This window comes from Gossypium raimondii, chromosome 2, assembly GCF_025698545.1.
Source record: "Gossypium raimondii isolate GPD5lz chromosome 2, ASM2569854v1, whole genome shotgun sequence".
NCBI classification, from domain to species: Eukaryota; Viridiplantae; Streptophyta; class Magnoliopsida; order Malvales; family Malvaceae; genus Gossypium; species Gossypium raimondii.
In genome coordinates this window covers 41,685,430-41,757,518 of record NC_068566.1, presented here as the reverse complement: position 1 = coordinate 41,757,518, position 72,089 = coordinate 41,685,430, and the positions used below count along the sequence as shown (strand labels likewise).

Here is a 72,089-nt window from a genome sequence, read left to right as displayed (position 1 = left end):
AAATAGCTTGATTATATTTCGAGCCAAACTCGAATTTAAAAATAAATATTTGATTAAATTTATGCCCAATATCAAACTTTAAATTTAAAGTCCAACTCAAATTTGAAGAGTTGATTACAGTAAATGAAACAGTTGAAAGTTTCACCTCATCCTAACTTTTTTTTTGTTAAAATCCTTTAAAGAATAAGGTCATGTCATTGTATGTGTGGGACATTTTATTTTGTGTGATTCAATTTAATGGTTTTTGCAATTCAACTTTGTCTCTTTCAATATATATTTTGTTCACAATCAAAACTTTTATTCACCCAAAGCCAAAATTTTGCTGCAGGGACCATTCTGCAGCATAACTCTTTTGCTTATTTTTCTATGCTTTGGCCTCAATCTTTTATAGTTGCAACTAATTGTATCAATACTTCCATAACACTCAATCATTATATATTTAATTTAATTAATTAATTAGTTCACACATTATGTGTATATGATAAAACTCAAACATAAATATTAAAAGTCACATGTTTTGGTCCCTTTCAATAATAATGGTTGAAGAGTAAAAAGTCCTAGTAAAAATAATAATAAGTTCACTTCATTGAAAATGACGTTAATGTGACATGCCATGTCAACAAAAATAATATTTTTTTGAAAATTTTAAATTTATTAAAAGTATTTACATTTAATAAAAATATATACATCTAGAATGAACCTAAAAATATTTGTTGTTCACGTTCGAACCTGGACAACCACTTGTCAATATTTATTCTAAATGAGTGCAAAACTATAAAATATATATATATATATAATTTATTAAAATTACTAAAATTATTAAAATTTTCAAATGTGTAAAAATTTTAAAAATAAAAAACTATTATTAATTTATAAAAATATAAAAATTAATAAAACAAACCTTTAGAATGAAACTGGTCAAATATTATCCAAATTTAGATGAGTCAAAACATATGAATGTCCAAATTCATTTTAAATTAGTGCAAAACTATGTAAAGTATAAAAATATTATTAATTATTACAAATTAATATTACCGCCAAAAATTAATAACTATTAAAAGAATTTATAAATTATAATTAAATCAATAATTATTAAACAATTAGTAAAATAAAAATATTACACGGTTCGAATTATATAAAAGGACTTAAATCCTAATTATCCTTCCCAATGGCACACAAAATCTTCACTTGATTTGATTCACCAATATTCTGCAAAAAAAAAAATTTAAAAATAGTGTAACAAGTGCTTGAGTACAATAGTAAAGCACATTGCACTTTCAAGTAAGGTTGTGCAAATTTCGGTTAAAACCGATTTAACCGACCAAACCGAATTAATTCAATCGGGTGTCGGTTAATAATTTTTTTAAAGTTCAGTTAACGGTTAATTCAGTTTGAAATCGATTAATTAATCAAATTAATCGAATTTAATAATTAATATTATATTAACCCATCAGGTCACCACTATCCACCCAAACACTAACTCACTCCCAAATAAACCCAAACACTAACCTAGACCCCAAACATAAAATTTTAATTCCCAAAATCTAAAAACTCAAAACAATGCACAGTAATACTAAAACATTAGCCACCGCCCACCAAGTCCCAAAATCTCACAACTCAAAAATCCCTAACCCTAAATTAAAAATCCATGATCTAAAATCTCTGAAGTCCCAAAATCCCTACTGCTAGTCATCATTGTCCAACGTCCACCAGTCACACTGTCCAGCTTACACCAGGTCATCATCATTGTTCGACATTTGTTTGCCATCGATTTCGACTTCGCCACTCAAAGGTTTTTTTTTTACTGAAATTGATTCTTCTACTACTATTTTTTTTATGAAAAAAATTCCATTCTTCGATATTTCTGCGATTTTGCTGGTGCTTCTTTGTTCTCAACGAGTCAACATGTGTTTGTGAATGTAATATTTTAGAATGTGTTTGTGAATGTTATTGACTTAGTTATGCTGTTAATTTGTTGTCGGTGATTACTACTTCAACTATGGGTGCTGTAGAAAATGCATACAGTATACTTCTTTTCAAATCCGCCTTGAATTTTTGTTCTAGTAGCAGATCTATATATATGAAAGTGAGGTAGTTATGTTATTTGCACATCAAAGATTATCGATATGGATGATGTTTTGGATTTCGATTATATTCAATATTATTATGGACTATGGAGTAATAACGTTCTTATTAGTATAATGAGAGATATTTTCTCTTTACATACAATTCTGTTAGGAGTGTGAGTGGTCCTTGTTAATTTTTTATATCTTTTATATTTGTTTTAATAAAAAAAACATATAAGTTTTAGTTAATTCAATTAACCAACCAAATTAACCGAAAAAGTTCGGTTTGGTTAAATTTTTTGAAAAAAGTTTAGTTCGGTTAAGGGTTTAAAAAGTTCGATTAATTCAGTTAATACTAGTTCGGGTTGGTTAACCGATTGAACATCCCTACTTTCAAGGGGAGGACCAAGTTCAAATCTTAGAGGTGATATTGTTGGTAGGAGGAGCCACGAACCCCGAACATAGACCATAAAATAGACATGAAGTATATAAAAAAAACATTAATAATTATACAAAAATATTTTTAAAAATAATAAGTATTAATAATTTTATAATTTATAATTTTATAATTTATAATTTTTACTAATTATTAAATTTGGTAGCCATGTTAATATTTTGTAATAATTATTAATATTTTTGTAATTTTTATAGTTTTGTACTAATCAAAATGAATTCGGACATCCATGTGTCCTAATTCATCTGAATTAGAGGTGCTCATGGGCCGGGCCGAGTTCAACTAAAATTTTAGGCCCATTTACTAGGCCCGGGACCAACCTAAAAATGGGCCTAAAATTTTGCCCAAACCCAACCCGAATAAAAATACTAAAACCCAGGCCCGACTTGGCCCGCCCGTATTAATTTTTATATTATTTTTATATAATTTTTAAATATATATAATACATCAAAAATACTAAAAACATCAAAATAAATATTTCCCAACAAATTGAAAATAAATTTAAAAAAATATGTAGACTTAAATAACATTAAGATAAAAACAACTTAACAATCAAATGCCTTTAAAATAATAACAAAATTAACAATAAAATAAGTTTTATACAATATCCAAACAATAATAACAAAATAGTAGCAACATAATAGTAAAATGATAGCAAAATAGGGAGAAAACAACAAGAAAATAACATTAAAAAAAAATAGATTTTTTTTGTCCTATAGTGAATTTGGGTCGGGGTCAGGCCCAGACCAAAAATGTCTTACCCGAGGCACAACCCATTTTTTGGGCCTATATTTTTGCCCAAACCCTCTCACATTTCAGGCGGGCCTTCGGGCTGGACCGGGCGGCCTGACCCATTATCAGGTCTAATCTGGATGTAGACAACTTTTTGTCCAGGTTCATTCTTGATGTTCATTTTATTAATTATTATATTTTTTATAAAGTATTCATTTTTTCATTTTTTTCAATTTTTTTTACATATTTTTATTTTTATAATATTCTTATAATATTTTAGTAATTTTTAAATTTTTTATAGTTTTGTAGTCATTTAGAACGAATCTGGGTAAATTATTGTCTAGATTTAAATGAACTTGGGCAAACCTGAATAACCATTTTGTCCAAGTTCATTCTAGATGTATATATTTTTAATAATTTTAAAATTTTCAAAAAAAAATATTATTTTTATTTTTGCTGATTTGGCATATCACGTTAGTGTCGTTTGCCACATCAACACCATTAACGATCAAACCAATCAATTGATGAATTCCGTTAACATAAAGGCTTAATTGATTGTTTTTTTATTGTCATGAAAGCTAAAAAAATAAATAAAATTAAGGGCTTAATGATATTTTATTTTTAATTTACTAAAAGATATTATTTTTACCATTTAAGTCAATAATTTTAACTATATGATAACATTTTTAAAAAAAACATCAAAACAAGCATTATAGTTCAATAGTTTGGGAGGAAAGGTTTCTATAATGTTGAAACCCTTAAACATAAACCAATGAACTTGAGATCATCTGAAATAGTAGCTTTTCTTTAAACAACAATAGCCACAATTTGAGTTAGGCTTTAAGCATGATTTTGAGACTTGAATTTTACTTAATACAAATATATTTTATGTACACATTTACTCCAAATTTACTTTAATATAGAAAACTAAAGGTTTATTGTTAAATTAAGCCCTCAATATTTATATCTCTTGTTTATTTAACTTTTTTTAAGTTAAAATTGGCCATTAGTTTTTAGAAAGAGTTAAAATCAGTTTCTCTTAACGAAAATACTGACTAAAACATTGAATTTTTTTAACCATGTTGCCGTGACAACTCATGTGACAATCCATGTGTACTTCATGCTGATATGATACTATTTGACTTATATGTCACGTCAATAAATAATTTAAAATTTATAAAATATTTAAACAAATAAAACTTCAAAATTAAATATATATATATATATATATATAACATTTCATAAAAATTCAAAAAAAATAGCATGAAATACACGTGAATTGCCATGCGAGTTATTATGTTTAAAATTTAAAGTTTTAATCAGATTATTGTTAAAAATAGCAATTAGACTATTTTAGAAGGTTAATGGTTAAATGTGACTTTTCTAAAAGATTGAGGGTCAAATTTGAACTCAAAAATAATAAAAACCAAATCAATAAAAGATATAAACCAAAACTAAACAATGTAGCTCCATTTTGAAACAGTAAATTCCTATACTTTCATAAAGTATGAGATTTAATTTTATATTTAAAAATTATAAACTAGATTATTTTATTTTTTCAATTTTAAAACTTCAATTTAATTATTAAAATCATTAAATTTTTTGTCAAATATTGTCAAATTTCATTTTTTGGGTCAAATATACATATGCCAAATTGAAAATTTTTATAAAAAGATTAACAATTTTAATGATTGAATTATGATTTTCAAATTGAAAAAAGCATATCTTTATTTTTAATTTTTAAAATAATTTTATTTTCTATTTTTAAAATTTTAAAAATACACGTGGTAAATATAAATATAAAATTAATTTCAATAGTGAAAATATTAAAACATGGTTCACTTAAACATTAGAAATAAAAATTAAATCTAAAGATTAAAATTATTATCTTCATTACTTTATTAATTTCGCATGTTTTCATTTTTAAAATCCATTTTCTAAACATGTGTTTTTGTGTTTTCATTTAACCATATAAGTTTGAACTTTTTAATATATGATTAAATCTGCAATTTTTTTGTGAAAGAATACGGGGACAAATAATAGTAGGGAGATCAACCCAAACTAATGAAAGTCAAGTTGTAGCAGCTAGACATGAAATCAAATGTGTATTTTCTATTAAAAATTAATATATAACCAAAGTTGATAAATTTGTGTTAAAAAAGGTCCACAGAAATGACCATTAATACGGAAATTCATGATATTCATGAATGACCTTTGCCACTGGTGTTTAGTTTAAATCCGCTTAAGGTTACCTACAGGTTACGGTGAATGTAAAATAAATAATTAGGCTAATAAATTTAATTTTTTTATTATTTAAAATAAATAATTTAATTTATAGTAAATAAATTTTTTTTTTTGTAAAATACCTCACTATGATGACTCGAGAACTCAAATTTGATTCAAATATTTGGAGACTTTTACTTTTTCCAAGCACTTGTTAATGTTTATTTATTATACTTGATATAATAGGGGTGGGGATGAGGTAACATGATTCGAATCTATGTCAAACGTTTAATCATCACTTTATACAAGTCAAAACTATATTTTATTTTTATAATATCATAATTATTATTAATAAAGTCAAAATTAATAATTTAAAATATTTAATTAAATTTAATGTATAGATATTAATATAAGATTATATTTTAAATCAAACTCATAGATACTTTTACTCTTAATATTAACAATAAAGATAGGTGAATTTTTCTTAAAAAAATCCTCCCAAGTTCTAACTAGTGGCAGTTGAAAACGAAAAGGCTTTGTCCTCTAAATTTATAAGGAAATTCTTTTGAATATTAATAATTTAATTTATTTATTTTTAACATAAATTTTTAACTTCATCAATGCTTCCAACTCATAATACTGACATACCTTTTTGTGTTAAAAGATTTTTTTTTAACATTTATATTTGAACCAATTGTTAAATATTTTAATCAAATTATTATTTATTTTCTTGTAAAAAATTTGAGAAAAATAAAAATAAAGGCATTGCCAATTTTCCACTCCACCCCACAGCACATATTTTCCTATTCCCCCAAATGTATTCGATTTTCAATTTCCACACACACAAAAAATCTCTTTTCATTTTTTATTCGGAGCTAAGAGTGTCTGTTTTCATTGGCGGTAACTCTTAAGCTATTATTTGTGGTGTTCCATTCTTGCTTATAAGTTTTGGACTTTAAGGTAAGTCTTTATCTGCAGTAAAGCTTTTCCTCAGATTCCTTGTGGCGTGTATTTCAGGCAAATTATAACCCTTTATGCATTCCCACTAGGAATCCTTAGCTTTGTGAATTGTAGTAAAAGTGAAAGCTTTTGGTCAAGTTCTTAGTTCTTCTGCCATGATTTAAAGGTCCCTTTTTTAACCTCTGTTTTTTTTTTTTTGAGAATTTTGGTACTGAATTTCAAGCAAAACCCAAGGTTGGAATTTTCCAGGAAATGTGAATTTTCAAGCAAAAAGATGACATCTTTTAGTGGATTAGGGATAGGTTTAAGCTTAGTTTTTGGTTGTCTCTTTTTGGCACTTGTTGCTGAGCTTTACTATTTGCTTTGGTGGAGGAAGAAGAGAATTGTTAGCAGCTCACAGGTTGAAGATGATTATAGCAAATATGCAAAGGAACTCATTCACCTTTTCTGCTGGAAAAAGTCTTCTCCTTTGCATGCACCATCCACCCATGGAGATTTAGGCATCAATGGAGTTGTTGAGCCAGATTTGGAGCATGGTTCAACCAAGGATTTGCTGCTAAAGGGGTTTGGTGAAGAAGGTGTTGAATCAGAGCTAATGAGGCTCCACAACCTTGCTGGTCCACCAAGATTCCTCTTCACTATCAATGAAGAAACAAAGGAAGACCTTGACTCAGAAGATGGGAGGTCTAAAGGTGAAAAAAGCAGGAAAGGATCAAGAACAAGGAGCTTGAGTGACCTTATGTTAACCATTGACACCCCTTTGGCTTCTCCTCCACCATTGAACCCCTTAGATTCTTACCACCACCAAGGATTCAACCCTCTCTTTGAATCATCGACAGATGGTGGTGGTGAGTTAAACAAGCTGAGACCTTCTTCTTCTTCATCACCCCCTCCAAAGTTCAAGTTCTTGAGGGATGCAGAAGAGAAGCTTTTGAGGAAATTGATGGTGCTTGAAGCTGAGAAAAGGGCGCATAGAAATGGAGGTAGTCTTCAAGATTCTGGTGTTAAAGCAGCAATTTTAGCAGATGAGATAATAGAAGGGTCTTTCTTAAAATTCATTGTAGGGGAACCACTCCAGTATTTGCCACAGTACGCTTCAACTTCTTCTCAGATACTGCCATTGCCTTCTTCTCCTTCATCATTCAGACCACTAGACAAGAAAGACAAGTATGCATTTGGTTCCTGAATCCTGTCTTGCTGCTAGATGAGTTTTTTTGGTTAAGTTTATTATTCTTTTAATCTACTAATTAATTCCTCAAGATGCTTTACTTGTGTATTAGTGTTTTCCCCCTTTTGGCCAAATACTTGTGTATCATAGGTTAAAATATGCCACGGGTTCTTGTATTTTTCACAAAATTGGAATTTAATCCTTGTACTTTCAGAGTTTAATTTCTCTACTTTTCAGGTTTCAAAATTCAATCTAATTGTTAACCTTGTTAAATTTATTGGTATAATATTTTAAAATAAAAAAATCTCATTTGCTAGTAATGTAATTAAAAATAACATTATAATAAATTTGAATTTAACAAAATAATTTTAACAAACTTACTAGTTGAATCTGAATTTAAAATTTAAAAATAAAATTCTTAAAATTAAATTTAAAAATTTGAAGAGTAAAAACTTATAACTTCTTCAAAATGAAAAAAAACATGGTCAAATTTTATAAAAGCCTCTGAGATTGTATGTATTTTTATTTAATCCTTAAACTTTTGAAATGATTGATTTTTTACTTTTCTAAATATGTATTTTAAATGAGATCAACTGAATTTGATAAATGATTTGACTTGACATCTTATCGTGTGATATATACATATTGATATTTTTGTTCAATTGGATAATTTTCATGCACAAACAAAAATATGTCTAAGATGTACATGTTATGCTTACAAAAATGCTATGTCAAATTGTTTGACAGAACTAACGAAACATTTCGAAAGATAAAAGGATTAAAAAGGATCAAATCTAAAAAAACCCTATAGTAGATGGACTTACTATAAAATTTTACCAAAAAAGGAATGGTAGATATGCATCACCAATCTGCAACATTTTGTTATTCAGAGCAAGCAAATGGATTTTTAATGAAGGCAAATTGACAAATTCCTACACGATGATGTACAGGATGTTTGTTAGTTAAAAGTGGGGGCAATTTTTCTGGTTTTTCCCCCATCCTCCATTGTCCCTTCAGCCTCACTTTAAACTAACATTCCTTCATGTGTTTTCCAGTTCATATTGTCCGAAAGGGCCTAACAATGCTTTCCCTTTTTAAAAATAAATAAATAAATAAATTGCTTAAAGCTATTCTTATCCTTTCTAGGCATTGTTAAGACATGTTTTTACTTGCTAATAATGTCAATTATGGTTTACAGCTAAAACTCTTTTTTTTTCCTCCATTCAAAACAGTTGAAAGTTATATGCATAAATTTTCTTGCTTTTCCCTTCTTGATAAGGTTACTGTTGTTGGAGAATATTTAGCCTTTTGTTGTCTTTTTGTCAAATTAAAAGATTGCAAACGCACATGGATTCCGATTAAATTTGAGATTTAGGGTGAGTTTAGATGGACAGTACGTTTACTTGTGGTTAGTGTAAAAATAACAATGGTGGTGATGTTAAATACTGTAGCGTGAGACAAAAAGAAAGCTAAACACATCACATCGCATCCCACCGTCCATCCAAACCCACCCTGAATCGGGTTAAACTTTTAAACCGAGATAAAATTTTATTGTTTTTATTTTTTCATTCACAATACTTAAATTTAAAACATTGTTTATCACTCAATTTAACCAATATTAGTAGCAATAAGTTAAACTATTTGGTAGGTTTTTTTTATTCCAAAAAATCTTTTGAAGTCTTTGTGCCTTCAAATATAAAAAAATGAGCATTTTAATAGTTCTGTATTTAATTTTGAAATAGATAAGTAAAATTAACTTGTGGTGTTTAAAGTTAAATGAAGAAAAGAGAATAATTTTACGTATTTAAACCAAAGAGCAAATTAAATATATAATATAAGAACTTATCAAGTAATTTAACTAAAGTAATTAGTATCGCACTAATAATATATAATATGGATCAATATTGATTTGTTTTGATACATTATTTCGAACTTATTGCTGTTCTAATAAAATATATTTAATATATGTATAAAAATATTTATAAATATAAATGATTAAGTTAAGTAAATTTAAAATATGAAATGCTACACAAATTTGATATATGTATATAATATATGCTAATTAAATTTATTTAATAGGCGTATATGTGTATCTTGAAAGTAAAAGACGGCACACATGATTGATCAGCAAGGCATTAATTAGCAAAGATATATATTAAATAAATTCTTTATTTTTTCTTCTCAAAATGCAAAAAAAAAAAAATCATACCGACCAATATGTCATATTTCGAGTGGTATAGATACAATATATCGATATACACTAATACGATTAATATTGATTGAAATTTATATCATAATTACAGATTTTTTTGTTTTAATTTACTATCGAATGAAATGTTTGATTAATTCAAAAATACCAATTGAGAATTGACTGCCATGAATTTAACCCAAATTAATATTATGATTTTATTGTCTAATTTATAAAGCCAGGTAGTGAACCAGCGTTGGTTTATAATCAAGATACATTTATAATTTAGTCTTTTAATTTTATTTTAAGGAATTTAGTTAAAATTTTAAAATTTTAGCTTAGTATTTTTAGTTAAATTCGCTAGTGTGATATTTTAAAATCTTTTTAAAAATCACTTGGTAATAATGGAATAAAAGAAAATGTGTTAAACGTAACTTAAATTTAACAAAAATAACTTAAAATATATAAATAATTAGACCTACATTAATCCAAAAAAAAAAAAAGTAAAAGTAAAAACTAGATATAAAACATAGTTTAATTTTGAACCACCAAAATGTTGTTATTAATTCATGTATGAAAAGTTTTAGTATATTAATAACATACTGTCGTTTGTTTCCAAAAGTAGCTATATAATATCGCCTTAACATCTACAAAAAGTGCCAAATTTTATAGACACAAAGAGTTGTGAGCTTTTACCTAAACAACAAGATATGTCATTGTTATCACGCGATTCGACCGAAAGTTTGCCCCACTTTCACTTTCACATCTCCATTTAAATGAAAAGATATCTAATAGTGACATGGAGTTTTGGTTAAATTTAAAATGGAGGCAAGTCGGATTTTTGAACAAATAAATAAAATATGTAAATAAGATTAGAATATGAGACCTTATCAAATTATTTATTGTTGGAATTAATAAATGTTGAAAGCTGAAGAAATCATCGATTAACCATAAATAATTATTGACATTAGATCCCCAATTCAGGCATGGAAATTTTGAATTGGATAAATAGTTGTGTTGAGGCAAGTTGTTTCATACCAATCAAAGTCATGAGTATAAACTTGGACTTTTGTTTTATTTTTAAGGCTTAATATATTAATCAGCCTATGAAAAAAAATTGGAAATTATGAATTTGGTATCTTAAGATTTCTTTTATTAATTTAGTACTTAAATTTACATTTTATGTTACACGTCGTGTATTTTTGTTGAAAGATTTTTTTTTTGAATAATTTCATTATAGGTTCTGACCATATTTGTTCTTTTTTTGATACAATGCCTAGAATTACCCATAGCACCTCCTCAACCCATAAATAGAAGGATAATGTGCTTCAATACACTCGAACTCATATCCTCCTGTATTGATAACAATGTTTATGCCAATCGAACTAAAATTCAATTGACTTTGTTGAAAGAAATTAAATGGCAAAAATAAAAGCAAAAAATTTTAAAAATAAAAATATAATTTTTTACTGTATTTTATATATTTTTATACTTAGTCTCTTATCATGATTTGGTATTAAAGATGTGGTTTTGATGTGGTGTTTTGTATATGTCTCATATTTTTATTGATTCTTTTAACGGAAAGGAATTATGTGCTAATGTGAAGGATGAAATTAAACATTAAGCACTAAACTTAGGAAAAAATATAAAAAATATAAATTTTGATTTAATGTGTAAGTTGATACATGAAATTTGATTTTTTTTGCAATTATACATATTAAATTTTGATTTTAATTCAAATGTATACATAAAATTTTGATTTTGATTCAAATGTATGGATTTAAAGAAATGAATACATCAATTTATTTTTATATTGGATAAATATAATTATTTTGCATGCTCATAAAATGATGTTAGTTGTTTACCTGTTTATGAAAATCAAATCAAATCAAAATGTCATATATAAAATTACACAAAATCAAAGTTAATATATAACATTAAACATTATAGATTAAGAATAGTATCCAAATTGCTGGTTTCACTATTTAAAAGAAAAAGCAATAATTTTTATTTTTATTTGCTGTTATTAAATGGGTGTGAGTTGTAAAAAACTTAGTTTTACACTTTATGTTTTTTTAAATTTTTATTTGTAATTTAATGTATCTTATTTAATATATATATATATATATCGAGTATGCAATATTTTAATATATATTTGAATTTGTAATTATTATATTTTAATACTTAAAATATAATTTATATATTTAAATTAAAATTTATATTTCGTATATGAGTTATAATAAATTAATTCTTATATTTTCACTAAAATATCAAAATATAACAAATTTAAATGCATATATTTTTACTCTAAAATATACCCTTGGGCCTTGGTTTAGCAAATACGTTAAAAAATCTTGGTTAACAAATCCGAGTGTTTGGTTAGCAAATACATTTATAAGAGTAAAATGAAACCCCTCATGTTAGGTGCTTTTCCGTTGAACCACTATTTATAAGAGTAAAATGTTTTTATTACATTAATATATTACTTATTTTTTAATATTTTATTTCATTATAGTACTTTTATATAATATTATAAAAACTTATATTTCTGCACCAAAATTTTGAATAAAAAATTTTCCAATTACATCAATTTTGATTATATTGATTGGTGTATACTATTTTCTTAGTTTATTTTTGGTGAATTACAATAACAGGGCAAAACTCGAACAACAAACGCGACTAGCACGACTCGAATTCGGGCCACACCTGGAGAATTTCTGTATTTGTATAAGTTTTAATTCCTCTTTGTTCGAATTTCTCGAAGAATAAGCCTTTGCTAGGTGAACTCTTCAAGTATCTCAAAATCCCAAACACTGCTTCTTCATGTTCCTCCATTAATGAGTACATAAATTGACTCACTAAGCTTATTGCAAAAGCTATGCTGGCCTTGTATGTGATAAGTAAATTAACTTACCAACTAATCTCTGGTACTGCCCTTTATTAACTAGTCATCCTTCTTTATTTATGAATTTTACATTTAGATCAATTGGTGTGTCAGCTAGGCAGCAACCACTCATCCTAGCCTCTTTTAAAAGATCAATCACATATTTTTTTGAGAGACCACAAGACCATTATTTGATCAAGCAACCTCCATTCCAAGAAAGTGTTTTAAAGGACCCAAGTCTTTGATCTCAAACTTTAATGCTAGATGCTCCTTGAGACACATTATTTCATCCACACTATCTTTTGTAAGAATGATATCATTGACATAAATATAACTGCTATTCTATCTCTTTGTGAGTGTCGATAGAACAATGTGTGATCAGCTTGCCCTTGAGAGTAGCCTTGTTTTTTAACAACCTGAGTGAACCATTTGAACCAAGCTCGAGGAGAATGCATTAAACCATACAAAGATTTCCCGATCTTACATACTTGAGTTCCAAATTTTTCTTCAAAACTTGGAAGAAGATCCATGTAAACTTCTTCTTCAAGTTTCCCATTTAGGAAAACATTCTTCACATCTAGCTGTTGTAAAGACCAATCAAGATTAACAACAATTGATGAAAGAACTCTAACAGAATTTAACTTGGCTACTGGAGTAAATGTTTCAAGATAGTCTATCCTGTATATTTGAATGTATCCTTTAGCCACCAGTCGGGCTTTGTATATATCAAGGATCCATCCAGTTTGAATTTGGTCATGAACACCCATTTACAGCCTACTATTTTTTTCCTACAGGTAATTCCATTGTTTTCCATGTACCTATTTTTTTCAAGAGTGCACATCTCCTCTAGAATAGCCTCATTCCATTCAAGAACCTATAAAGCATCTTTCACATTTTTGGGTATTTTCACAGTATTGAGACATGAAACAAAGGCTGAGAATGTCGAAGACAAGGCTTTATAGGATACAAAGTTAGACATGGGATATTTGAAAACATTTCTAACACATTTTCTTTTAGCAATTGAATATCTAGATAAAAAAATTCATTGGTTGGATTATAAGTTTTACCTGGACTTTTGACAAGATCTTGTGGGTCAGATTCTTGGTGATGAATTTGGTGGATTCCACTTTATTGATTTCGATTTTTTCTTGATTAAACCAATAACTCCTTTGTTTGTTCTTTGTTCTCATGATCAGACTTTACACTTTCATACTCCTTTTTATTAACAACATTAACATCATTAATTTCTATGTTGATCATAAATTTGCCTTCTCCATTACTAGAATCCCTATGTTGTATATTTCTAGTCTTTTCTTGAACAATTATTAAATCTTCCTTATTATAATTCCCTCATTGAATATTAGAATCAAAGTAAGATTGTGTTTTAACAAATTTGATATCTATGGTAACAATAATCTTCCTATCAAATGGATCATAACATTTGTAACCCTTTTTTATTAGAAACATATCCGACAAAGACACATTTTTTTGCTCTAGGATCTAGTTTACCTTGTTTGTGAAGATGAACAAAAACACTACACCCAAAAACTCGGAAGGGTAAATCTGTAATCAATTTGGAGTTAGGAAAGTTATATTTAAAAGACTGAAAGGAGTTCTATAGTTTAGATTTTTACTGGGTATTCTATTAATTAGATATGTAGTTATTAACAAGGCTTGTCCCCAAAGATAACGTGCGTGGTACCTAACTAGTGAACATCAAGGCTCTAGTTACTTGCAAAAGATGACAACTTTTTTCTTTCTGCAATCCCATTCTGTTGTGGTGTATTTGTACAAGAGCTTTGGTGGACTATTCCATGTTTGGTTAAGAAAATAGCTAATTGGTCACTTAAAAAATCCCCACCATTTTCATTCCGAAATACTTCAATTTTCACACCAAATTGTGTTTTCACCATAGCATAAAAAGACTGAAACACATTTTTAACTTCAGACTTATCTTTTAATAAAAACACCCAACAAATGTTAGTATGATCATCAATAAATGTGACAAACCAATGTTTTCCTGAAAAATTTTAAGCTCTCGAAGGTCCCTAAACATCACTATAAATTAACGAAAAAGGTTTGGAAGCTTTATATTTTTGAGGTGGAAAGAATGACCGATGATGTTTAGCCAATTCACAAAATTCACAGTGATATGAATAAGGACTTTTATTTTTAAATAGGTCAGGTAACAAATATCTTAAATAGTAAAAATTAGGGTACCCAAGCCTATAATGCCAAATCATAACCTTATCAAAACTAGAAACGGATTTTAAACATAGAGTAGTTATTGGTCGACTTAGATAGTCGTTATCAAGAAATTAAATTCCACCAGATTCTTTAGCATTGCCAATCATCCTCCCTGAGACCATGTCCTGAAATTTACACATAGATGAGTCAAATATAACATGACAATTCGAGGACTGGGATAATTTACTGATCGATATGAGATTACAAGTTAGATTTGGCACATGTAAACCATCATGTAAAACCAAGGAAGGTGAAATTTTAATAGTGTTTTTCCCGACTATTGCCGAGAATGATCCATCTGTTACTTTGATCTTTTTGTTTCCTGCACAAGGTATGCAAGTAGAGAAAAGAAAATGACTACTAGTCATATGATTACTAGCTCCAGAATCAATGATTCACGTGTTTGTTTTACAAGGCTTAACACTGAAAAAAAACAAAAAAAAATCAATACCTGATTGGGCAAAGGAGGAAAAAGGATTATTGGATGAGTTAGAAACAGAAAAATTCATCCAAAATTGTGGTGATTGAAAAAGTTTTTGTAGATGCTCTATTTGTTCCTTAGTGAATGGAGACTCTTCTAAAGAACTTTGCTGTTCATGATTTTCATTAGTTGTTTGGAGAGCTCTGCTATCCCCTGATTGTGAACCACGACCGTTGTCACTCTTTTTTTTTTCCATTCGTTGATTTTCCATAGAGCTTCCAACACGTTTCTCAAGTGTGCCAATTTTTTTGTAGTGGTCGCACCAAGGTTTTTTTTTCCTTTTTTCACTATCATCATTACTTTTAACAGTTACAAGAGAAGAATTATCATCATTAGCTTCAAATCCTTGCCTTAACATTACTTTTCTCATTGTTTCCTCTATTCTAACCTCAGAAAAAAATCTCAAGGAGTGTTGGAAGCGGTTTTTTTCCTATGATCCGAGATCTCGCTTCATCAAATTCTTTATTTAAACCAACTAAAAATAAATAAGCTTGCTCATTCTCTTCTTTTTTCATAGATTTTACACTATCTCGGGGACACTCCCATTCATCATTATAACACTGATCCAGTTCTTGCCAAAGAGACACCATCTCATTATAATAAAAAGTAACTTTCTTTTCCCCTTGTCTAGCATTCCAGAGTTTTATTTTTAACTCAAAGATCTGTGAAGTGTTTTCTAAATATAAATAGGTGTCATTCATAGCGTCCCAAACATCTTTAATAGTTGGGAGAAAAAGAAAAGGTTTACCTATGGATGCTTCCATGGAATTCATAAGTCCTGCAATTATCATAAAATTTTCTAACCTCCACTTGCTCATCTTTGGATCGTCCACTTGAGGTTGCTTGACTTCTACAGTTAAATGACCTAGCTAGTCGTGCCCATCAATTGCTAACTTTACAGACTGCGACCATTCGAGATAATTTTTGTCATTCAACTTGTGAGATGTCAGCTGAAAAGAGAGGTTAGACACCTCTGTCCCTTAAGTCATTATACTATTGGTAGTTGCTTCAACGGCAGAACTTTCTACCTCTGTTTGGTTGCTGGATCTTTTATCTCTAGTGATGGCTGTTTTAACCATGATATTACTGGAGATTTAACTTAGCTTAGATGCTATGAAAGTTTTCAAGAGAATATTTAATAAGACTGTTCTATATTTTATTAACTGAAGAACTGAATTTAAATACAGAAAAGAGTCATAACTAACTGGAAAAATAATTCCCTTATATTAAAATATATGGGGTTTCACATATTTCAAACACCTAAGTCAGCAAAAAAAAACGCACGGCATCTTCTAACAAAATATGAGATGCAAAACTGCAAGCTAATTTCAACACCAATGGAGACGAATGCAAAACTTTCTGTAGTTGAAGGAAAAAGCTTGGCTATTTTACCCATCTAATCCCAAAAAAATTAATATTTACAAAAATAACCTTGGTTCAAAAACATTCACCAAAATGACTTGAAATGAACAGTAAATTTGGGTTTTAGGAACCCAATGGTCGGCACCACATCCTATTTTGGCTCCATCATTACCTGATGATTGTGTCAGGCTTTAAAAAAATAAATTTTTTGAGTTTGGGAACCCAATGGCCGGCACCAGGGTATTTTTTAAAAAATTATATCATAGTGGTATACAAAAATACCAGTATTTGAAAAAAAAATGGTTCTAGCCATGTAATGGCCGGCACCAGAGACATTTAAAATTTTTTTTGAGTGCTGGCTAGTAGATGGCCGGCATCAGGTACATATTTCGGCTCCTAAGACACTTTATTTTTATTTTGGGACACTGATGGCCGACACCAATGTCAATTAAAATTTTTTGGGGGGTGCTGGCCAGTAGGGCCGGCAACAAGTACATTTTTTGCAATTTTTTTTACTTTGGGACATTGATGGTTGGCACCAGGCACATTTTTCGGGTCCCAAGGAAATTTTTTTTACGTTGGGACACTAATGGCCAGCACCAGTGTCAATTAAAAAAAAATTTTGGGTGCTGACTAGTAGATGGCTGGCACCAAGTACATTTTTCGGGTCCCAAGGAATTTTTTTTTACTTTGGGACACTGATGGCTGACACTACTTTTTCGGGTCTCGAAATTGTTTTTTTGTTTTGGGACATCGATGGTCGACACCAACTTTATCACATTAAATTTTTTTTATTTTAAAACACTGATGGCCGACACCAAGTATTAAAAAAATAAGTTTGTTTAATTTTAGGAATCAGATGGCAGGCACCAAATTTATCAGATATATATAGAGGTATTTTGTCTTCCATTTGAGTTTTTGTTTGCTTTATTAGTTGAAAATCGAGATTAAAAATATTAGTTTTTTCTTTGTTGAGAAGGAAGCAAAATTTTTTTAAGATTAGTTCTCAAATTTTGTTTGTTTTTGTTCATTTCGATGGAGAAATAATAAATACTATCTAAACCATTTTTATATTTAAAAAAAATGGGAATCGACTTTGAAAATGAAAATGGAGTTGCCACCGATCTTTTATTGAGGTGTGATCGGATCACCTTGAAAACAATTTTAGGTCTACGAATTTTGAGAAAATAGGTTCGGAAGTCAGTTATGCACGAGGAAGGGTTAGCACCCTCGTAACGCCCAAAATTGGTACCGAATCGATTGTTTAATGTCTTAGTGTCGAAAATTCGAAAAGATTTTAAAATACGATCCTTTTAACTTGAATAAATTGAATTGAATAATAAGACACTCTTATTTCAAAGAAATAAAATGTCACACCCAGTGAGTTAGGACGCAACATTTTTAATATTCAAAATTAAGTTTATCTTTTTAAAACCCATGCATTTTGAGAAGGATATTTGGTTATTTGGGTCGAACGAAAAATCAGAACCTAGTAAGTTAGGGTTCAATTTCTCAAAATTCCTAAACGCCGAATATTGCCTTTATTTTTAAAAAACCTTAATTCGAGGTAGCAAAATGTCATATCCAGTGAGTTAGGATCCAACATTTTGAAATCTCGAAAAACTTTTATTTAAAATTTGTATGGTTTTATTGCAAAAGAAATACTTGGTTATCTAAATTCATCGAAAAGAATTGAAGCCCAGTAAGTTAGGGCACAATCTTCTCGAGAATCGTGAATATCGAGTATTTTAAAAATTTAAGAAATAAGATGATTTTAATGCTTTAATGAAACATAATTTTAAAACAAATGTAATATGATTGAACGACAATGTACAATGTTAAAGGATAACTTGTAACCTAAACATACGCCAAAGAGTAATAAACAAGCAATAGATAAATTCAAACAAGAATAGCAATGATTTTAATCACATTATGCAAATATCAATATCAATATTCAAAAACTAAATAAATCTATCATCAATTTCTTAAAAGATTCACCAAAATAATAAAAATAATAATAAAATCAGTATATCATATGTATAAAAGTTTTAAAATAAATTATATGTATGAGTATAAAATAGATTCGAAATAGAAGAAAAAAACATTGAATAATAGTATTTGAAATAAATTTGAAGCAAAATAATATACATTTATTTATTAACATAGGTAATACATATAAAATAAAAACATAATAGTAATAATACATATATACTAATATATATAAAAAGATTGAAGTAGGTAAAGTACATAAAGTAAGTTTTTTAAAAAGAAGAAGTAAATTACATATAAATAAAAATCGATTTAAAATAAACATATAAACATATTTAAAAGACCACTTAAAATTAATAGCCATAATAATATCAAAAAATAATATAAAAATAAGAAAAAAAATAAAAAATAATTTAATTAGTTATATATTTATATGTATGATAGTATTATATAAAAGAATATTATCATGTAAATATTTAACATATAGGAATATACAAAAAGTGACTTTTAAAACATAATATAAAATAAAACATAAAAATGTATACAAATTATACCAAATTTTCATAAAAATAAAATAAAATAAAATAATCAATGATGAATTAAATAATAACATGTTAAGTTTTTTTAAATAGTACATAATGAAATTAAAATATTGATATATGATAAATTTAAATAATATTAATAATAATTTAAAATAATAGTATATTAAATATTAAAATAATACTAATGATAAATTTAAAACAATGTTAAGCTTAAATATTAAATAATACTATATGTCAAAAAATAAGAAGTAACTAGATTTAAAATTAAACTAAACTAGATTAGAATTGAGACAAAATTAAAAAGAGAGAAAAAAATAAAATAATGGGTCAAAGATTGAATTAAAATTAAAACAAAATTAAAAGGACAACAAACAGAATAAAAAATAAAAGAAGAGCTAAAGTGCAGCGCGCGGATAACATGAGGGATCGAAAGGGAAATAATCCCAATCCCCGAAACACAGTGCTTTAATGTGGATAAAAATGAAACTAAAATAAAATAAGAGATTAAATTTAAAAAGAAATAAAAGAACTGGATTGAAGTGCGCTTGAAAGGCGGAGGGACTAAGTGCGCAAATAACCCACCAGAGGCCAAAACGCGCGGACCTGGTCTGGTTCGGGTCGGGTTGGACGCACGGGTGTGGGTTTGTTGACTAATACGACACCGTTTTGGGGCCACTGAGAAAGGCCTCAAACGGCGTCGTTTCTGATTCAATATAAAAGCAAAAAAAAAACCCTAAACTAAACAGTTTTCAGCCATTTTGAACACCATAGCCGCAAGGCTCAGAAAGGAGACCTTCCACCTTTCGACAGACTCCGATTACGACGGAGTGAGCGGAGGCACAGCCACCAGGTAAACCTCTCTTCTCTTCACCGTTTTTTTTCTTTTTTCTATTGATTTCGTCTGTCCCTCCTCGAGTACATGAAAAAATAAGGCTCTTATAGCCCGAAAATAAATAAAAGAAACTTTATTTTTTCTCTTTCTTTTTGCTTCGTTGTTATCTTTTTGTTTTTTTTTCTTCTTTTTTGCTATTGTCTCTTTGTGTTTCCTGTAGGTACTGGCGTACGGAGTCCAGTTGGGCGTGCATGGCGTGGAGGCTCGGCACGGGCGAAAGGCAGGAGCGGCGCTTGGATCTGCTAGGGTTTTGCTTCTATTTTTTTTGTGTTGGGCCGCGTTGTGATTGGGTTAGGCAAATTCGGGCTGATGTAATTGGACTTTTATTATTGGTTTTTGGTTTTAATTTTTATTTATGAGGGCCCGGGCCAAAATTGGGCCTTACAAATACAACTGAAGAAGGCTGTGTATTTGAAAGTAAAAAAAATACGAATGAGATTCAACAAGAGTGTTTCGTCGGCAGATTTAAAACGAAAAATCAGTAAAAAGATAGAAACCCGTTGGAAAAAGCAAATGTTGAGACTGTGTTACAAATTTTTGGTTTCAATAGATCCGCTCAAGTTCTCAGAAGTGGAGCTTGAAGATGATGATGATCTAGTGACAATGATAGCAATTTATTGCCCCCTAAGATAGAAAATCTCAGTCCGGTTGAGTTGTTTGCGAAGATAGTTAAACTGGATCCCATTCAAGTTGTTATTCCAGCAAGCCAACGTTCTGAAATTGATTTTGATATTAACGTCTCCTGTGAAGATCAGTTGGGTTGTGGACGGCCATTGCCAACTCCCAAAAATCCAAACACTAGTGGATGTTTGTATAACATCCCAAATTCGTGTACTCGTCTAGATATCCATCCAGAGGTGTTGGCCACTATAGAAAGTGGTGATTAAGGGTACGATAATGATGATCAGTCCCATCGTAATCTAAATGATGATTCTAGTGACCCCGATTTGGATGACATCCCTAAATACATGGACGAGGAAGGCCGAATGGAGGGTGCAAATACAAACCCCCATTCGGCTAGGAACACGGGCCCTGGTATAGTTATAAGAAATAATCCAAGGTCCTTCATGACCGACGTGGATCCTGATGCGACTCTTGCACGCGAGTTTTCAAAATATACAAACATTGTGCCGACTCACCTACTTGATGATGAATTCAACGATGAAGAGTTATTCGTCGGACAACAATTCTATAACAAAAAGACTGTTTACATGTTATAAAACAACTTAGCTTGAAATTAGGTGTGGATTATAAAGTAATGAAGTCGACGCAGTCTTTGTACGTAGGAGAATGTTGGAAAGCCTCAAGTGGTTGTAATTGGCGTGTTTGAGCTGCGTTAATACAGCGAACACAGATGTGGATAATAAAGAAACTAGAAGCTCTACACACATGCACGTTTGCTCATATGTCGCAAGACCAGCGAAAGTTAGATGCAAAAACTATATGCAATTGCATCATCCCTTTGGTGAATGAGTCGTCCACCATTCAGGTGTCGGTCCTTATTGTGGACATGCAAGCTCGATTCAAGTATAAAGTGTCATACAGAAAGGCATGATGGGAAAAGCAAATAGCGATGCGAGAGTTGTATGGTGCCTGAGACAGTGACTGATTTGAAAACACTATCGTATAAAGGTCTGGACGGGGAGATACAATCGAGGAAATGAGTTTTTCACTGATTATTTTGGATGTTCGAGCTGTGCGTTAAGACCTTCCCTCACTGCAAGCCGATAGTGCAGGTGGACAGGACCTGGTTGTATGGCAAATACATGGAAATACTCCTGATTGCTATTACACAAGACGACAGTCGAAATGTACTTCTGATCGCTTTCACCATCGTGGAGCGTGAGTGCTTCGAGTCTTTGGAATTTTTCCTCAGAAATTTGCGGAGTCATGTTGTCAGAGAAGATAGATCGAAAGGATTACTTACTGCGATAAGGCAATCGGGGGTTCCGTGGAGTTCTGTTTATTGTATCCGGCATATCGCGGGAAACTTCTACAAAGATTATAAGAATAAATATTGGAAAAAAGAACTCATGAACATGGGTAAAAAATAAAGTTTGTATTTATTTCAAAAATTCCTTTTCAAATTTTTTCAGCCTGTAAGTTTTTAAAACACTGATTCTAAATTGCATATGCAGCTCATGAGTTAGAACCGCGAAGATTTAGGCAGAGGTTCATGAGGCTTGAATCTCAGATGTTATCTTTACCAACTGATCTCCGGACATGGTTGAGTAGCATGGGGAATTGGCAATGGACTCAAAGTTACGATAAGGGGTTTCGGTACGGGCAAATGACGACCAACCTGGTAGAGGCGATCAACTCTGTATTGAGGCGCACATGTCATATGCCAATTTTTACTGTTTTCTAAGCAACATTCTATAGGTTGGCCACATTGATGCCTAGGATGGGGTTGAGACAAGCTAAGCAGATTGAGGCCGGGCACGTGTACGTTGAGGCCATCCGAAAGGCCATGGCGGTAAATAGTCGAAGGGCACAAACAATGAATGCAGAATTGTATTCGCGCGACTTGGAGACTTTTCGAGTTCAAGAGTACATCGGCCGTCGTTTGAGTCTTCCACCTAGGTCATATGCAGTTGATCTGCGAAACAAGCATTGCGAGTGCGGGATATTTCAGACTCTTCGATATTCATGTGCGCATATTCATGCTACGTCTGCGAGAGCAAACTTAAATGTTGAACAATTCATAGACGAGATCTACACGTTGCAACGCACATTGCGTATATGGGGGAATAAATTTCTTGTAATCCCCGATGTCTTAAACTGGGAAGTTCCACTGCCTGCTTTCGAGATAGTGCCTGACTGTAGCCTCCGTAGACATCCTAAAGGTCGACCACAATCGATGAGAATTCGAAATGACATGGACGTCAGGGAGACGGACAAACCCAAACTATGCACTGTGTGTCGAACATCCAGACACAACCGATCAACTTGCCCACATCGTGTCTATGTTTTCGGTCAATCGTCTCGTAATGCCGGACTCGAATATGACGAATGATATATTATTGAGCGCATGTTCTTGTAAAAACATTGTAAAAATATGAAAAATTATACTAATGATATACTTTATTCAAATTATACAATTGATTAAATATAATTATTAATACATATTTTTTCTTGTTCCTAATTTAAAATACGTTAAATTATAATACAATATACATGCATATTTAATTTAAAGCACATTAAATTAAAATACAATATACATACATATTTATTTTAAAACACATTAAACTATAATACAATATACATACATATTTATTTTAAAACACATTAAACTATAATACAATATACATACATATTTATTTTAAAACACGTTAAATTATAATACAAAGACTTACATATTTAACTTAAAACACATTAAATGAAATAAATTACAATTAGAGAAAAATTAATATGAAAAAACATAAATTAAAATGGAAAGAAAGATAATTTAAATGAAATGAGAAAAAATTAAATTTAAATGAAAAAAAGATAATTTAAATGAAATGAGAAAAAAATTAAATTTAAATGGAAAAAAAGATAATTTAAACAAAATGAGAAAAAAGTTAAATTTAAATGAAAAAAAAAAGATAATTTAAATGAAATGAAAATGGAAATGAAATTAAATTAAATGAAAAAAAAAGAAAGGATAGGCCTACGACATCCCTGGCAAATGGGCTTTCAGTAGCCGGCACCAAGAGTCTACAGGCACTAGGCCTGCTATAATGTGACTCAACAGGTCAAGCCTAAAAAACAAAAAAAAATGAAATGAGAAAATTTTTGAATTTAAATGAAATTTAAAATTTTGAAATAGAATGATTTTTAAATTGAGAAAAAATTTAAATAAAATATGAAAAATTTTAAATGACCCTGACATTGAGACTGCTTCTAATTAATATGAAAAAATATTAAATGAATTGAAAAAGATAAATTGAAATGAGGCTACTTGTGATTAATATGAATTTTTTTGTATATTAGGAAAAATAAATTTAAATGGAAAAAATTAATGAAATAAAATGTTAAATGAATATGAAATGAAATGTAATTTGTAATGAAATGATGATTATGAAATGGAATGAAAGTTTAAATGAAAATAAATTACAAATTGAAATGAAAAAAAAAACTGAAATGAAAAAAAAATTGAAATGAGAAAAAATTAAATTTAAATGGAAAAAAATAATTTAAGTGAAATGAAAATGTAAATGAAATGAAATGGAAATGAAAGTAGAAATGAAATGAAAAAAAAAAGTTGAAAGGACGGGGCTTGTGTCAGGCTTGCGTCAGCGTCATTGTCCAGGGTCCATTCAGCCTTCCATTGGTCGGCACTAGCAGGCCTGGTGTGACGCGACCCAACGGGTAAGTACCTGAAACAAGTTTTTTTCCCAGTTTTACCTTTCTTCAGCCACTATGGTCCCACACTATAAATAGGGTACTTCAACCCAAAACTGCTGATAACTCTGCTTACCATTGACCGTCGTCGTTAACTGTCGACTGCCACAGTCCTTCGCTGATCGACGACCACCGATCACCTCCAAACACTTTCGACAACTGTCGTTCACTGTCAACCACTGCCGACCACCGTCAATCACTCCATGGATCCTAATCCTAATATTCTTTTAAATGACAACAACCATATTGCTAAAAATGTGAATAAGGTAAACAAGAAGAAAATGTCTCATTTAATTTTAAATATTCACTTAAGTTCTTTTTTAAACAAGAAATATAACATTTTATATTTACTATAAACGCAGGATCAGTATCGAATTGTGAGACCTCTGTTGCATGATCCTGGTTATTTTCCCGATCGAAGAGTTTTACCACCGTATTTGAACGTCGCAGGTTTTGGGGTAGCCGCGTACATTCAGATATTTGAGCTACCGTGTGGGGGGTAACTATTACACTGTAAGATGTAGCAATCCAACTGGGGTTGTCTATAAACAGTGAAGCGGTGATCGGGCTTGGAAAAGTGCTTGATCTATGGGGCACTTGCAAGCAGTTACTTGGAAGAGTGCCCCTAACAATGAGGAAGGATGATTAACCTATATTAAATTTACTTGGTTAAGAGAAAACTTCCAGCATCTTCTGAGCAGTCCAACACAAATAGACATTATCTACGCTGCAAGAGCATTCATTCTGCAACTTATAGGTGGGATATTGTTGCCGAACGTCAACCAAAATAAATTCCACGTCATGTATCTCCCTTTATTAAAGGATCTCGAGCTTGTCGGAAGATTTATGTAACAATCCATTTTCAGGGAAATCGGAACAGTGGTTTCGAGACCACAAATTCGAGTCTATAAGAAAAATTATTTTAAAATTATTTTATGGTCTACCGTATGATAGGAATATCGTATAAAAAATACATTAAGAAAATTTTACTTGATTACATGTTTAATTGATAAAGGATAAAATTGCATGAAATGCAAAAGTTGAGTTCTAGAGCTATAAGTATCAAATAACTATGGTATTCAAAATTTGAAGTCTTTATATTGCAAGTAGACCATTAAGAGGAGTTAGTAGATAAGTATGATGATTCATCCATGGAAAATTAAATAAAGAAAATGACTAAATTGAAAGATGAAATAATAAAATATGATATTTTAATTAAATAAGAAATATCATCATTTTATATCATCTTTCCCAAATAAAAGACATGGAAACCCTAGTTATAGGTGTTGAACTCAAGAAAGCTATTTTGGCTTAATTAGGTATGTTTTCTTGTCCCGTTTTTAATAATTTTCATATTTTCGAAATCGTAATAGCTTAATCTAGCTATGTCGGGGATTAATTTGTAAAGTTATCAAAGTGTTAGGAATTTTCCATGGATTAATATAGTTTAATCATGAAATTTTATGGTAGAAAATGAAAGGTTGTTGATAGATAAACAACTTTTGTAAATGGAATTTTGATGAAATTATGGTTTAGGGACTAAATTGAGAAGTTGTAAAATTCATGGAAAAATTCTAAATTTTATGAAATACATGGGCTGCTATTGTGATATGTAAAAATTGACTAGGCTTGGAATAAGGATTAAATTGCATTAATTTTATTTTCCGAGCCTAGGGACGAAATTATAATTAAATAAAAGTATATGGGCAAAATGGTAATTTTGCCTAAGATGTGAATTAGATTGAATTGAATATGAATTGTATTAAATTGAGCTAAATTTACTCGTATAAATCTGGATAGACTAAATACGGAGTTAGATCGTGGAAAAGAAAAAGTGTCGGATTAGTAGATTTTGCGTACACGAACAATTGTCGAGGTAAGTTCGTGTAACTAAATTGTAAAATTATATGTTTGAACTGAATGTTATGTATGTGTATTGTATAATTGACATGTATGGAAATCGATCACATATCCAATAATGCCCGACAAATATTAAGTCTTGTTTGAATAAATGAATTTGATGGATACAGGGTTCCCGAATTGGTTGTGGTCCTGCATATGTTGCAAACACACCATAGCTCGAAAGAGCGTCCCTTTATTAGCTCTCATGAGTATCTTGATATTTGACCCTCTCGAGCTTCCCGGTATATGGTTCTTAAGAGCTTCCTGTTATATGGTTCTTGCAATCTTCCCGTTAATAGCTCTTTAGAGCATCTCGATTGGTTATGACTCTACATGTGTTGTAGACACACCACAGCTCTTATGAGTGTCCCGATATATGGCTCTCCGGAGCTTCCCGATATATGGCTATCTGGAGCTTTCTGATTAATGGCTCTTCAAAACTACCCGTTATTAGCTTACATGAGTTTTTTGAATATGACTCTTATAAGCTTCCCGTTATATCGCCCGGATAAGTTTCCCTTTACATGACTCATATGAGCTTCCCGTTATATGGCTCGAAAGAGAGAGAGCTTCCCGTTTATGTACTCATATGAGCATTCCCGAATATAAATTGACGAATTATAGATTTGTACACTTTGAGTGTACTACCCGGGTATCCATCGATATTTTAAATGATTCAACAGACAAAATCTTGATATGAGAAAATAAATGAATTCAAAGTGAATCATTACTCGTATATACATGAAGTATATGAAATTGATATATGAATATAAGAAGTGGAAAGTTATGAACATGGAAACTTGATATTGTTGAGCTCATACATGTTCCTTCACATTTATATGAAATATGTGTCTAACATGGTTGATGAGGATATGTGCTAGGGCTTTTAGCCATCTTGTTTGAGTATGCTTTATATGCTTACCTTAATTGTGATTAAATGGTAAGTTAAATTTCATGTTATACGAAGTTACTAAGCATTAAATGCTTACTCTATTTTATTTCCTCTGTTTTATAGTAATTCGGAAGCTCAATTTGGTTGGAAGCTGGTCGAAGCAACATCACACTATCCCTTAGCTCATTTCGGTATAATTAGTAAATTACTTTTGGTTATAATGGCATGTATAGGTTAAATTAGACCATTAATGGCATGTATGTGATTTTGGTTGTAATTAGCCATTGGAATGGCTTGTGATAGATATGATTTGAAGAGTATATAAGAGTCTATACATGGTTGATATGTGTTTGAAATGGATGAGTGATGGAAATCATATGGATAAATTGATGAATGGATGAAATGACATATTTAGTACAAAGATGTTTTTACATGTATTAGATTAACTTGATAAAAATGAAGACTAGGTTATATGTATTAATATGTCATATATGATACTTGGTATTGACTTGATTTGGATGTATTATATTGGCTTGAGAATATGTTTAAGTGTTTATGTAGGTGCAAGGCAAAATTGGGTGAGAAATATGGCTTGGAAATAGCCATATTTCATCCACATGGACAGGGACAATGGCACACACGGCCTAACACATGGGCGTGTGTTTTGGCTGTGTGTCTCCTACATCTTAAAAATTCCAAAACAGAATGCTCAAAATTGATCACATGGCCTGGCACACGGGCGCGTGGCTTTGCCGTGTGATCCTTGCACCTATTTAATATAAATTTTTATTTTCACATGGCCTAGCACACAGGCGTGTAACTTAGCTGTGTGACCTAAGTTAGAGAGTTACACGGGTAAGGGCACGGGCTGGGACACGGCCGTGTGCCTTATTTCGAATGCCCACACGGCCTGACCACAGGAACGTTTGTCCCTTACACCTAGGAAATATTATGAAGTTTTGTGAATTTTTTTTGAGTTTTCGGTTTAGTCCCGACTTGTTTCTAATGTATGTTTTGGGCCTCAATGGCTCATATAAGGGACATTATGATTGATTTCTGATATGAATGCCAAATGATATGAAATGCATATTACATGTTTTGTAAATTCTGGTAATGCTCCGTAACCCTGTTTCGACGACAGATATGGGTTAGGGGTGTTACAATTCAGTTGAGGCTCTGCAGTATTGGCATTCTTATACCGCGAGCTTTGTCGAGCGATAAAGCCATCTATGAAAGCAATGGGCGGTTGCTGCCTTCTACTGCAGTCTTGGGCGTTATACTGAATATCATTTCTGGCATCAGTGGGCCACCAACCATATGTGTGGCCACTCGTGAACAAGTAAATATATAGTTCAATTTTGCCATCTGTATTTTAATTGTATAGTATAGTATACTAATTTTTACATAGAAAAAAATAATATAATAATTTATTTATTTTTTAGATGGTAACTGTACCGGGAATCGGGCGATCGTTCACCGTACCTGTGTATCGTATGATGATAGAGACTTATTCCAGGGATGGCGTAAAATACGCTTCCAAATCTTTCTTTTTTAAATACAATAATTGTATAAAAAATTAACTAATAACGTGTTGTCTATATTATGCAGTTTCTATGGATGCCATATGTCAAGGAAGGGATCGCGACGCTCATACCATTATGGGTTATCGAGCAGCAACAACTGTTCGTGCCAAGTTTTCTATTGATTCATTTCCATATGGTTGAGTGGCACGATGGAGGTTGGTATTAAGGCAGTTCAATTGCTCACAACCTATCCCGAACCTTCCTGTCAACATCAAAGAAGTCCACAGAATGGATAAAAAAGGTTCGGGTTGGGACGCTTTAAATTGGGCAGAAAAACATGAATCGTCTATCTTTCTATGAAATGATTGACATTCGAGGCGCCCTCTCTTATATGTCTTAGAGGGAGGGTTCTCTCCTACGCGCGAGACACAGAATGGTATATTGCACACGGGAAGCCCTTTATATTCCAAGGTCGTTATTTGCTGATCCCGAAAGACACGCAACCAGAATTTTCCCTATGGCAACAAAGGAACGCACGACAGCGCTGTAACCAAATTCTGCCATTCGGGAGCACCGAAACAAATTTTGCCTCGAACCCCGATCTCGAGCCTGAGCCCCAATTTCCTTTATCGTTTGAGGATATTTTTGGTGATGACCCCGAGCCTCAACATTCGACACGGTCCGAATCGTCCTCATACCACTTGGAGCTCGATCGAGAAGCACGTACACCTACTACTGAGGATATTTTTCCATCGGTACCTCCGGTCACGCAATACCCCTTAACTCTCGATTATGGTGTATATGATTATACTACTTTTCTAAGTACACCGGTCGGGACACCGGAGGTCCGATCGAGCAACTATCAAACTCCTCAGCAAGGTGCACGGCATCGCCGACGGAGGCTGCCAAACCGTTACACGCCAATGCCGGGGATGTCACCGAGATCACGATAAATTTGACTTTTATCTGTAAATATTTACTTTATTTTGTAATTATTCTGTTTTTAATATTAATTTAATTTCTCTAAAATAATTATTTGTTTGAATAAATGACTTCGAAATATTTAACAAAAAAGATATAATTCGAATAAGTAATAGTACACAACAAATTAAATTTACAGATACAATAAAATACAAACATTCTAGAATATTAATACACAAAATATAAAATTCAAACAAATATAATACGCACTAAATTAAATTTAAACACCCAACAAACTACAAACAGATGGGTAAAATTAATACATGAAAATTTTAAATTCAAACTACATATAATACGGACTAAATTAAATTTAAACATCCAACAAACTACAAACCGATGGATAACATTAGTGCACGAAAATTTTAAATTCAAACTATATATAACACATACTAAATTAAATTTAAACACCCAACAAACTACAAACAGATGGGTAAAATTAATACGAAAATTTTAAATTCAAACTACATATAATACAGACTAAATTAAATTTGCAGATACAAAAATACAAACATACTAATAAATTAATACACGAAAATATAGAAATGAAACCTTAAATCCTAAACAACTACATTGGACATACTAAGAAATTAATACACATACTAAATTAATACACGAAAATTAATACACGAAAATATAGAAATTAATTCAAACTACACTCTTGCACCGTAGATAATGTCCATTTACGTTGGACATCTCGGTTAGCCATCTATGGTGCAGAAAGTCATCCAACCCTTAATGGCATAACCTTTAAGGTTGACATGACAGTATATAATTCAACTCTGTTAAAACATGACAGTATATAATTCAATCCCGAAATTCGGTTGTACACTACGAAAAACTCTCATCTACAATCCACTACAAAAAACTCATTTGATGATACACTACAAAACACTCTAATTTTGATGGCTCTCTTAAAAAAAATTTCTCATCCATTTACATTATCAAAACCCAAACCACCCACTATACACAGGGTTTGGTGTCAGCCATCTGATTCCCAAAATTAAGAAAACTAATTTTTTAATACTTGGTGTCGGCCATCAGTATTCCAAAATAAGAAAAAATAAATTTTTTAATGTGATAAATTTGGTGCTGGCCATCGATGTCCCAAAATAAAAAAAAAAATTCGGGACCCAAAAAAGATGGTGTCGGCCATCAGTGTTCCAAAGTAAAAAAAAATGCATTGGGAGTCAAAAAATGTACTTGGTGCCGGCCATCTACTTGCCAGCACCCAAAATTATTTTTTTTAAACGACACTGGTGCCGGCCATCAGTGTCCAAAAAAAAGTGTCTTAGGAGGTGAAATATGTACTTGGTGCCGACCATCTACTGGCCAGTACTTTAATTTTTTTTAAATGTCTCTGGTGCCGGCCATCACATGGCCAGAACCAATTTTTTTTTCAAATACTGGTATTTTTGTATACCTGTATGATATGATTTAAAAAAAATACCTTGATGCCGGCCATTGGGTTCCCAAACTTAAAAAAATTATTTTTTTAAAGCCTTACACAATCATTAGGTAATGATGGGGCCAAAACATGAGGTAGTGCTGGTTATTGAGTTCCCAAAATCTAAATTTAGAGCATGTTTGGTTGGGTGTAATGGCATAGCCATTACATCCCTATTACGTGAGCCCTACCTATTCATATGTTTGGTTGCCCGTAATGCTATTACGGCCATATTCGGTTACGGATCTATTACCTCCATTGGCTGTAATAGCCATTCCCTGCCTCAAACGCTGATTAGGGATTCCTTCCCTATTCTTTTTTTCTATTCCATTCTCTGCCCTCGTCAATTTCTGCTTCTTCCATCAATTTTTGCCTCAAACACTGATTAGGCAATTTCCTTTTCCCTTCTATTGATTTCTGCTTCTTCTTCTCATTTTATGGAGTTGGTTTAGATGAGGGTACAATATGTCTGAAGCATCTTCTTCTTTTTTTCATTCTTCTTCATATTTCCTTCCAACCTTCTCCCTCTTTTTTCATGCCTAGGTCTTTCCCTCACTAGAAGTGCTATTGCTGACATTGATATTGGTTTCTTAGGGTTTTTGTTTGTTTTTGAAGGATAAACCAGTGAAGTTAATCTCATGTTGAAGATCTTCAAGTAGAAAACATCTCCCAAAGGTATTTTAGATTTAATTCCATCGTTGCTTTCTTGCTCTCTTTTTTCTTTTTCCTGTATTTTGCAGTCATTCTCTAATTGCTCACTTCCTCTGTTATGTGGTCATTGGTTTGTGGCCCAACACCATGTATGATATGTGGTTCAGGAGAAATTGAAGGAGCCTTATTGAAATACTTGGGGGTTGAGCGCAATGGTAAGTGTTGTAAACATATTGCTTGCAGTTATACACATATCATGTAAAACTCATGTCAGAGTTTAAAATTTTAGATTGTATTGAATATGAAGTATCTATTGTTTTTATCATTCAGAGGTAACAAAGGACGGTTTGTTCTCTGTTGGAGAAATGGAATGTATGGTAAGTCTTTCCCTTTACATGTTTACTTTTTTTTTCTCCATAATGCCAACTTTTATTAGAAAATCTATTTATGCTAACCTTTTTTTTTTCCTTAATCACTCTCACAAATTTAACAGCTTTGTAAATGTTTTCTGCAGGGATGTTGTGTAAATGCTCCTATGATTGCGATTCTTGATTACACCAATGGATCTCAAGGATATACGATAATTACTATGTGGGTTTCAGAGAGTTCTTTTCGACTTGCCCGATTAACCATAACTAGGCAGTGTGCTCAATTGATAACCTACTGGAATTTTAATATGTGCATTGCCATATTTAAACAATGCAGGAAGATGTTACTACTCAATGAGTTGTTGAGATAGTTGAGATAGTTGCAGTGGGATTTTGCCAAGAGAACTAATGCCTGAAAGTGTTACTGCAAGGCTTCCAACCTTAGAGGAGCTCGATGCCTATGCACATGAGCAATGGGAGGTGTGACTTTCACCTATTTTTTCATCGATTCATTGGCATAATTTATGTTCTTAATGGTAGTGTATGTGATGCGAAATTATGCAATTAGTTTTGAATTTGCTCAACTGTTTTGTTTTAATGTTTGAGTCGCTTCTTACTTCACTTTGTTAGCGGTGTTTCTTCTGCAACTTATAAGTTCAGACAAGTTGAAAAATCAACGAGCTTCACTCTTCCATGATGAGAATTTTTCAATGTGGTCTTTTGCGTCGAGGCGCTATATCCCGCCATGAACTTTAGCTTCATTTCTTTTATGCAATAGATATTGAGGGTTCTATATCTCACGATTGGTGTCATGATGTATTTATGTCTGTTTTACGAGATAAAGAAGCTCCAAGATTAATCGAGAGTGGTTTCCAATTCTTGGTGTGCATCATGAAACTCATGGCCCTTTTGCCTCTTTTCTGTGTAATTTACAGTTGATGGATACAAATGCTCAGCTTTGGTATATTATCAGAGAGTATATCTCCAATTCAGAGGTACATTTGACGAGATAATTATTGTGTTCTGCTTGGAACTTGTTTGTTAGAGCTATTGTGTTTTACTGTTGTTAAGTTCTTGAAGGGGAAATTGGCATGAATTTATTGTAAATTTTTATTTGGTATTGGTTTATTAGTATATATTATCCTCTTAAATGTGAATGTACCCAAAAATGTGTGACTCTATGCTTGCACTAAAGTAATAGCTTGTGTATTCTTGTGTGCTTGAGCATTAGCAGCTACTTTTAGTTCAAGGGAAAAAGGTGCCATTTCCTATATGAGACTTTTGGTTGTACAAGTGTTTGTGGATTGATGAATCCATATGCTGATAAGCTTAATGAAGGAAAAATAGAAATTGGCTTCTTGTCTTGGCCTTATACTGATAAGCTTGTACTTCATATAATTGCTTTTTGATTTGTTGTCTTGCATGAAGTGATCTACTACACCTTCAATGGAGAGAATATTTGCTTAAAGTATAGGACACAAATGATTAAATTGTAAAGTTTGGATATTGACTAATTTTATTAAATCAAATTATATCATAACCGCTTTCCTTTTTCGCTTTAAAAGAAGCACGCTTTACTAAGTTGAACTTATGGAATTTAATAAAATAAGTTTGTTTTATTTTATTATTAAAACATGTTATTTTTATAAGATTTAAGCTTAAATTTAATCAAAATGATATAGAAGAATGGTATAAGGTTGATATAAAATTAATATTCCAAAAGAATATAGGAGATAAAATGTTAAGTTAGTTGAAATATAAAATTAAAATAACTTTACTCGGATGTAAATGAAAACTCTCATTACATAAATATATATATTGATGTATTTTATGGCTAAACAAAATCAGTCCCTTGATTAGTCAAACAATTAATTAGCTTTCGTATCTTGTATCTCCAAATAACGTGGGAGAATTATATAATTTATTAAATTATATTTAATAATAATTATTTTAAATTATATTTTATAGTATTATATATTATGATTTTAGTAAATTCATATATTTTATTAACTTATATATTTTTATTAAATTATATATTATTTATATTAATAAGCTTATTAAAATTTAATAACAATAACAATAATCATCTACTTAAAAAAAAATTCTGCTAAGGGTATTCTAGTCATTTTAGTTTTTTTCCTTATGCTATTACACCTCTATTCCTTTCAACCAAACACAAGAATACCATTATGCCTCTATTCAATTACATTCAATCAAACAAAAGATTACCTATTACGCCTCTATTCCATTACGCATCTATTCCATTACACATCTATTCCATTACAGCCAACCAAACATGCTGTTACTGTTCATTTCAAGTCTTTTTAATGAATATTTTTGAATCAATGTTATTTTTGTAAATACTAAAACTTTTTAGGATAGATGAGTAAAATAGCCAAAAAGCTTAAATAATGTCATGCAGAGGCCAAAGAAACCTCATTTAAAAGTTGTTCGTTGGATAAAGAGGTACGTCAAAGGCTCACTTGACTATGGTTTATATAATGAGAGCAAGACGTCGTGTGAATCAGTAGTACATTGTGATGTGGATTATACTGGCGACCATGACACGTGTCGATCAACCACTGGATATGCTTTCAACCTGGGATCCACTACTGTTTCTTGGTGTAGCAAGGTGTAGCAAGAGATAATCTATAGTGTCACTATCAAGCATAAAAGCTGAGTACATAGCAACGACAACTGCAGCTCAGGAATGTACTTGGTTGGTACAACTTTCGAAAGATCTAAACCAACCAGTTGAGTATGCAGTGAAGGTGTATTGCGATAATCAATCAGCAATTCGACTGGCAGAGAATCCGATCTTTCATGCGCGCGGATAAAGCATGCAAAAGTACACTATCACTACATTCGTGACAAAGTACTTAACGACCAAATCAAGATGGAACACATTTGCATTGAAGGACAAGTCGTTGATTTATTTACCAAAAGCATTTCGAAAACAATTTGGAATAATCTCAAGAGCAACAATGAAGGAGAGAAATCGTTGAGGGGAGTGTTGAAGTCACAACCGACTTCTCTTTGTTTTCTAGATTATTTCCATTTCTTTTATAGTCTTATAGATAAATACTATTATTATCTAAACTTATCCTTATTTGACCTTATCCATGAATTAGTACATGCATCTAGCCTTAACAGACTAGTTTAAGCAATAAATAGGGTAGCACTTTCCATACTGTTCTTTGGTTTTATTGCTACTTTAGGCATCCTAGTAAATTTTGTTTTATTTTCAAATTAGTCCCTCCCTCATTTTGCTTTAAGTTATTTTATATTTGCTCCCTCGATTGCTTTAACATACCAAAGGTTGAAAAAAATGAATCATAAATTCAATGTTTTACCTTGTAAACTTTAAAATAGAAAAAGTAATAAATAATAAAAATAGTTGACAAAAAATATTTTACATAATTAATGAGTATATATTATATTATATGATTGATGTATACATTAAATTTCATTAGATATTTATTTCTAAATATTTATATTAAATAATTTTAGAAATATCGGTAAATATAAAATGGTAATCGAACCAAATTAACTTAATACGTACCTATTATAATAGAGAAATGGTACCTCTATTCATTGCTAATTATCTTGAGAAAAAGTTGATATCAATATTTTAATCACAATAGTTAATAGGATTCATTATTTTGACTAATTAATGACATTGAAAAAATTAAATTATACTAAATTAAAATAAAAGATTAAATTTTAATATAAGTGGGCTGGAATTATAATTTGACCCTGAATTTAATTTTTAAAATAATTTAACACCCGGTTTGCTGGTGTAACACTGATTGCTATTTTATTTTCTATTGGTTTTAATGGATGATTGAGTTTTGACAGTAATCTGTACAAGTATGCTTTTAGGTAGTTGATAATGTCAATGTTTATTACACAAATTAATAAATTTGAAAATAAATCAAAGTATTTCTTTTAGAACTAAATGAAGGTTAGTCTAGATTCAATACAAAAGAAAAATAAAATAAACACATAAATTATCATCGAAAAATAATCCAAAAGCAATGGTCACATTCATGGCACTCATGAATGGGATTATGTATGATCTTTTTCAGACAAGACAGTATCATTTATTAGTGGTGATAATAAAAAAAAAGAAAAAGAAAAATCTCTCTAAAAATGATTTATTAAAGTGCTACTTAAAAACTATAATTATTACTATACAATTTCTTTTTAAAAATTATATTATTGTCGAGGAAATTACTGATGCAGTGATATAAGAGTTACATTCGACTCAATAATAAATTGTAAATGATAAATTTAAGCTGATTTTAGTTTTATCGTATGCTTTTATATTTTTATACTAAAATTTATGTTTTTTTAATTTGATATTTAATAATTTAGTTCTTTTCTTATTTTTGTAGTTTTTTAATAATAGGGGAGGGGAATGAGCTTAGTTGTCATCGAACCCAGACTCTCATACCAACAACATAACGTTTTTGTTTACTGAGCCAAGAGTTTATTGGCATAAATAACTTAACTTAAATGACTTAGGAAAAATCTTTGGTATACTACCAATAGAGTTTTTAAACTCTACAAATAAGGTTAGTAATTTTTAAAAATACTTGTGAAATAGTTTTATACCAAATACTAATACAATAATTTAATATATATTTTAAATATTTACTTATAATATTATATTTATTATAAATTTAATTTTCATACGATAAATATAAAATAGAAACAATATAGAGAATGTGTGGAGCTTAGAGCCTTGAAGGTGTTTTTTAATAATCTCGGGGACTTGAACTTTTTTGGGGCTAGAAGATTTACATAGTTGGCCTTTTGTATTTTTGGTATTTGGATCCAACGGCCCACCTAGTTTCACAAAACACATTGTAAAACAAGGATAAAAGAAATAAGCCCTAAGTCTTAAAGATCGAGGTTGATCGTTCCGTTCCCTCTCTTTAACGTGTTCGCCGTTGAAGGCTGCCGATCCGGTAGGTTCCCTTGTCTAATTTCTCGTTTTTTCTTTTTATTTTTCAATTTCTCTGTTAATTTTTTATTTTTTTACTTCTAATTAGTTGAAATATAATCGTATCTATGTTCAAATCAAAGTTCGTTTCCTGGAATTATTTTAATGGAGATTGTTTGATTGAACTAATCTTCGCTTTAGTTTCATTTTTTAGTTTTTCGGATAAATTTGGAGAATCTGATTATAGATGTGTAGCTGTTAAGGTATTTTGCTCAGTCGGTACTGTCTATTTTAGGGGTTTGAGTTGCGGTTTATGGGTAGTTTAGGAATTTTATTTGGAAAAAAAAAAAAACCCTCCTCACAAGGTAATTGATCTAACATAAACGTGATTTATTATCCCATACCCACTTTGCTGAGAAGAAATTGCATCGTGACGTCAATCCGTGAAACAATGTACTGCTCTGTTAAGTGTGTGTTAAATGTGTAAAGAAGAGTCATCTTTTTTTATTTATGGATCATGTATGTGATACTAGGGATTTATTAGAAGACAGAGCTTTCCATATGTTGGTAAGTTTGAGAAGAAAGCAACTTGTGATGCTAATTACAAAGCATACTGATATTTGTTTTTCATTCTCATGGTTAAAGCGAGCTGTTCTGTTCTGCTTCTGTTAGTTTAATAAATATGTGCACTTTTAGATTGAGATTGTTGGCACATCTCAATAAGTTTATGTGATGAGCAGGCAGTGTAGTAGTCCGGGGGAAATACATACCCGTTTCTTTGTAGGGTTAAACTTTGTCTGTAGTCAATGCTTCCCCTCAACCTGACATTCTGTGTTCCCTTCTCTTACAACATTCTATTCTGTACACTTCCCCTTCACACTAGCTTTCTGCTGCTGCCTCAGTGCTCCTTTCTGTTACCATCGTTCTAGTTTTCTACTCTTTCTTTCAATTCAACCGACAATGATAAACTAAATGAATTCTGAATCCTATAAATAATTTGTTTCCTATAATACATAAATGATTTATTTAGTTCTAGAGGCCGCAGAGGCCTTGGAAGATCTGTAATTGCAAATTTTAAGTCAAGTTGCACACGATCGCATTTTCAGAGCAGCCATTAGTGCTTTCAGTGTGCATTCTTCACTGTCCAAAATCATTTTAAATTTAAGTTACCTTTTAAGGTTTAAAGCTAAGGCTAGATTATAAGATATCTTTATGGTTTAAATCTAAAGCTTGGGTTAAAACTTTATTTGTAGCAATAGTATAAATAAGCTGTAAAATATTTACAGCCGCGGCATTATTATTATTTTCTTTGAATTGGAAGAGAGAAACTAGAAATTCTTTTATAACCCTAAGTTTTCTAGTGTTCCAACTTCTACTTGTTTTTCAGTTCTAATTCTGCTCATTTACTGCTGTTTTCCCCCTAAACCACGCCAGATTGGCTACATAAGCGTAAGGAACTTGTTATGCTTAGCAAGTGTTGATTTTGTGATCTCTCTCTATTATATGGTATAGACCACCGATGTAACATGCCATGCATTTTTGTAAACTATAATTGCTTTATATGTATATGTACTTGTTTTTACCATCTGAAGCATTACGAATCTGTCACGTATACATGCATTGTTGCTCTCATGCTTATCCAGCTGTTAAGAAATTGTCTGTTTTAGCCGTCTTTTAGCTTTTGCAACTTTCCTGTTAACCAGTTTCATGTGACGTGGAGTTAAATTAAAAGGAAGTAACATTGGTTTTGTTTTGCTCATGTAGACTTAGTCATAAACAATGGGCCGCAAAGCTGATGCGCTTTATATAAATCCAAAGAAATTTGGCTCTCTTACAAAACCTTGCATGAAGGAAATGATATCATTCCTAAATTGCATGGCTCTTAACAAGGTTAATGATGAAAAATGTGTCCGGCAGAAGGATCTTTTGAATGCTTGCATGGATGCTCAGGTTTGTAACTATGGTTTTACTTAATGCCCCTAACCTCCTCAATTACTTTTACTGTTTACATCATTATTTTCATCTTGAACCCTAATTGTGCAATTCTTGTCTGCCTCTGGAATACATGTTTTTCTCTGAAATCTTACATACATGATTGACTTACACAAACAATTTGTGTACTTTGTTGCAGTCTACCAAGAATAGGAAGCCATGGGGCAGCATTAATTACCACTTGCAGAGGCTTAACAGGGGAAGGAAGTAATGTGGGTTTTCTTTAAAGATGAATGTTGAATTTATGCATCATTCTTCTAGTTCATCACTTCTAGTAAGATGATGTGCATTAGGTTGTAGCTACAGAGAACATTCATTTGTATTTTTTTTTTCTTATGGTTGGTTGAAATTTTTGAGAAAGACGCTCAATGTAGCTTAAACCAATTCCTGTTACTTTAAAGAGTAGCAATAAATTGGAATATATACCAGACATGATGGAACGTAGAAAACCATTTACTATGAAGCTTTCCTTGTGTCAAACAAGGTGCGACTTAAAAGACATGCATAATGAGGTGGACAAAGGAGTGTAAAAAATATACTTGAATATTTTTTTTCCGTTACTTAATACACTTATAGGAAATGTTAGCCCAAAGCATTATTGTTCTTGGTATAAGTCAGAGCTTTCTTTGCCATTGATATAGCTAATTTGCTACCATCGTGCCACTGTTCCGAAGGCTGTATATGTTGAAATTGATTCTTCATGGCATTGATATCATGCATTAGAGGCAATAGCTTCCAGTGGGTTGTCACTTCTTCACTGCTTAAGATACGCCTCATTGTTCTGTCTTTGCTCCATATAGTGCAGTTTTGCAAGTGTTAATCTTGAAATGATTAATTTACTTGCCAAAAGATCATCGCTATAGCCTGCAACCATAAAGTTTCATTAGTAATACATTTCAGAATAAAAGCGTTGCCATTCTATAATGAGGTCCTGAGTCGTCTGCTGAGTGGTTTTTCTACTTTAATTAATGCTTGTACATTTCCTGTCCTTGATTGCACTTGAACGCTTGCTTTACCATTTTTAAGTTATCATTTACTTGTCTTACCACCATGATTGGGTCTGGTTCTTGTCGATCAAAGAGGACTTTTTTCCTGTGAGTTCAAATTCCCTGCATGATATATGTCATTGGAATTGGGTCCAAGCTATCTTGTTTGTAAATCTCATGACTTCTCCATGTATCCAATTCTTCATGGAAATAGAATTAGTTTTGATATTATCACTCTGAATTGCAAATGGCGACCCCAACCAGACAGCTCTTGCGAAAGGAAAAGATGGTCCATTGATTCATTCTCCTCATGGCAAACGGTACATACAACCTTACCCGTTCCTATCCATTTTCGGATTTCCATTTTGCATGGCAAACACAAGTTGAAGATTTTCCATATGAATATTATCAGCTTAAGGGGCATTTTTAGTGACCAAAGTTTGTTCGAAAAAGCCCTCATTTGGTTTCCATCGTCTTCCCGTCTTCGGTTTGTATCCTGTAGCTCCGAATCAATGGCATAGGCAGATTTTACTGAAAACTTCGCATTATATGTGTGCTTCCATGCGAGTCTATAGGTCCCTCCAAAGATCCGGTGGTCATCCACTTTGGTTGACGGTTTTAAAATCTTTCCTCTACCATTTTGATTGCTTCTCTGTGGTTATTTTCCGACTCATTTCTTGACTCCCATTCTTGCCAATCAATACCTTGACCCAGTAAATCATCATTTTTTACAGTCCTTTTTAATCACTATCCCGTTGATCAGTTCATTCTCATTATTGACGACTCTTCGCTAGCAAGGCTCTGTTCACACTCTTAGTTTTCTGTGATCTAAGCTCCCACCTACTTGCCTTCTGAACAGTCTATCCCAATTGGTCTATGAAAGAAAATACCGATGCTATTTAACAGCATTTTGGAAAGACAACCGGCTCATACTATCTTGACCCGCCAATCAGTTAGGTACTCTCATTTTCTTCACGTCGCGTCGCGTCAATGTCGTGCCGACAAATTGATATTGTCTTCTTTGAACATTGCTCCTTTTTCTTAATATAAATATTTTTTCTTTTTACTCAAAGCAGGACATCCTCGTATTCGCAAAATTGTACCATCAATGTTACTCTTCTGTGAGCCATTAACACTTGAATTATATTCAGAATAAGCTAGTTCCCTCTTATGTAATCTCATGTAGATCTAATTAGCTGTTAATAGTGGATGTTTATTCACCCTATCCCAATGCAGTTTAATAGCAGAATGGTGCTACTTGGGAAACAAATAAAAACATTAGAATTCTCAAATATATACGATCCCAATAAGTTATTATTGCCCTCAAGATCCATTCCTAGATTTCTTAAAATCCAGTTATACATGAACTAATAACCCCAAAATATTTTTTCAAAGAACGGAACAAAAAAGAATGCAAAAACAGAAAAAAGAAAAAAAAGAACAGAACTAAAAAGGCTTGTTTATAATATCTCATTCTTAGTCAACCTCCTCAATCTTGGGGCCAGCTCCACTTCCACCAGCTGGAGGTGCTTCGCCGGCCTTTCCGGCAGCCGGCTCACCACCAGCACCTTGGTACATTTTGGCAATTATGGGGTTACACATATTCTCAAGCTCCTTCATCTTATCCTCGAACTCATCAGCTTCGGCCAACTGGTTACTATCCAGCCAATTGATGGTCTGCTCCACTGCATCCTCGATCCTTTTCTTATCGGCCGGATTCAGCTTAGCACCGATCTTCTCGTCCTTCACGGTGTTCCTCATGTTATAAGCATAGTTCTCCAATGCATTCTTGGCTTCCACTTTCTTCTTGTGTTCCTCATCCTCTGATTTGTACTTCTCAGCTTCTTGCACCATCTTCTCTATCTCTTCCTTGGAGAGCCTCCCCTTATCATTGGTGATTGTGATCTTGTTCTTTTGCCCTGTTGTTTTGTCCTCGGCAGAGACATTCAAGATGCCATTGGCATCAATGTCGAAACAGACTGTGATCTGTGGGACACCTCGTGGAGCTGGCGGGATGCCCGAAAGCTCGAATTTACCCAGCAAGTTATTGTCCCTTGTCCTTGTTCTTTCACCTTCGTAAACCTGAATCAAAACACCGGGTTGGTTGTCCGAATAAGTGGAGAAAACTTGTTCCTTTTTGGTCGGAATTGTTGTGTTCCTTGGAATAAGCACAGTCATTACTCCACCAGCAGTTTCTAACCCAAGGGAGAGTGGGGTGACATCCAAAAGTAGCAAATCTTGGACCTTTTCATTGCCTTCACCGCTCAAAATTGCGGCTTGTACAGCCGCACCGTATGCGACGGCCTCATCGGGGTTAATGCTCTTGCAGAGCTCTTTCCCATTGAAGAAGTCTTGTAATAATTGTTGAACCTTCGGGATCCTGGTAGACCCACCAACTAGGACAACATCATGCACAGTGCTCTTATCCATTTTAGCATCCCTCAAACATTTCTCAACTGGCTCCATGCATTTTCTGAATAGGTCCATGTTGAGCTCCTCGAACCGAGCTCGAGTGATGGTCGAGTAGAAGTCGATACCTTCATACAATGAATCGATCTCGATGGTGGTTTGTGCGGTGGACGAAAGCGTCCTCTTTGCTCTTTCGCATGAAGTTCTCAATCTCCTCAAGGCCCTAGGATTACCACTTATGTCTTTCTTGTTTTTCCTCTTGAATTCTTGCACGAAATGGTTCACCATCCTATTGTCGAAATCTTCGCCTCCGAGGTGTGTATCGCCAGCGGTGGCTTTCACTTCGAAGATACCCTCTTCGATCGTTAAAAGGGAGACGTCGAATGTGCCGCCACCGAGGTCGAAGATCAGCACGTTCTTCTCACCAACACTGCTAGCCTTCTTGTCGAGGCCGTAAGCGATGGCGGCCGCGGTGGGTTCGTTGATGATTCGCATGACGTTGAGGCCAGCAATGACACCGGCATCCTTGGTGGCTTGACGCTGGGAGTCGTTGAAGTATGCAGGGACGGTGACGACGCCGTTCTTGACGCTGGAACCTAGATAGGCCTCGGCAGTCTCTTTCATCTTCATGAGGACCATAGATGAGATTTCCTCAGCTGCAAACATCTTGTCTTCGCCTTTGTATGCGACTGTGATCATAGGCTTGTCACCCGCACCAGGGGTAACTGTGAAAGGCCATAACTTCATATCGCTTTGGACTGAAGCGTCACTGAACCTCCTCCCGATCAATCGCTTTGCATCTGATGTAATAAAATTACATACCATTAAAGCAACCATGCATGAATATATATTATTATAGGCATCCAGATTTGGTTGAAATGAAAAGAACAAATATGTTTGAACTTTTTTTTTTTTTGAAAACTAGTAATTTAAATTAATATAAAATTTGTGTCTTTCAAAAATTTATAATTTTATCCCAATTCCTTAATAATTCCTAAATTCATCCTTATAGGTCTAGCAATTCTAAACTAAATAAAAAATTTTGTTTAAATCAATCCAAACTCAAATTTTGTCATAAAATCAATAGTTCAAACCTATCTAACTATAACTTGAAATTAAATTGGCCCGAATAAAAAATATGACTTGACAATCTCGAATTGAAATATGACTCAACTCTGATAAATGCATATATATATATATATATATATATATATATATATATATATTGACCTCTTGCTCACAAAAATATAAGCCACCCTTGATTTCCTTGATACAAAATTCTTAACTTTACCCTGTCAACTTGATTTTACTTGAATAAAAAAATCGATTTGAGAAACTTGAATTGAAACCTGACCAGACACAATTTGGGTATAAAGTCACTAACCCAAACTCATCCAATTTGAACTCAAATTGACACACATGCAAAGGTTTAAATTAAACACCAACTTGTAACTCGATATTGATCATAAAAATCAACAAACTAAATCTATTTAACTTGAACTTGAATTGATTCAAACTCGAAATTACTTAAACTAAAAACAAATCAAACTCAAAATGATTTGAATAAATAATCTGAAATAATCCGAACTTGAAGTGATTAAAACTAAAAAAATCTAAAATTATGATTCAATCCAAACCTGAGCCTAAAACCTAAACTATTTGAACCCAAAATAACCAACCTTAAAATTCACTAAACAATAATCAAAACCCAAAATTGATTTAAATAAAATGACTTAATTTTTTAAATATAATATGTATTTGACCAATCCAAAATTAACTCATTATACCCAAATACAATTCTTAAATTATTTATAATCACCCAATCCCTAAAGTAGAGAATATTATGTATTATGAACTCACGTGTTTCATATTGTTACAACAACTATGTGAATCAAGGTGGCATAGTAATCTACGTGTTAATACACAAATTAACATGCGAATAGCACATGCAGATCATGTTATTGTAATGTTTACGTCTTTGTAAAAAAAAAATACATTGAAATATAGGACCCAAAAGAGTCCAAGAAGCTTACCAAAGACAGTGTTGGTAGGGTTCATGGCAACCTGGTTCTTAGCAGCGTCACCAATCAAACGCTCACTATCAGTGAAAGCAACATAGGACGGTGTCGTCCTGTTCCCTTGGTCATTTGCAATAATCTCAACCCTGTCATGTTGCCAAACCCCCACGCACGAGTACGTTGTCCCCAGGTCGATACCGATCGCCGAGCCCTCACTTTTGCCAGCCATTGTTAAAACTCTTTTTAAGTTGAAGAGTCTCGAGAAACAATAATTTAATTAAAAAGAAAAAGGGGGAATGGATGGGATTTACGGAGAAATAAAAAAAAAATGTTAGTGTGATGATGGAGTTGTGGGAAGTTACGATGATGATTTCTCTTTTTTATGTTGATGATGTTTTAACTGTTTTGCGATGGATATGGGATTTTCCCTATTCAAACTGGCTTACTAATTCGTTTCAGTTGATGTGGTATTTAAACTATGAATTTTGTTTCATTTTATCTAAAAATATACGTCTCATGTTTGGTATTGCTTGGGGATAAATTGCTATAAAATTGATAGTTTATATATAAATTAAATTGTAAGGACTAAATTGAGAATTGAAATATAATTTAGGGTCAATTTATGAATAAAGTCATTGTTAGAAGATTTAGAGAAAGAATGGGTTTGTTTATAAAGGCTGGCGTTCCCTTCTGTTTTTTTTTAATTATAAAATACTTATTTTTACTTATAATTTTCTAAAACCCTGAAATAAAAAGAAAATGCAGTTGAACACTCGAATCATGTCTTTCTAATTGTTGTAATAGCAATGAAGCCAATTGAATTAGGATACATTATATGTTTCTTTTTCGAAATATACTTAATTTAAAATTGTACTATCATTCCCTTGAACACAGTGTTTGAAAGAGGGGAGATAAAGGCTCATATGACGATTGATAGGTGGTCTGCTTCGATGAACCTAGCTGTCAAAGTAAATATTGATGCGAGTTTCTGTAATAATTTGAACCACGCATAGCAATCAGAAAGAATGAGGGATTATTCATGGGATTTAGTATAATATACCCAAGGCTTTTGTAGTTGAAACGCTTGTGTCACAGGCCACGTATTAAAACCCGTGACCATTGCACATAAAACATCCCATAAAGGTCAATAGATTAAATGGAGCTCATTTGACCTGCTTGAATTGGCCCGACTCGTGGAACCTATGGAGAAGCCCATCTACTTGAAGCACTGGTGGCCCAATGAAACACTCCAGTAGAATTAGACTTACCAGGGTAAATAGTGTAAATCCTAAAGAGATAAGATTGTATAGAGTTTAAATCCCTTAAGACTCTCAATTATAGATAAGCTCCAATCTTGACCATTAATGTAACTCAATTTATACCATTGGTTTTGGGAGAGCTCAACTATAAATAGAGGTCTTCCCTCTCATTTGTATTCACTCAGTTGTAAAACTTCAAAGTAATAGAATACTTTTGATATCATTAACTTAAACACTTTGTGTGCGTTATTTCTTTGTGGCTTTTTGTTCGTTCTTAGCTTCTTTTGTTTTATGAGTTTGCTTCCGTTTTACTTTGGTGCCTTAGAGAATTTTTGCGAGAAATCTCATTTTCCAAGAGTAAGGTTGACTTAGGCGGATTTGAACTCAAGAAATCGCCTAAGGTCGTGCGATTTGCCAGACTTAAGATTTAGCCCCATGATAGATAGTATCAGAGCCAATGTTCGAAGGTGCCAGTTGAGATGAAGAAAGGAAGAGACAAGTAGAATTCCCCAATAAAGACCTGTGGGAGGTCCAGGAAAAATAACAGATCGAGGGATATGTTGTCGGCTTTGGAAGGTTGGGTGACCAATCTCGAGAAATTCATGGGTGGTGTGAAAGGAACACTCGGGGTAGTTTAGGGATGCACCGATGAGTTAGACTAGATGAGAGCGGAACTTAGGGATTATGTGGCAGAGGCTTTTAGTGCCAATCAGGATGCGTTGGAAAATTCCTTCAATGCCACAATGGGTGATCAGACCGAGAAGCTGACTAAGAGTAATGATGTTCTCGAAGCTTCACTGTGGCTTTGAAGGAGGAAGCTATGGCCATGATAAAAAAATTTGAGGAGCTCGAGAGAGAGATTGTTGTGTACAGAACTGCTGTGGGAAAATGGATGTTGGCTTCATTTCTTAAACAGTCCAAAATGGATGTCCCTAAGTCGAAAGAGTTCAAAAGGACAAGGTCTACGAAGGACGTGGACAATTTTCTTTAAGGGATGAAACAGTACTTTCGTGCGATAGGCATTTGAGGATGATACCATTAAGGTAAACATTGTTGCATTTTATTTTACTTATATCGCTATTTTATGGTGGCATCATAGGTCTATAGATGAGAGACGAGGTGGTATCGTAATTGATACTTGGGAGGAGTTTCAAAAGGAACTAAAGAAGCAGTTTTACCTGCAGCATGTTGAGGGGGAGGCTCGGGCTAAGTTGCGTCGGCTTATGCAACAAAGTACTGTTTGAGAGTATATTCGAGACTTCAATGAATTGATGTTTCAAATATCTGACTTGGGTGAGAAATGAGCTTTCTACTAGTTCAAAGATAGGTTGAAGCATTGGGCAAAGTAAAAGTTGCGTCGACAAGGTATCACTGAGCTTATTGTAGCCATGGCCGAAGCAAAGTCTTTTATCAAGCTTGGTTTGGAGAAAGGCAAGTTCAAATTTTCCAAGCCTAAAGAGACGAGAAATGGTGGATGATCATGAAGATGAGGGAAAAGTTAAAAATGACAACAGGGCAACGACGAGAATAGTGGTAATGGGAAACCACTAAATAGGAAGTGGAAACCTAACTATAGACCGAATGGGCTAGTGAAATGCTTCCTTTGTGATGGTCCGCAAATGGTGATAGACTGTCTAAAGAAATTTGTTTTCTACCATCGAAAGGGACAATGAGCTAGACAGAGCATCGATGAGACTTGGTTTGATTATGCATTCTATCAAAGCCAATAGGGTTAGCGAGAATGAGAAGAAGCCAGTGAAGTGATTCTTTTGTTGTGGTCTGCATAGGATACAAGACTATCCAGAATGATTCAAGATGTCTGTGATCAGTAAGGAGAATAAAGCAGAGCCTGTTGAGAGGGAGGTTTTAAAGCTTAGGTTGATAATACTTAATTCTACAAAGGCAAAGAGGGATCACAAGAAAATGGTTGATGTATGTGAACATCAACATTGCAGGTCAAAGAAAAAGTGCTTTTGTTTATACGAGGGCGTCAGATCTGTTCATATAAAAAAATTCATGGGTAAACTTGGTCTTTCGGTTAGCAAATTAACCTAGAAGATCAATATTATTGATTCCAAAGAGATACCAACTGTAGAAGTAGTACAAAGAATTGAGTTGTAATTAGTCAATGGAAATGAAAAGACTATGACGTAATTCACTTAAATGATTAAGACTTCGTGCTTGGCTTGAAATTCCTTGACAAGATTGATGCTTTGTTGATTCCTTTTGCCAATTGCATTTGTATCTTGGATACTCGACAACAATAATGTGCTGTGCCAATGAGTCAAGACATGAGGGGTGGAACCAAGGTATTGCCGACAATCCAGGTAGCCAAGGATGTTTCGTGTAGTAAGAGTACTGACTTGGTAGATCGGAGTGCTACAAAAACCCTTTTAGAAATGCTAGAGGGGCAAAATAACGATATGAATTTGTTGGAAAAACAGGTCTGGAAAATACAGCAAAAAATAAGTTTAATGGTAAAACCAAAGTTTTAAATTTTTCTTTCCAAAAACAAGAATTTGGTTGTGATATCTAAAGTAATAAACACTTAATCAAAATTGTACATTTTCGATTCGTCTAGGATGAACGTTTCGACTGAGTAGTCTTCTCCACTATCCTCAAGCTCATGTCTACCAAGTGTAGGCTTGATTCCAATTAGAAAGTTTTTCACAAAATTACCAGTGGGGCAATTTTACAATTTTTTTGAACGTTTAGGCCAAATTATAAATAAGAAAAATATTTCTAGAAATCTTTTAAAATAATTTATTCAGAGAATTTTCTCTCTACAACTTTCTATTGAATTTAAATCTGTGAAAAATAATGACCCAATGCTTTCTTTATATAGAGGGAGTTTAAAAAGTTTAACTATGGTCAAACTTAATCACTTATATTGATAAGAATTAGATTAAATTTAATATTAAATCTATTAAATTAATAGAATATTTATCTACAATATAAATATTAAATTAAATTTAATATTAAGATAATCAGTTTAATATTAAATTAACAAAATACTATCAAGATAAGTGTTAAATTAAATTTAATATTAAATTTATTAAAATATTATTATTTTTGGAATAGTTAATCTGAAATCGAATTATCCGGTAAAGTCCCAATAGGAGTGTGATTCTTCCACTGTTCAACCGCTGAAGAACCACTACCACCGGCCATCCACCAGCCACTGTATTTTCGTCGTCGGAGCTACTAACACCGCCATGCCCGGTGGTGCAGGTGTGATACCCTCACGATACCTCAAGCTGGTTTGGCTATTACCGGTTCGGTCTGGGCTAGTGACGACCCAATTGGTTTGGTCCAGTCACTGGTTGGATTGTCAGTCAAGTTTTACATACCAGGCCCAATTTGACCAGTTTTGGGACTCAATCTTGGTTTTTTAGTTTTGATTCCAACTTTTAGTCTCAAGTCTACTTTTCAAGTTCAATTACCCATTAGGCCAATTGTCAGACTTGAAAGTTAATTTCTACAAGTACCATATTTATTTTAATTAATTTGATTAACTTGATTTTGCTTGATCAAAATTAATTTTCCCAAAAATCGCTAAGATTTTTCAAAATTAATTTTTCAAGAAAATTCTTTAATCAAATTCTTTAGTTGAACAATTCTCACGACTGCTCAATTTAATTACAAATCGAATAAATCGACTCAATTAAATTATTTCCAAAGTCGTAGAATTTTTTCTGATTCAAATGCAGTCCAATCGAGTTTTTGTTGAGCTAGCGGAAGGACCAATCAAACTTATACAATTAGACTCTAGTAATTGCAATTATGTCCAAAAGTATCGTTCCAAAAATTCGTAATTTACTTAATCATGAAGTTAGTCCATAAGAAGTACCATGATTAAAAACTCCTTATTATATACTCTTTACGAAAGCAATTCATCCAACTACTTTGTCCAATGACCTCGTTATGTGTGTGTTACCCTCATATGATATCATTGATTCATTAGAGTTAAATCCATTCACTCAATACAATCTTATTTTATCTCATTGTCACCATGGTGTCTTCTTAATGATTAATGATCATTGTCAAGAAATGACTGTGATAAATTGCTCATTCGAGAACAAGGAACTCGTGGCCACGTTCCATATTTATCAATCTACACAATGCCAATGAGAGAATATCGTTAACTCTTTAATCGAGCTATGAATTCCATTGTTGCTAATAAAGCTATGCTATACACAAGTCATATACCCGACATACCGACTATGGGCTCGATCATCTTTAAAGCATAAGCCTCTACTTATATCAAAGTACATGAGTTACACACGCATGGTCAATGACTAACTCAATATTTAGGTAAATCATACCATGAACGTTACACGTGAATTAATTCACAAACAAATTCAGAATTAATTCAACTTGGGTCTAGTCCAATGTATCATTCTTCCATTGAGTACATCTATGTCTCTAATCGTGAATCAACTACTCTGATAACCAAGACTAGCCATCTCCCCAATTAGAATTGTAGACGACATAATAATACTTCTAAGTATTTGGATCAAATGCTTAATTTGATTCTTTTACGATTACGGACTTGTTTAGATTATCTATTGAAGTAAGTTGTCTTTCTCATAATGTAAATGTTCTTACTGTGCCACTTATCATCAGTATGAACTTAGAGAATCCACGAGCTAATATTTGCTTGTCACAATTATGCTATGTATGCAAAACATGAAAGAAACACAAAAAATATAACAATTAAATGTGATATTAACTTTATTTATTTATTCATCGTTCAAATACATAAAAAATATTTACATGTTTAGTACAATATGGGCACATTTCCCAATAGAAACCTGTTGAGTTATCAGTGGGGCTACCACCTATGAGAGAAGTGGATTGTATAGGCTTTGGGAGAAAAGTGGTGATGCAAACTGGACAGTGGGATAGAGTAAATGCTACAAACGAGGTACATTTCAAACACATATTTAGTGTTTTGCATTATGACTTATCGTTGGCTTGGCAAAGACACAGGGGCCCTTTCAAAGTTTTAAAGCAAGTAAGCTGTGGGGTTTACAAACCAGAGTTAGCGACAAGACTCAAGGTGAACTTAGTGTTCAATGTAGGCATGCCTAAGCCTTTTGTGTGGATCAAAAAGATCTCAATCGAGGCAAGTCACAATGGGGGCAAGTAAGAGTAATGGCCTCTTACGATCGAGATGTACAAGAGATAATGGTTGGGGGAGAATGTCAGGGGCCGTGGATTAAAGCCCATAACCATTGTGCACAGAACATCCCATAGAGGTCAATAGATTAAATAGGGCTCATATGACCTACTTGAATTGGCCTGGCTTGTGGCACCCATAGAGGAGTTTATCTACTTGAAGCCTTGATGGCGCAATGAAACACTCCGGTAAAACTATATTCTTCAGGGTAAATAGTGCAAATCCTAAAGGGACAAGATCGTATAGAGTTTAAATCCCTTAGGACTCTCAATTGTAGATAGGCTACAATCTCAATCGTTGATGTAAGTCAATCTGTACCGTTGGTTTTAGAGGAGCTCAACTATAAAAAGTGGTCTTCCCCCTCATTTTTATTTATTCAGTTGTAAACATTCAAAGTAATAGAATACTTTTGAGAACATTTACTCAAACACTTGATGTGCGCTATTTTTTGTGGCTTTTTGTTCGTTCTTAGCTTATTTTGTTTTACGAGTTTGCTTTCGTTTTATTTCGGTGCCTTAAAGAATTTTTGCGAGAAATTTCATTTTTTGAGAGTAAGGCTAACTTAGGCGGATTTGAACCCAAGAAATCGTCTAAGGCCGCACGGTTTGTCAAACTAAAGATCTTGCCCCGTGACACTTGCATGTGTTCAAGTGATCCAATTAGCAAGAGATATGTGGTTTCCTTAGATTATGAAAGAAGGGATTGCAGAATTATCATCAGCAAAATTGATGAAGAAATTGAAGATAGATCTCTCATTAGCACTTATATAAGAGATGCAAAATACTTAGCAACTAATTTCTTATCTCACATACGTTAGAATGCGTTTCATTATGGATGAGAGTACTGGCAATGTACTTTTTTTTATTCCACAAGCAACTTTAAAAAAAATGATATATATTTTTAAATATATATTTTTAATAATTTACTATACATTTATAGCACACTTGTCAACCCCTTGACCGTACTCGTAGAGTTTAAAAACTTCACTAATAGTGTACCAACTATTTTCCTTTAATTTTATTTTAATTTAATTAACTATATATTTTATTTAATTAATGTAAGTAATTATTGTTAAAGATACAAAATAAATTATTGTATTTACTTACTAATTTATTTTGTTTCATGTAATATAAAATAATTAAAATATTTTATAATAAGATACTGTTTATCTATAAATTTTATTAGTTTAAATGATGATGAAAGTGCAATTCAATGTTTATCGGACTTTAACTATTCAATTTTTTAGATTTGATATAATAAAATAATAGTATAAATTGCAATATAGTATAATTCAAGATCTTCAATATTTTTTTGGACTTTTTAATTCAAATTTTAGTTTTAATATAATAAAATTTTTTAGTAAGAAACAATTTAAAATAATAAGATATTACTTATTTATAAATTTGAATAATTTAAATTATAATGAAAATATAATTCAATATTTGGCGGATTTTATCTATTCAAAATTATATTTACTTATAATAAAATAATAAATAATAATTTAAAATAATTTTCTTATTTAGGTACATAAATTTTTTGTGAAAATAGTATATAAACTTCGCTGAAATACTATCAACCAATTAGATTTTGCCGCATCGTTTAGCACATGGAGTTTATAATTTGTTAAATAAAATTTCTAAAAATAATTTCATTTAATTAAATAAATTAAAAAGCTAAAACTAGAAACCAACTAAGCTTTTCTTCTTCATGCTCTTTCTACTATTCAATTTCTTCTTCTTTTCCTTTTTTTTTTTTTGACACTCACATTTTGGGATAAAAATATTTTTGGACAAAAGCATTTCTAAATAAGCTGTTTTTAAAAGAAAAAAATATTTTTCTCAAGCCAAAAATTAGCCCAAAAACACTTTTTTGAGAAGTTGAAAATTTTAACTTCTTCCCTCCAAAAACACTTTTGAGAAGTATTACGGAACTAGGCCTTATTCTTCTAAATTGAAGTTTAAAATATAAAGCCAATCTAATTCAAACTCCTAAGGAAGAGTAAGATCCAAAATTTTTAAATAAATTTTAATTAGATCTGGGTTAATTTTACAAATTTAATTATATAAATGTTCATCTATTTAGGTTGGTGTATATTTTATTATATTTTAAGTTTCGATTTTTAATAGTGAGTTATATTTATTTGGGTTTAAGTCTTAGAGTTATATGGGTTTTGGCATAACATATTTGGATTTGGATTTGTGTATAAATATTTTCAGGCATGTAAATTTAACAGGTAATATGTTTTAAGTGATCTCTTTAATCATCTAAAATTGAAATCAATTTAATCGAATCATTTTAATTGAATTGGATCAATTATAATAATTAAGTCAGATTTTAATAAACTTTTGTTCACCCATAAAGGCATTTACTTGATTTAGGGTTTAAAATTTTAATAAAATATTTTTAATTCAAAACTTAATAATCAAAATAATTCAAATGTAAATATGGTATTATGATAAATAATAAATGGTATTTTATTAGTTCAAAATTATGTATGGACATTAGATTATAAGTAGACTAGCTACAAATAAAAATATGTATTATATACAAAATTCATATACTATATAATAAGTAGTTTTAGTTATGTTATGTGATATAAAATATTTCTATTATAATAAAACATTTATATAGAATATATATGCTTTTTATGAAGTTAGTTTTATTATATTATCATTAAGTACAGTAAAATTAATTATTATATTTAAAATAAAATTATTTATAACTTATAAACTATCAAAAATGATTTGAATTATTCACTGTCTGCATGACTCGAGTTGATCCGAATATGAGAGAATCTAAGCCTAAAAAAATTCAAATTCTAAAAGGTTTGAGCTAAAAAAAGTCTAAATTTAAGAAAATTCGAGTATGAACTAATCCAAACCCAAAATAATTTGAATCTGAAGATAATCAAATTTGATCCTTCTTAAACCAAATCTTTTGCCACCTCTAATTTTTCTTAAGGGAATACATACAAGAGCTAAATCAAGAATTGTGTAATAGGTAGCCAAGATAAAAATGTCTTTAAAAAAAATTGAGGGGATAAAGCTAAAAAATTTGTATTCAAAAGGTTTAAATTGAAATTTTTTTTAACTTTTAGGAAGGCTAAAATGTCAATTTTCCATCTAACAAAGAAGTTCAAAGGATAATTTGAATTACTAATATTTGGTAAGGACTAAAGTTGCAATTGTTCCGTCTAACCAAAGGCCACTCGAATAATATAGTTTATTTTAACGTTACAACTAACTATATCAACTGTTTCAATCTGAACCAATCTTTATAAGCAATAAACTAAATAGTTTAACTTAAACTATCTCAACTAAGACACACACACATAATTTTCACATAATGGGAGCAAACCTTATTTTGATTGAATGATATAATGTATTTTAATATATATTTTAGGGATTTTTTATATCATGAATATATATTAGGTTAGCTATAAAAATAGTCATTTGTGTTTGGTTAAATTTACGTTTTAATCACCAAACTTTATTTTATTACAAAAACAGTTTTTAATGAAACTACCTGAAATGAAAACAAATTTTAATGGTATTGCCTCAAATGAAAATAGTTTTTAACGACAATACCTAGAATTTTTATTTTAATTTTTCAGTTCTTAAAATTATATAAAATTATAACTTTTGACAGCTAGATAACCAACTGTACAATTTACCTATAATTTTATGATTAGTAATACAAATTTATTACCAAAAATTAATACAAGGAAATAATACCTTATTTTAATCGCTTTACTCATAACTAACTAATCCTCTCTTCGCAAAAGTATTATTAAGTTGAATTTTTGTTTAGCTTTAAATCATTTCACACATCAACTAGACCATTCGTTAGATTATACACATCAAGTCGATTCAGTTAAAACAATAATAAAGGCCCATGTAATTCAGACTACACCCCCATTTTTTTTTCCAAAGAAAAGAACGAGAAAAAAAAAAGCAGCTTTAAAATGTTAATTAATCAATAAGAAATTATAACTGTAAATTTCAAAGAGCTTAAGACAATTCACTATTGGAATTTTAGAACAAAATTTGGGGTGCATATTCCATAGGCACTACTAGCTTACAAAAATTTATCACTTGTGCTGCTGCTTAAACAAGTTGAAATATTTAACAGCAAAGGAGGGGACGCCAAAAACCTTCATGGATCGATTGATGATTCATCCAACCACAACACACCTTAAACAAACCAACATCGAGTCCCCAGTTGCGGTCAGAATAGTTATTTTCTTTTAAGATACAATCGAGTTCGTGAGTTGATAATATTGACCTCCTTTGCCAAAAGTTTCATTGAACACACATGCATGTACACGAGCATAATGACCATCACGCTTCCACATGTCTGCGAATCTTTTTCTTTAGTTTGTCCTGCTCCCGGTATCTCTCTTGTCTTTCTTCTCTTCTACGCTTTCTTAACACCTGTTCATCCTTTGCTCTCTGTGCCTCCACTTCTTTCCGTTTTTGCTCCTCCTTGAGCTTTCGCTTCTTCATCTGCAAATTTAAAGTGATTTTTTCATTAAAAAGCTTCGACTGGCAAAGCTATCAAATTAGAAGGATATGCAAAACGCTTTAGCTCGTCAAGGGATGGAAATATAAATATGGCGGCAGCAGTATCTAAAATCACACACAGACCTTATCATTTCTAATCAACTGAAGGTGTTGAACAAGAGCATGAACTTTCCGTTCATGAGGCTCCATGACAACAGCTCTTCTATCTTCAAGAAGTGGCCGTTTCTGGTGTGGTATATTCTTGGGCTTCGATTCAAACGGAAGATCTGCTTGTAACGCCTTGGGGATCACAAGGGGATTGAAATTCCTTGGCTTTCTCTCAATTAGCTGTAAACACACGTACATATACATGCACAATAAGAACAGTAAACGTAACAGAAATAGAGAAATAGTAGGAACTCATATTAAAACAGAGATAGCATTCATAAATCCAAATAAAAACGACCTTGTAGAGGGAATCCTTGTTAACAGGAATAGGAAAATTGTGTTCTCTCCTCAATTCTGCAACAGTTTTCATTCCTTGCCAGGTCTTCTGACGAGGTTGCAATGAAGTAGTTAATGGATTGTAAAACTGAGGAACTTCAACTTGAGTCCATGCGCGCAAAAAGACAATGTCACTCATCAAAATTCGATCCTCAAAGGTGCACCTTGCAATTCCTTCCCTAGCTTGCCCTCCCTTCTTTTTGGGTTGATTACCAATCTCTTCCTTTGCAGCCTGAGAAATATAAAATGCCATTAGCTTTTAACTGCTATTTCTTTATGCAGGACATGGATTTATTTGGGTTCTGTTAAGATAGCAGATAATGCTTTAATTAGAGTCTTACCAAAGCAAGATCCTAAGAAGGATTCTTAGGCATGGATATTCTCCACATTTTACCACTCATCTTTAGAGCAGTCACCATCAGAGAAGACTGGTTCTCAAAAGTAAATGCCATTGGCCGAATCTAAGATGATATAATACGAATAGTCATACAAATTTCAAGATTCTCAAGTCTATATGAACAAAGCATACCTTTTTCACCTGCCCACGGATTCCACTCACAGTTCGAATTGCTGCACCCTCAAACCGAGCTACTTCAAGATCTGAAGTAAACATATCCTTGATGAGGGCTGTTTTCTTGAATATTTTACAGGGGTATCCAACTAGCTTGATTTTTTTCACTATCCGTGCTGCATGGTTGAACTCAAGTACGTATGCTGTTGCTATGATGCGAAATGCCGCCTGTTATGCCAAATAAAAACTGCTTAATTAGTAGCCATGAGAAACAGAAAGGAAGAATGGAGAGAAAAAAAAAAACAAAGCAACAAGGGTTTGGAGTCATTCAGGAAACTCCAAGGGTTCAAATTGAAACTCACTCCAGATATACACTGTAAATAGTAGATCTAATAACCCACTGAAAATAACAAATTGGATAGTGTTGAACTTTCATTTTTTTACCATCCATTTCCAACCCTAGATTAATAATTCACACAACTTTAATATCAGAAAGGTTGTTTCTTAGAAAGACTAAACATGTACAATTCATTGACTATCAAACTACAGAAGTAAGACAGTACTAGAGGATTGCATTAGATTAACTAATATCAGGAATGCAATAGCCAAGAATTTTATATACAACTTCACCTGTGACTTAGGAACAGAAAGCAGCATGGTCAAGGTTGAGTTGATGGTCTAGTGAAGCAATCAGTTTTGATCTTATAGATGACATTTCGAGGGATATCAGGCTCCAATCCAAACCAAGATATGGCTAGGATGATAACTAATAGGATTAAAAACTAGTTCAAGGCTTCAAAAGGGCTTTTCTTGGGCTTCATGCGTAACTACAAAAAGGTTTTACCACTTAAACCTCTCATTGTATTAGAGGCCACATCTAATTTAGTTAAAGAAAAATATTTAGTTATCTGTATAACAATGATCCACCAGAACCAATAAATAAATGGATGGTGATGTAGGCTTTAATTTCCGATAGTTTCAGCTCACCAATTTACCGGCACATCAATAATATCTAAAAATTCACCAAACCCAGTTACATATTATATCATTTTGCTTAAGTTTGAAAAGTACAAAGATTAAATTGCCTATGTTTTTAGGAGAGGGACTAAATTGCCAGACAGTATTGTAAAGAGACTTCCTGGATTCTTGACCATATTATCACTCACCACCATCCTCACTAATTCCATATTTTATAAGGATCATAACATGAAAAGTACATAAAATAGAGCAAAGTGACCTGATTGTTAGATAAATTCTGAACAGCAAGCACTCCAGTCTTGGGTGGAGCAAGAGGGCCCCAGAACATAGCAAGGCAATGCATATGTTCTGGAGTATACTTGAGCATGCGATGTCTTCCATTTTGGTCCTCAATGGCATAAACAGGGGTGGTCTGGTAACGCCTCCATCCAATTGAAACAATTATTGGATCTCTAGTCTTCAGCACTTTCTTGTGCCATCTGTGTCGTTTTAGCCTCGTCTGGAAGAAAAAGGAAACCTCTTAGGTCATGTATGCTCTATCACAAGATAGAATACAAACACCATAGGAATCACAATAGAGACACTATGCACCAGAATGTAGCATAGATTACCAAATTGTTATACTAAATATACCCTGTCTAAATCTCATCAAATTTTATTTCACAAACTTCCTATAGTTCAGATCTATATTTACTTGTTCAACAATGTTTTAGCTCTGAACTCTGCGACCAAAACGATTACCAATCGTTAAGATCCAATTTAAAATCACTTGACAATAGGGTCGGAGACAGAACCAGAACATGGGGCCACTGTAAACTCAAGACAGAACCAATAAGGGATAACACCACGTAAATGTTAGAACTCCAATTCACATATAAACCCAGTATCATTGAAAGAATTGAATATATTACATGGAAAATAAATAATTTTTACAAACAAGTAGAGGTCTAATACAGTGCTAAACATTCAAACTAAAACTAATTAACAATAAGTGGAAAAGTTGTACTCCAAAATTCTAAACTTAACTGATGTGAGATAAAACCAATGTTCTAGCTCTTATGAATTTCATTGTTTTATCATACATGTGTATACGAACAGAAGCCAGGTTGGTTAATTACATATGCAACTCTCTAGTTTTTTGTATTTTTCACATAGAAAACAAATAGATTCCTGAACTCGTTTAAACAAGTAATAACATTTGAATCGAGAAGTAGCTTTTAACTGATTCAGTGTTCCACATTTCTTCTGAATTCATATAATTTATGGTTCAGATATTTACTACAGAGATAAGAGCCATTCTTCAACAAGAAGCACCAATCCCTCGACAAGGCAAACAATCATGAAACGGCACTAGATACTATAATTTCTCCAAAAATCCGTTGTAGTAAGTCAAACTCACAAAGTAAAGATATTTAAAATTCATGAAGACAGAGGTTCAACTAAACTAGTGGAAGAAGCCACAAATTAACATGAGAGATGATATATAAGATTTTTCCTACATGACGCTAGAACAATAGATTAAGTAAAAATATCTTCCAATCCTTAAAGCGAAAAAGGGGGCAACCATGGGTAGATAAAAACTAGAAAACAGCGCAACATATAGACAGGAGAAAGACTATTATTCAACAGTACAATAACATGAGAGACAGAGGTTCAACTAAACTAGTGGAAGAAGCCACAAATTAACATGAGAGATGATATATAAGATTTTTCCTACATGACGCTAGAACTATAGATTAAGTAAAAATATCTTCCAATCCTTAAAGCGAAAAAGGGGGCAACCATGGGTAGATAAAAACTAGAAAACAGTGCAACATATAGACAGGAGAAAGACTATTATTCAACAGTACAATAGCACAATATTAATAATCTTAAGCATGTTCTAACCTGCATGTATCCAACATTTTCCTCACCGAGACCAATTCCTCCAACCAAAATGGGATGACAGGGATCAAAATACTCTATCATCTCAAAAGGAACATCCTGAACTTCTAACCTTAGATACATTCCTGTTCGGAATCCCTCAATTTCCAACCGGGTAGTCTCATCAAGATCCTCGAGTTCTGCTATATTAATTTGTTTCTGGAGTTCAATCTCTTCTTTCAACTGGAAGAACCGAGAAAGATTTAGAGCTTAAAACTAAAAATTAGATTATAGATCTATCAATAGAAATGCATAGTTACCTTGTCATAATACCCACTGTCATTCGCTTGACTGTGATGAAACTTTCCCCCATTTTGTTTATCAGTTTCCTCTTCTGGTGATTCGGATCCATCATAAGTAATAAAAGTTAAGGTTGCAAAAGCAAGACAGTTTCCCATATATACATCTTACTTGGACAGAAATCAGAACCGGACTTTCATTGAGAGAATAAAAATCATGCAGTCAGGAAAAGGCACAAGTGCAAGCAACAATCTTGAGCATGGATGAGAAAATACAGACAGCAACAGCAGGAGTGCGTACCACATTCAAACCCCCACCCCTGCCATTAATAGAATTTACCAAAATAAACAGGAAGAGATGGATCCAAGCAGGCAGAAAATAAGAATATAAATGGCTACATTCAAAGTAGTTTAACTAATAAAAGGATATTGAGCATCAAATTTTGCACGGAGAGCCAGCTTTTTTAACCTCCGCTCCTCAATTGCATCATCATCTTCCTTTTCGATTCCACCATTACTAGAATCATCTTTCTGATGACTCTCATACTTCTCACCAGTTTCTAAATCTTCAAAGTCACCATCCATATCATCTTCTTCAGTTTTAGCTTCTGACATTTGATTTCTGAGGGCACCTTTAGACCAATCACCAGTGACAAAACGATCACGAACACTCTCATATACTTCTTCTTCTTTCCAGTTCTTAAGTTCTGAAAATTTAGTGGATTTCGAACAGTCCTCAGTGTTGATGTTCCCACCATCTAATCCTTCAATCGAATTCTACAGTAATACAAAATAATATTAGAGTTGAGAAAATATAAACAAATAAAATTATCAACAAAGATGGCACACTGAAGCATCCATACATGCAAACTTCTGAAATTATAAATCAGTCATGCCTAGATGGAGGACACACCTTTGCCCTTTGCCCTTTGGGCTTAAAAAATTCATCTTCATCGCTCTCTTCATTCTCACTGTCATCCTTCACTTCATTAGCGGAAGTGTTCGATGTTGATGTAGATTTCCCATATACAAGCTGCATCAGGTTTATATTCTGTTTTTTAGATGCCCTTTCCACCAATGATGCTCTCCACTTTGATATGTTTCCCATGCCATCTTCTAGAAGGACAATGCTAAAATTGCAATTAAAAGCAAAACAAGAACTTGGAGGAAGATATCTAACATGATAATTAACCACTTCAGAAATTAAACTGCTAGAGACACTATCTAGAGACGTCCAATGCTGGGCCCTATCACTCTGACATTTGAAAAGCTAAGTGTGAGCCAGGAAAACAATTTTTTGTTAAATTTATATTTTTTTAATCAAAATTAAACAATTCAGTTATTTACAACTAAAACAATTTCAGGCCCAGCAAGGCTTCAGCAGACTAAGGGTGAGTTTGGATGGGCGGTGCGTTTACCTGCGATTAGTGTAAAAACAGCGGTGGCGGTGAGATTAGATACTGTAGCGATACTGTAGCGTGAGACAAAAAGTAAGCTAAACGCACCGCACCGTACCCAATCGCCCATCCAAACTCACCCTAAGATTATGAGCCTAGCACTGAGTGTATATGCCTACCCTTGGACAGCTATGCTATTATGTAGCCAAAATTCATTATATTGCTTTATAAAGCATAATTTCTACAAGCATAGCCTACAGCATAATGTCTATCAGTGGAGAAGTATTAAATGTGTACAATAGAATATAATATATGATATATGAACAGTACCCTCAGACTTCAGATCCTCTTCATCACCATCGGAAAACTCTGAACCTGAACATGACTCATTATCTTCATTGCTTCTGTCATCTTCACCTTCATCATTGTCATCATCATCATCATCATCTTCATCACCTTCATTCTCTTCATCTGTACTCTGCAAGGAAGTTAGTGTAAGAAAAAGGTTTTTCCCAACAATACAACCTCAACAACGCATTGGAGAGAAGGAAAGGATATGATTTCAGGACTCTTCCGCCTACCTGCTGTGGAACAAAACTAGGGTTCTTCAAAAACAAGCAAAAAGAATAATCACTAAATACCTTGAGATTACTATGATCAACACCGTCTCCAAAGATTGCTTTTCTCCTTTTCCTACCATTGTGAAACTCAACTTGTTCCTTAACTCGACCCAGCCGCTCTGACGCATCTGCATTTCCTTCTTCAAAATTCCTACCTTCATTTTTCAGCATTGCACCTTCTGAAACACCTTCATCTTGATCTGAAGACTCTGAACCATCCAGATCAAACTCACTTTCATCTTCTTCTCCATTAGACTGGTATTGCTTCAAAGGCTCTATATCACGAATTAGCTTTGGTGCCTCATCAGAACCCCTGTTGTGATCTTCAGCTTCCAATGAGCTATTAGGATTCTGACTAAAAAGGGAAATTTTACTCTTTTCCAACTTCTCATCAATTGGGTTCTTTATAGTCTGAAGTGATTTCACCAGGGCCTCACCAACATCTCTTTTATTTCCTATGACGACAAAAAGGAATGACCGAGATATTATCTAAAGATACCTTCAACAATAGGGTGAAAATTATGAGAAAATGAAACGAGATTAAAAACCTTTATTTGTTGTTCCCCCCATTTCATCAACTTTAGAATACTGAACAAAGTGGTCATTAATGTTTATGTAGACTGCATCTTTGTCATACAAGAGATCCCCAAGTCCAGACATGGGGGCATAAAAAAGTTTTTCTTTGTCACGGAGTCCCTTCTTTTTTGCAGCTGATGGTAAAGGGCAAGGATCAGATAGGCCTGTAACACCAGCCAAGCTGAAGTCTCCAACACCGGCAATATGGACCTGATCACAAATTGTATATGAAACTTAGGTGCAATAAAACTTAAGTCATTTCCCAGATTGGATAACAATAAAAAAAAATTAATTAAAGAAAAAAAAAAGATCTGTTATCCATATTGAAAGTGCAACCCTAACAAGCAAAGATGATATTTATAACTTTGTTTCCGTGTAGAAAGTCAAAATCAATTTTCTTGATAAAAATGTAAGTCGTGAACACTGGTTCTAAATGGAACAAATAAATGAAAACAAGCATGTAACACCAGCCATACAGAATGCTTGCAAGAACCAAATCCATCCTAAGAGCTTTCACCCTGGTGTACTCAGAACTTTAGCACTATTTCAAGATTACAAATATCAGATGCCGGTGTTTGGATAATTATTCACCTGAATTAGATTTCACCCTAAAATACAAATCAAATTCATAAATCAACATACCAGTTGTGGTGGATATAATAAAGAAAATACTGAATTTCACCCCAATCAGTTGACATGACATGTAACTCACAGAATAGAAAAAAGAAATGAGGAACAGAACAACAAATTAGCAAACACTAATTAACATGAGCACATTAGAAGCTCAAGGTCATATCATTGACTAAAGAAATGGGCTTAGAACAAATTATCCAAAAGAAAATATATGGATTGATAGGCTAGTATCAAGGTAAAGACATCCCTAGTGAACCAATCTTGGGAGTAAACATGATTCACTCTTTTAAACACTAAGATCATCAACTACAGTGAGGATGCTTCCATCCATGGGAAACTTGATACTGATACGATATGAGGCTACCACAACCAAGTTCGTGAGGAGCCAAGGTTATTCTAGCAATATCACAAGCTAAGAAACCATATGATTCTTGTAAAAAAGAAGGTAATGGCTGAAGCATGTGCAACCTCAAGTTCTAGGGCATAATGGCAATGGATGAGGCCATCTTTTACGGCAACTATATAGCCTTACTGAAAAATATATAGCAGAATCTTCACTGGTAAAAGCTTTTAAATCTTTAAAAATACCCAACAATTTAACATGCAACATAGCAATGATTGTCAGAAAAGATTCAAAGGGCATACCTTAGTTCCCTTTTTCAAATTACAACCTCGCAAATAACCGTAAAGCGTAACATTCCTATCACATTTACTGTTCATTTGCACTCTCTCGGGGGGAGTAACATCTTCAAAACGGTCAACCAAGATATACGGATGAGAAGTCCTCCACGATAAAGGAGGGAACTTCATAACAGATATAAATCTTGCAAGATTGTGAACTTCTCGCTTGGGATACCTGTTAGATAAGAGGGAGAAGCAACAATAAATCTCACAATTTAACTTATTAAAGTACACTGCCACGGTATTTCACAGTTTAGCATAGTCAAAATAGAATCTTAGGTAGGATGCTTACTTCCCGTGAATGAGACCAGATAAATAAAACAATTTAGCTCCATCATATATTTCTGTCCAGAAACGGTGTCTGAGACGCTGTTTTGTTTTCTTTAGTTTCTTTACATCCTCAAAATTATCAAGGTGAGTAAGAACTCCCATCACCTTTGGAAAACCATGAACTTGCAATATGTTAAGGAATTCAAATGTTTCCTACAAAATACCAAAAAGCATCTAAAACATTAAAAACTCTCACTAAGTGGAACTTGACATTCAAAGAGAAGATTTATAAAAATAATAATTTTCAAAGAAGCAGATTGCCATCTTCTAAAAGTTAAAGCTATGGAAAGCATAACAAAAATATTCAGTATCTCACCATTTCAAAGCCGTAACTCCCATCAATGAGAAGCAATGCTAGATCAGCAAACTTTGCAGCATCAATCATACCATTGATATCATTTGGACACTCAACAAACTGCAAGCGCCGTTGCTTGCCTAACAAGTTCAATGAATCCCACATCAGACAAGGGAGCCTCAACTCCACTGCTTTTCTAAACAATATAAATACATATAAACAACTACTAAAATTTAGGGAGACATCAACCTGATACTATGGTTATTGGTCCTCGAACCTCAGGTAAATTATGCTTTGTGTAATGCTTTACGAGAGACTTGATTAAAAGAGACTTTCCAACCTGCAACAAGTAAAACGTTCAACAATAGTTAACCAATATAATCATGGGAAAAGACTTCTAGATGTTACCACATAGAGTTAATTGTACACACCCAGACAGCCAGATAGACAAATTACTAAGTTGGCAAAAATCTGAAACTTGGCATCAAATGGCATTTGGAACAAACAATTTCCAAGATTTTCTAGGCTGCAGTTCTATCTTCAAGATTTCTCTACTCGATAACGTCAAATATAAATAATTCCAAAGTCAGCACTTTAAAATCTACATTATTCTGTTATTTCTTGCAAGCTACATCAATATTGATAGAAAATTCTTCCCTCTCCCTCTTTTCTCTATTTATAACACATATTAGAAGGCAAACATATGCTATCCTTAACATCAAAGCTCCTCACAGAACTATGAAATAGTGAAATCTCAAAGGAGGAAATTAGGACATCCTCAAATTAAAGTTTCAATCCAATATTAGGCTAAACAGCACCGTTTCTCCTTCAGCAACAGCTCTCAATAAAGTATATATATTTCATTGGTCCAGGATGTTAGAAAAGGACTTTATATTTCGTTATAATTTTCTTTTACACTCAATGTAAAAGGCATATCTGATTCAAATGGAACCACCTCTTTTTTAACCTAGTTCTTATAGTGACAAACCAATTTAGACATCCTAAAAGGACAATTAAATTAAAAAAACTCCTCTGTTCCAAACAAGATAATATCAATTACTTTGGTTCCAAAATATAACAAAAAATAGAGAATAATCGTGGAAATAAGAAATTTACCTGAGGGGGCCCCTGCACCACGACCACAAACGGAGGCAGCTCGCCATAAGAACGATCGATAACAGGAAGATGAAGCCTACGTTGTTCTTTCTCAACGGCACGCGATTGCAATCGCTTCGCTTTTGCATTGGAACGAAAAGAAAATGCCTAATATATAAAACGAAAGACTAATTAAAAAAGCCGAAATTAGCTAAAGCCGAAAAGCAAATTCATAGCAAGTAAAAAGGAGGAGGAAAACAATGGAACCTTAGGGTTTTGCTGCTTCTGGTCGGAGTTTTGATCCTTGTTTCTGGCTTTGGTTTTCTTTTTTGCAGAGGCACCCGAGTGGCGAGAGCGGTGAGCCTTGTGAGACTGCCCATCAGCGCCACTATCCATTGCCATGGCAGCTTCTTGGCGAATAGAAAGGGGACTGGCAGTAATATGTTTGTTACTACTAATATTATTATTTATAAAAAAAGAAGAAGAAGAAGAAGACAACGAGCAACTCCTACGAGGGTTTAGCTAGGGTTCACGAACTTGTTTAGCTACGAGAAGTGGTGCACCCTTTCCATCGCACCTTAGAAATTACCATAGAACCGAGAATTGAAAGACTGAGAGAGGCGTCCGTTAATTAGTCAGCGGCAGCGCGAAAACGAGAGAGAGCCCTTACTCCTACCGACAATGGACGGACAGAGATGAGGAGCAGAGGCCGACCGCCGACCGACAGCGATGCAAAATACTTACTGCCATTTATTCGTTCAAAAGTTTGGTTTAAAATTTAAGTGTTTATATTGTTATCAAAACTTGCTTTTGACAAATAAAATATTTATTTTAGACGTATTATTATCAGTAACAAATATATATTTAAATAATATTTAAATTAGTTTATTATTATATTTTAGTAATAATAATTATTATAACTTTTGTTAATATTTTAATATATAAAATATAAATTATAAATATTTTAAACAATAAATATTAATTATTTATAAAATTTAATTAAAATATATAAACTATATTTTAAATATTTAAATATTTGTAATTAGTATTTTAAAAATATTTTTTATTTTTAATTAATGATTTTAATACAATTGTAATTAAATACCAAGAAAAAAAGAAAAATACTATGTTATTGGAGGGGTGAAAAAGTAATTAAGTACTAAAAGTACTTTTGGAAGAGGAAAAGTTAAAATTTTTAGCTTCTCTTTTTCAGCTCCTTTTCAGAACTACTTTTCAAAAGCACTTGAAATTTTAGCCAAAAGCAACTTGTTCTTCACAGTTTTTCTTTTAAAAGTACTTTTGGAGTCAAAAGTATTTTTTTTAAGTAATGAAGAACTAGCCCTTAGCAGCTAATTTATTATCTCACGTTTGTATACGTATTATGCTTTTAATTATATGGGTGAGTATTTGCTTATTAACTTTTCTATTCCAAAAAAGGTTTTAAAAAATTGATATATATCTTTTTTTTAATATATACTTTTAATAATTTATTATATCCCTAAACCCTAAACTATAATTATCAATGTCGAAACTATTTTTTTGAAAAATAAAAGTTTAGGTTGTCGACTCTAAAAATATGAAAATTTGGGAGTCGACACCAATCTTTTATTGATGTGTGATTGGATCACCTAAAAAACAGCTTTGGTCTACGAGTTTTAGAAAAACGGATCCGGGAGTCAGTTACGTACGAGGAAGGATTAGCACCCTCGTAACGCCCAAAATTGGTACCTAGTTAATTAATTACTGTCTTAAGGTCGAGAATTTGGAAAAAAACGTAATCCTTAGCAAAACTTAAAAGGTTACGTATTAATATCCTTATTATTTCAGAGAAAGAAGATACCACACCCAATGCGTTAGGGCACAGCATTCTAATTTTCCCCAAAATGAATTGGGTCAAAATACTTGTACAATAAAACTTTAAAAGAACATCCACTTATCCAAGATTTAAGAAATCACACCCAATACGTTAGGGCACGATTCCTCTAGAATCCCAAACTCGGAATATTTCATTTACTTTAAAAGAAAATCCACTTATCCAAGATTTAAGAAATCACACCCAATACGTTAGGGCACAATTCCTTTAAAATCCCAAACTTGGAATATTTCCTTTATTATTTTTTAAAAAAATCTTCATTTCGAGAAATCAATGCGTCACATCCAATACGTTAGGACACAACGTGTTGAATTCCCAATAATGAGTTTTTATTTTTTTGATTGAAGAGAAATGCTCGATTGTCGGATTTAACGAAGAAAATCGGAACCCAATACGCTATGGCTCAATTCCCTTGAAAATCCTAAATACGAACATTATCTCAATTTTAAAAAATTTTCTATCTTTAAATTTGAGTAAAAAATGATGTAATGTGATTTTATACATACAAATGCTATAATAATAATAACAACAATAATAAATACATTAATGACATAAAAATAATGTAAGCAAATGAATAAGCGAAATAAAAAACAGTAATCCATGACATGCAAAATATTAAATGTAAACACAATTATACAACGAATGGGAAAGCAAACAAAATAAATAAAGATCAAGGCGTATAATATACACATGAAAATTATGAAGATTAAAATATATATATATATATATATAATTTACAAATAAAATTTTGGGTTATAGAATTTATATATAAATACAATACATAATATACTTATGCAAATAAAGAAAAAATATAATTATACGTACATATATAAAATAATAAAAATAGGTATATTTTAAAAAGAAAAAGTGTGTATTTAATCATTTAAAAAACGTAAATATATACATATAAATATGAAAATATTCTTTAAAAAATATAGGAAAATATTAGATTAAAAAAATATACATGTACATATAAAAGGAATATACATAGATAAAAAAATTAAATAATGAGTACATTATCAAAATTAATTTAAAAAATAAATATACGTATATATACATATATATATATAAATATGAGAAAAATATTAGCTGAAAAAAATAAGTATGTTCATAAAAATATACATATATAGATTTTTAAAAAAATGAAAATAAAAATAATAATTACACTATTAATTAATAAAATAAATAAAAAGAACATAAAAAACTAAATTGAATTGCAATTAAAAAATCTGGGGTAAATCCGCAAATAAATAAAAGTAAAAGGACTAATTTGAACGCGCGAATTACATAGAGGGGCTGGAAGGGAAATTTTCCCTTCTCCTCTAAAACGGCGCCGTTCAAATGGATCAAATTGGAATTTAAAATAAATAAAAGGGTAAATTAAAAAATAAAAAAACTTAATTACAAAAACATTAAAAGGCGAAGGGGCTAAATAAAAAATAAATAAATAAAATTCGCAGTGGTATCACCTTCTCCTTTTTTTTAAATCGTAAATAAGTAAAAAATAATCGAACGAAAAAAATAGTAAGCCACCTTTAAAAAACTGCCAATCGTTCTCTTTTTTTATTCCTCCCTCTCCTCTTTTTTTTCTTTTTTTTCCAATGAAGGGAGAGGCCTCTATTTATAGTTGAGCCTCCCCAAATCCAACGGTACAGATCAATTACATCAACGGCTGAGATTAAAGGGTATCTACAAATTAAATCTCTAAGATTACAAAATCATATATTCTAAGATTGCATATCATATATAAGATTATATATCATATCTAAGATTGCATATATCATATCTAGGATTGCATATCATATCTAAGATTGCATATCCTCAAAAATTATGTTTCCATATGTGAGCCGGGCTAAAATTGGGTATTACAATTTGCCCTCTTTGGTCGTTGTCGTAACATGAGAGCGGAGCAAAGGCTTTAAGAATGCCCAATTTTGCCCGGTCTTCTTCTGAACATGAAACTCTTCTTCTTCAAGTAGCCTCATTCCTTCCTCTGCATCTTGAAGTATAAGAGCTAGTGCTTCAATCTATTCTACTGCAACTGCAGGGAGATAAGACTTACAATCTTCAACCTATTCCACTGCTGACCAGGGAGATAGGATTACTGACTTCAATATACTCCACTGTAACCACAGGGAGGTAAAATCCACCATCTTCGATCTACTCCACTACTGCTTAGGGAGATAAGATCTGAAATCTTCAATCTATTCCACTATTGCCTAGGGAAGTAGAATTACTAGCTTCAATGTACTCCACTGTACCACAGGGAGGTAAAATCCGCAATCTTCAATCTGCTCCACTACTGCTTAGGGAGATAAGATCTGAAATCTTCAATCTATTCCACTGTTGCTTAGGGAAATAGAATTATTGGCTTCAATGTACTCCACTATAACCACAGGGAGGTAAAATCCGCCATCTTCGATCTGCTCCACTACTGCTTAGGGAGATAAGATCTGAAATCTTCAATCTATTCCACTGTTGCCCAGAGAAGTAGAATTACTGGCTTCAATGTACTCCACTATAACCACAGGGAGGTAAAATCCGCCATCTTCGATCTGCTCCACTAATGCTTAGGGAGATAAGATCTGAAATCTTCAATCTATTCCACTTCTTGCCTGAGGAAGTAGAATTCGGCTTCAATGTACTTCACTATAACCACAGGGAGGTAAAATCCACCATCTTCGATCTGCTTCGCTGTCAATGCAGGAAGCCAAGATCTGCTATCTTTAATCTATTCCACTGCTGCCCAGGGAAGTAGAATTATTGGCTTCAATGTACTCCACTATAACGACAGGGAGGTAAAATCTGCCATCTTCGATCTGCTTCGCTGTCAATGCAGGAAGGCAAGATCTGTTATCTTTAATCTATTCCATTGCTGCCCAGGGAAGTAGAATTACTGGCTTCAATGTACTCCACTATAACCACAGGGAGGTAAAATCCGCCATCTTCGATCTGCTTCGCTGTCAATGCAGGAAGGCAAGATCTGCTATCTTTAACCTGCTCTACTACAAACGAGGAAGGCAATGCTTTGTTTTCGATCTGCTTCACTGTCGATGCAGGAAGACAAGATCTGCTCTTTCACTGATCTGTTCTCTGGGGAGCATGACCTGTATAATGAACCTAATTATGTCTGACGGCATGATCAAAAATGCATCAAATGCTCCTAACTAGACATGTATGAATGGTGCTTGCATGAATGCAAAATTTTATTTTTCCGAGAATGATCCCGCTTAGGTTGTCATTACTCGAAGTTTATTAAGGCTTTGTGACTAACGTGCTACAACGCCTTCTTGCTTGACTGGCTTTTCTGAAGAAACATTTAGTCAGGTTGCCCCCCACTGTGAACCTCCAAGTTTAATCCATTGGGGCGCAAAAATTCATACCATCGTTCTCCCACTGTAACCCAATAGTATATGACTTTTCTTCAATCCTCTCCTATCACAATTCAAAGATACAGGATCTAAATCTTTCTAGTCTCTTACACCATTCCCAAGGTGTCGTACCAAAGGCTTATGCGCAACTGAAGGCTCTCTTCCCCGAGGTAACCTCTTTCTATTGCCTGGTGATCATTAATTGCTTGTTGACCTAGGCTTTGTCATCAACACGACATCCAATTTTTTGACAACAAAATCTAAAGAGAAAGTCCTAGTTTAGACTGTTCCTTTTCAGATTTCCAACCTTTAAACCCGGTGCGTTCTAAATAATAGTCCTGTTTCAGGCTCTTGTATTATTTAGAAACTTCTAGAGTAATATGCAAAACTTCTTTCGTGAAAGTTTTATTAGTCCATTGATCATTATTCTAATGCAACATGCTTGCAAAAAGAACAAAACGATGGATGAAATAGAGATAATTCTGAGCATAGCTTGAGATAAATAAATTATCAAAGATAGTAAAGAAGAATAACAAAGAGATTAATTGGGAATACGTATCTTGGAAACGAATGAAGTGTTTCAAGAATAACAAATTTAGTATAAATAATATGAATATTGGGTGCCCCAGATATCGCAGCTTAAACTTCTCTGTACAAACTTTTTTTTTGAAGATCCATCTGAGTTTGACATGTGTTTAGGAGATCCACAGTACTCTGCCAATGCCCTAATATGTTGCCTACCTTTTCTTGATAATTCTGGTATAACAAGATCACCACATGGCCCAATCTGGTTAAAATTTGAGTTGCTCTAATCACTTCGTGCCCCATTCTGATCAATATTTGAGCCGCCATTTTCGGGTTTTCAACTCAAATCCCCTTTGGTCTCAAAGTGCCCTTTGCGGGTTTTCACTTTGGCCTCTCCATTTTTCTTTTTTTTTTTGTTTTGTTTTTTATTTTTTTTTGAATCTGAACTCATAGGATTAGACAAGTCTTCTTTATCCCTTTCGATCAGAACCAATGTAAAATCTTCTTTGTGATCAAATTTCTTTGATAGAGCCTTTTGGGGCATAATTTTAACTATGACGAAAACTTTGGATCTTCCTCTTCAATTAATATGAAATCCAACAACGGAGAAATGACAACTTGACTTCGACGGGCTAAACCATTATGAGCCAAAGAAGAAGGCATTGCCCCGGCAAGGAATGCATCGTTCATGATGTTAATCTTGAACATACTGTAAATTTTTTTTTAATATTGCATTGTTGTTCAGATTACAATGTCAATGCATACCCAAGCATGACCATACGAAGACATCTTTGAACTCTTTGAAGTAACTCAACAAGGTTCTGCTTCATTTCTTCGGTTATGCACGTTCCCTTAAGGTCACAATCTCCATTGTCTCCTCATGAGGTAAGATTTCATTCCTGTTCGA

The 72,089-nt window shown here is 32.6% G+C and overlaps 4 protein-coding genes and 2 long non-coding RNA genes across 14 annotated transcripts; 4 read left to right on the top strand and 2 right to left on the bottom strand.

Annotated features, from left to right (window-relative positions):
- Positions 1-6,281: 6,281 nt before the first annotated feature.
- On the top strand, positions 6,282-7,824 carry LOC105788846 (uncharacterized). The gene has a single exon (XM_012615912.2). It carries the CDS (start codon positions 6,710-6,712, stop codon positions 7,619-7,621), a length of 912 nt encoding a protein of 303 aa, XP_012471366.2. The 5' UTR covers positions 6,282-6,709; the 3' UTR covers positions 7,622-7,824.
- Positions 7,825-32,061: 24,237 nt separating this feature from the next.
- LOC105788845 (uncharacterized) lies at positions 32,062-32,510 on the top strand. The gene is made up of 3 exons (XR_001132174.2): positions 32,062-32,182; positions 32,298-32,344; positions 32,482-32,510. It is a non-coding gene; the product is annotated as an uncharacterized LOC105788845 (long non-coding RNA).
- Positions 32,511-33,177: 667 nt separating this feature from the next.
- On the top strand, positions 33,178-33,448 carry LOC128031956 (uncharacterized). The gene is made up of 2 exons (XR_008190886.1): positions 33,178-33,217; positions 33,271-33,448. It is a non-coding gene; the product is annotated as an uncharacterized LOC128031956 (long non-coding RNA).
- A 3,694-nt stretch (positions 33,449-37,142) lies between these two features.
- On the top strand, positions 37,143-39,738 carry LOC105788844 (uncharacterized). Its single transcript, XM_012615909.2, has 3 exons — positions 37,143-37,308; positions 39,048-39,233; positions 39,415-39,738. Exons 2-3 carry the CDS (start codon positions 39,063-39,065, stop codon positions 39,484-39,486), a joined length of 243 nt encoding a protein of 80 aa, XP_012471363.1. The 5' UTR covers positions 37,143-37,308; positions 39,048-39,062; the 3' UTR covers positions 39,487-39,738.
- A 1,998-nt stretch (positions 39,739-41,736) lies between these two features.
- LOC105788843 (heat shock cognate 70 kDa protein 2) lies at positions 41,737-44,920 on the bottom strand. 3 transcript variants are annotated; one of them, XM_052627543.1, is made up of 3 exons: positions 44,704-44,917; positions 42,232-43,470; positions 41,737-42,066 (listed from the first exon to the last, which is right to left on the bottom strand). In XM_052627543.1, the coding sequence occupies exons 1-3, from the start codon at positions 44,915-44,917 to the stop codon at positions 41,738-41,740; spliced, it is 1,782 nt and encodes a 593-aa protein (XP_052483503.1). In that variant the 3' UTR covers position 41,737. The 3 variants fall into 3 exon arrangements, with proteins under 3 accessions (XP_052483503.1, XP_052483504.1, XP_012471361.1); XM_052627544.1 differs by having other exon boundaries at positions 41,737-42,115; positions 42,506-43,470; XM_012615907.2 differs by having other exon boundaries at positions 41,737-43,470; positions 44,704-44,920.
- A 10,167-nt stretch (positions 44,921-55,087) lies between these two features.
- On the bottom strand, positions 55,088-66,167 carry LOC105788842 (uncharacterized). Of its 7 annotated transcripts, none has more exons than XM_052627540.1 (19): positions 65,926-66,167; positions 65,681-65,843; positions 65,435-65,581; positions 64,568-64,658; positions 64,340-64,458; positions 63,986-64,176; positions 63,658-63,868; positions 62,352-62,589; positions 61,825-62,258; positions 61,514-61,661; positions 60,700-60,902; positions 60,217-60,563; positions 59,808-59,904; positions 59,512-59,730; positions 57,884-58,123; positions 56,665-56,874; positions 56,098-56,367; positions 55,776-55,979; positions 55,088-55,634 (listed from the first exon to the last, which is right to left on the bottom strand). In XM_052627540.1, the coding sequence occupies exons 2-19, from the start codon at positions 65,813-65,815 to the stop codon at positions 55,470-55,472; spliced, it is 3,669 nt and encodes a 1,222-aa protein (XP_052483500.1). In that variant the 5' UTR covers positions 65,816-65,843; positions 65,926-66,167; the 3' UTR covers positions 55,088-55,469. The 7 variants fall into 7 exon arrangements, with proteins under 7 accessions (XP_052483500.1, XP_012471357.2, XP_012471360.2 ...); XM_012615903.2 differs by having other exon boundaries at positions 65,951-66,167; XM_012615906.2 differs by having other exon boundaries at positions 65,991-66,167.
- Between the last annotated feature and the right edge of the window lie 5,922 nt (positions 66,168-72,089).

Coding starts and splice junctions, on each gene's coding strand:
- LOC105788846 (XM_012615912.2), top strand. CDS start 6,710: ATGACATCTTTTAGTGGATTAGGGATAGGTTTAAGCTTAGTTTTTGGT.
- LOC105788844 (XM_012615909.2), top strand. CDS start 39,063: ATGGGCCGCAAAGCTGATGCGCTTTATATAAATCCAAAGAAATTTGGC. Junction 39,234..39,414: donor ATGCTTGCATGGATGCTCAG/GTTTGTAACTAT, acceptor ACTTTGTTGCAG/TCTACCAAGAATAGGAAGCC.
- LOC105788843 (XM_012615907.2), bottom strand. CDS start 44,917: ATGGCTGGCAAAAGTGAGGGCTCGGCGATCGGTATCGACCTGGGGACA. Junction 43,471..44,703: donor CCCTACCAACACTGTCTTTG/GTAAGCTTCTTG, acceptor TTATTACATCAG/ATGCAAAGCGATTGATCGGG.
- LOC105788842 (XM_052627539.1), bottom strand. CDS start 65,815: ATGGCAATGGATAGTGGCGCTGATGGGCAGTCTCACAAGGCTCACCGC. Junction 62,590..63,657: donor ATTTGAAAAAGGGAACTAAG/GTATGCCCTTTG, acceptor ATTTGTGATCAG/GTCCATATTGCCGGTGTTGG. Junction 56,368..56,664: donor TCCGTGGGCAGGTGAAAAAG/GTATGCTTTGTT, acceptor TATATTTCTCAG/GCTGCAAAGGAAGAGATTGG.